Below are 72,089 nucleotides of genomic sequence, written 5' to 3' on the forward strand. Positions count from 1 at the left end.
ATGTATTAGCACTGATCTTATGATTGCTGACCCTTTAACAAAAGGGTTACCGCCCAAAACATTTACTGGTCATGTTGTAAATATGGGCATTATGTCTACTAGTGAATGATGAATGTTGTTATTAATGCTTATTTGACACTCTGAGCTCATTGATAAATAAAGTTTCTGAAATTTATGTTTTCTACTTTATGTATATGCATGTAAATTATGTTGTTATTGATGAAAAATGACATTATGTTTGAACCTATTATGGATTTCTCACTATAAAGTCATATTAATGAGAAAGAATGATATAGTAGTACATGGAAGGAAATGTGTTGATTGAAATGGCATGTAACCGCCATGACTCTTATTATTTATGTATCCTTGATTTTGATTAATGATAGAACCAATTTATGTAAGGCCTTTTAAATGCGCATTTACGTAATTATTAAATCATGTATTATAACTCATATGAGTCAAGTGGGAGAATGTAAGAAATTATGTAAATTAATTTCTATAAAGTGACTCACATGACTTAGAGTTTGGGCTTTGGGGCCAAATATGATTTAATAATAATAATAGAATAAAGGACTCATTGGTTAACGTGAGAAATATATATCTGATGATATACCTAATGAAAACCTACATCTGATGGAGATTGGGAACTAAAGGCTATAGGGTTTTGTCTCTGCAAATAATAGTTGTCTCACTGATAACCATCACGAAAGTGTGTGACAAGAACAGAATTGTTAAGAGATAGATTGGGACAAAGGAGATAAAGTAATTGCTCAAGTAGGATCACTCATGGATCAAGGTAAAGTGTCTATTCCTTCATTGTATGATTGTGTGAGAATCATGATATGATAAGATCTGTATGAGAACATTATTGTATGTGTTCAATTGTACTTTTATGTATGTTTTAATTTACATCATCCACATAGAGGTGGGTGAAAAGTCTTGGTGTTGTGATGTCATTAGAGGTGTCATAACTAATGTTGTACAATGTCAACAACCCGATGTTAAGCACTGTGGGCTCAATTTGGAATCTCAAATTTACATAACTTATGTCCGCCGAGACCAACTTCAATTCATCTCAATCCCAGGGTTATAAGGCAACATGTTCATCATAACTAACTAGCAAGGACATATCAAAAGGACCTCCAACAAATCTTTGTTGCTCATTCTGTTTTCGTGCAGGTGCTGACAACACATCCACCTCGAGTGCAAGAGCAACTTGTTCCCTATCTCTTTTAGTGACCAACACTGTTAGTCTTTATCTAGCTTCATCTTGAGATGATCCAGCTTTGATCTTGATCATATCTCTACTAAACACCGAATCATTCCATTAGTATTAAACAAATAAAAATACATTACATTGTAGATTACACAAACTAGAATGTCAAAAAAAACATTTGTTTTAGATTGCACAATCAAACAATCAAGACACAAATTTCAGAGAAACTGTTCTAGAATCACGCAACACCAGAAAAACAAAGAAAAAACACAAAAATGAACATGTTATACGATGACGATAATGAGACAAAGTCAGTAACAATTTTTAGGAGGCAGAGACTCTCACAAGTACAACAATTGATGGGTGCATCGAATATATGAGGAAGAAGAAAGGTGGGAGATAAATGAAAGTATAGTTGAATACAAATTGGTGAGAGTATTTTGGTCATTTAGCAACCCATGGGGCTCACTTTCAAATGATGGCAATGTAGTGCAGAATGAAAAGCTCATTTTTTAATCATCATTTCTTCCTTCTCTAATGGTCATTTTCATTCTTTTCAATTTACTTAATCCTTCATTTTCTCACTGTGGTAAAATGTTATCGGTATTAGTGTAAAAGTGAGAAAAAACTAAAACTTCTGTTTTACAAGTTATAAAAAAACCGAAACAAACATTTTATTTGTTTTGCAAGTTATAAAAAAACCAAAACAAACATTTTATTTGTTTTACAACAATATTCTATCCTTGATCTTTTTGCACCATATTTAGTTCATCATCATACAAGGGTCTTGACAATGACAGTGTTATATTTTTGTATTCTTTTCCAATATAAAAGTCTGGTGTCCTTTTTTCGAAAACCTTGCATTTATGTGTGTGGGAGAAAGAGAAAATATAAAACTCAGAGAGGAAGAAAATATCCAATTGGAAACGCGGGTTCAAATTACACATAATGAAACTCCATAATTTCTTCTTTTAAAATACCAAAAATTATCTTATATCTTATTAATACTTTAATAACTTTGTAATGTATAATTTAAAGACTTTCTAAATTACATTACAGGATTTAAAATTTATATTTTTTAAAATACCAAAGTTATCTTATTATATTTTATTAATATTTTTATAATTTTAAAATTCAAAAGCTTTTTAATAGGAGTTAACATGTAAAAACAAAAAATTTCTATTTTGAATTATATATTTATATCTATATATAAAGAAATTTTCCACTTTTTAAATGCTCTAAATTGTTTTTCTATTTTATCCTTACTTAATATTTTATTTTATTAAATTATTTTTTTTATTTAAATATTTTATAATTTTAAAAATTAATAAAACATTTTTTTAATTTTAAAATTTTATTTTATTTTAATAGAAAGATTGGTAAGTTAATTTTATTTTATTTGTGGTCACTTAATTGGTAAGAGAATGAAGAGATTGATTCTTTTCTTTAAAAGAGTCATCAGTTTTGAGCAGTTTTTTAATTTTTTCTCTCTTATTTTATCTCTCTTCTTCCTCAAATCTCTTGAAATCCAATAATATGTCTCTCATAAATACAAATACACATGAATTTATATATAAAAATATATATAATAATAGTAAAAATAAAAACTAAAAAATGTGGATGTTATCTGTTTCCCTAGTACGTTAATAAAAATAATATAAAATGTTTCTAAAATTACATAATTTAAAATTTGATTAATTCAAATTGTATGGTACAAAATATAAAATTTATATTTTAAATTTTATAATTCAAAATATAATATAATTTATGTTTTAATTGTACTTCAAAATATATTTTGTTATAAATTTTACAACTAAATAATATAATTTAAAAGTTATATTCTAAATTAAATATATATATATATATATAAATTTTATATTTATAAATTATACAATCAATAATATAATTTTATATTATGCATTAAATAATTTAAAATATATAATTTTTATATTTATGAGTTGTACAATCAATAATATAATTTTAAATTAAATAATTTGAAATATAAATTTTATATTATATTTTGGAATTGCATGAAATCTTCAAAGACAAGACTTGAATCTCAAATCCGATTTTCAATTAAATAGATTTATTATCAAAAGAGTGAACCAAAACTCACTTGAATTTAATTCATTCTAATTTAGGGAAACTCACATTTGAACTAAATTCATTTTAATTTCCCAAAATGCACATTTGAATTAAATTCATTTTAATTTCCCGAAACACATTTGAATTAAATTCATTTAATTTCTCAAAAACTAGACACCTTTTCTGTGGAAACATTTAAGAAACATGCCCAAAACTGACATTTGATGGGAGTGCTCACTGAAAAAAATAAAAGAAAAGAGAAAGATTGATAGTACTCTCCAGAAATAGCTCTATATAAAAAGATGAAAAGGGGTGTTGTAGGGCTTATCTTTTTTATTAAGGGTTAAATGGTTAACCCATGAAGGTGCAGGAAGAAAATATGGTGATGCAAGAAGACAATCCCTGAATCCATTGAAGGTACATAAATAATGGACCACTTAAGAAGGTCTACCTTTACCTGCTCGTTAAAATATCATTTCTTGTTTTATAAAGAAATTATGAATTATTATACATATAAAATTGTTAACTTATATGAATACTAAAAGTTGATTTTTGATTTGTTGAATTTATTAAAAGTTAGATTGTATAGTAATTAATTAACCTCATTATTTTCAACCTTGCTTAATAATTTAACTTTTAAAAGAGGCAATGCGGCTACATTCACTACAATACCAAGGTCAAACAAAATAAGCATGTAAATGAGGTATAACTAGCAATAGAAAACACAAAAACTGGCTCCATACTATATAAAGGAGTGCATGAAAAAAGATTGGAAAGGGGTAGGGGATACGAAAACTACATTTTTAACCACTCTACAATCTACCACTGTCACATGTTTAGCAGTTCTTCGAACAGTCTTCAATTGCTTGTGTTGTTGATCCATTCACTTCTACCAGATTTTCCTTTTGTCCTGATTCACCTGTAGTAGCTGATTCATCAATCAAGGCTCCATCGTGAGACTTGCTAACCTACAATACCACAGGAGATTTGAAGTGCTTAATCAGGCAGAAAAGGCATGATACAGAATGTATCTTAGGGTTTAGGAAGGTGCATAGTAATAAAAAACACAAGAGGAAAAACTCGCAGGAACATTTGAAATGCCAAAACTTATTCTTAATATGTGATTTGAAGGTTCGTTTTACCTGTTTTGGAAACTGTTGTTCCTTAGATTTTCTTTCCTGAATCATTTTTTCACGAGTCTCATAAAAGCCAAAATCATCCAGGATGCATGTCTTGCTTGACTGCTCCTTGAAGATTTTGAGAACTTGAATACCCTTCTCAAAGTTAACCTGCGGATAACATAGATGAGTACAGCGAGTTGAAAGGGGAAGAGATTCAAGGGAATGAAATAAGGTACTGAGTCAATACCTCCTGAGTGTCTCTACTATTGGTGACAGGTTTGTTTTCATTATTTTCTAGAGTAATGTGCCTCAACACACTGTTCGGGATATCTTTTATGATATGCCACTTCACAGAAAAGCAACCAGTCCACCTATCCTGCTGCCAGTACTCCAAAGTTCTACCAAAATCAACTGGGCTCACCATCTCTGCTAAACCAACAAATTGTCCACTGGTGTTGACCTGCACCCCAAGAAACAACACGAGGCTTAGTAAGACCAATAACGCATAGGAGTCAAACTAATTGCCATATAAAGTCAGAGCAACTCACCGAAAATAGCAAAAATACAGGACAGTCACCAGGCTTCTCCTTGGCTTCATGATATGCTGCATCCAGCTTTTTGTTGCCATTAAGGGTGCTTGCCCAAACATTATATTTTATGCTTTTATGAATATCATCCTCACTATAAGATTTGATGACAAAGAATTTTGCATCAGAATAATTCTCAGGAAAATCTTCTCCATCGTACTCTTTCTTATTAGGAATGAGAAGCGATTCTTTATTGTCACTTTTAATTAGAAGATTCTGTCCCTCGGGTAATAATGTGGCAGCTTCAGGACCTTTCATACTTTTATCATCAGAACAATTGCCAGATCTTGGTCCCTTATTCAGCTCACCAAAGCCATCCATATTTTTTTTAAAATGATCATTAACACGGCCATTTGCAGCTTTAAGCTTGTTATCAAAGGACCCTGTTCTAAATCCATAGGGAGCAGGTCCAATATGAGAATTGGCTCTATATGTGTTTCCATATTGGTTGTACATTGCGTTGCTTGGGTATATCCCATTCATGAATCCATAGAATGGTTCTGGTCCAGATGAATGCATGGAACTATAGCTCTGCATCGAAGAATCAGTTTAAGAGTTAGTTTTGAGTTCATTTTAATCTTAGAAATTTGAAATAATATTGTGCACAGACCAAAATCAAGCTATCGACCATAGGACAGGACATGTAGCTGCATAATTAAGTAGAAATGACTAGAACATGCATAACCACAAGAATATACACATGCATAACCTGACATCTTCCCCCCAAGACCGATACCATACTAAACAGATCAGTCTTAATCTTCTTCCCTGTCTTCTATAAACTACCTGCAATTCTGTAAGAAATCTTACCAACTATAACTCCCTCAACTAACAGAAACTAGTACATTGGGGCTTGCCTGACATAATATAAATAGAAAGTTGGTTGAAGAAAGTATATTCTCTTGGAAAACTTTTGACAGCAAAAGTACAAAATACAAAATACAAAATGCAAGCTTAAGTTGTAAAAGGGATAAACAAATACACTTAAATACTTAAATCCCGTCTCATACAGAGGAACAGGAGGGGCGTGATAGACCAAGCATACCATGGACTGTTGAAGTTGCAGAGGAATAGCCGTATTCCTTTGAGAGGATGTTTTTTTGACAGGCACAGCTGGAGAAGATAATCCAATTTTTGCTCCATCATTGGACTTTTGATCAGAAAATATTAAGGCATCTGAAGGTAATGCTGGTTGAGTCCCATGAGGAACTACTCTTGAATCTTGATGTCCTGGCAAAGGAGCATATGCAGGAAAGCCAGCCCTTTGATAAGTAGAATCATTTGAATTCAACAATGAGGGCCTGGAACTTGACAAAAAATCCTTCAACCCATTGTTATTTGTAGAATCTTCGTTGACAACACCAACACTGCTTCCATTATTAATAACACCAGAAGGGGTATGTTCATCACTGACTGCAGCAGATATTTTCCCTGGTTGAGCATTGATTTTATTAGCAGCAAATGACCCATCAGCAGAAGTTGGAGACTGGTAGTAGGAAGAAGGGTAATGGTACTGTTGAAGCCCATAGAATTTATCATCATGTTGCATGGGTGCTCCATATGGTGTATAACCATAACCTTGATGGTACAAATAAGAAGAGCCGTCTCCCCAAACACCCTGTTAATAAATTCATTACACACAAAAAAAGCACACTATTAGATTGTCTCACCTTTAACAATTTAGTAAATCTATATTTTGTTCTTTAAAATAGTAAGAAGCAAATCATATACTTGCAACAATAAGTGGAATAAGAAAGATTAGAACCAACACATCTAAGAAAATTAGCAAAAGAAGGAAATTATCATGGCTAATTATGCTTACCTCCCTAGAAGATAAGGATTACAAAACTTACACCCTTTTGTTAGGGAAAGTCCAACCACACTACTTACTTTATGCCCTTAAAAATAACAAGGCAAAGAAAATTGGTATAATATCATAAAAAGGATGGTGTCAATATTAAAGTGCCAACCTCAGCAGAGTTAATTATAGTTACCCCAAATGACTTTAGGCCCGTTAAAGTGATCAAAACTAGAAAATCACAAATAATGTACTGTTATTTACTATTTAAAATTTGAAACAGTATGTTTCTGCAATATTGACTAAATAATTTAGAATCATCTGATAGATGACTTTAGAAAGTAGAATAGTTTGGTGTTGAACTTAACAATAACATATAGCAGAATTGAGCAACTTAGCCAGAATACTCAGTTATACTTATAATATAAAATTATATACACAGCTTCATTAAAGTCCAGTAGTAACCAGAACAAGAGATGCTTACTTGTGTCATCCCTCCATTAAAGTTCATATATCTGGAGTAAGAGTTCCAATCACCTTGCCCATCATAACCTGCACGGAATCTTATAGCCACCATCAATTTTCCAGAAGGATAAGTTATTCAATCAACAACTTTCACATCATCCACTGAAGTCATAACAGCTTACCTTACCTCCATAATAGTACGCAGTAGACGGATGTCCATTTGGAGTGAAGCTTGCATTCAGGTTAAATGGCTTGGACACCCCCCTAGCTGGACCGTGTCCGTGTCCATTCTGTATAGAAGCAGACTATAAAAATTTTGTTATCACAACACAACCAAAGTTTCAAATGCATCAATTCTATAGCAAAAATACAAACCTTCTTTGCAGGCTCAGCAACTACGGCGGTCTTGGGCTCAGAGTCCAAGGATAAATTCTGCAGTAAATCTGCAGCTTCTGCATTAAAATGGTAAATAAAACTCATCATTGAAAGAACAGTTTCAACAGCAAACAAAAAAAAACTCACAATAAAAAGCAAAAATGAAATAATTTTTTTTTCAAAAAAAAAAAAATTGAGCAACACAACAAACACTATCACACCAGTAAAAACACTCTTAAACCCTTCAGAACAGTTTCATATAAATGACCTTTCTATTAATCTAAACATTAAATTCAAACTATTCACCACTACCTAGGGCATCACTCTCAAATTTCACAAAAATTAAACAAAAACAATAAAATATTTTTTACTTCCATAATCTCAAGAACATCAATCTTTATCCAAAATTGTACACATGCAAAACCTACTTTTGAGCCAATTCACCACACACCAAAGAGATAGAGAGGAATGATTGTTCATCACGAACACACCTCTAATCACAAGCACAAACACTTCAAAAGCAACAACCCAATAAAGAAAGACAGAAGGCATGCACAAAAACAATATAATTGAATTAGAAAGAGTTTTGCAAGAACAGAGAAAGAGAATGAAAGAATATACTTGTGGTATCGGAGGAAGGAGAGAGGTCTTCCATGATCCAATTGAAGGTGAAGATTCAAGAGGAAAGGAAGAAGAAGAAGTGAATATATATGTAACGGAAAAGAGAAGCTTGGAGAAGGGGTCGCCGCTGCTGGCACCGCTTTTGGTTTGGGGTTTTAGTTTCACAATAAGCAAAGGAACTAGGGTATATATAAGCCTGTTGCTGCGTCACTTCTCAAAATCCTAATTCCACCCCCCTTTCATTAATTCCCATCATCTCTAATATCAATTTATTTATGTTTAAAACATTGTTTTTTTTTCGTATGAAGAATTTACTACTTTTACGTTCTTTTTATTTTGATATTATTTTTTTTATTATAATATTTATATGTTTTTCATCATCATATATATTTTTAAATATAAGTAATGCAAGGTATTCATAGAGGTCAAATATAAAATAAAAATAATAAAACCAAACAAAATAATTATTATATCAAATGTACAATTTTTAATTTTTTTAGGGCCCAATTACCTATTTAAGCCTCTTACTTAATAATTCAAAATAATTCATATTGTTTTTTTTCACAAATATATCTTTATATATACTAGCGGGAACACAGGCACTGTATCCGTATTTTTTATTTTTTTAGTATTTTTTTTATTTTTTAAAAACAATTTCTCTTAATAACATTAAAATGAGAAGTTAAAGAATAGTGGAGAGAGAAAGTGGGAACTAAGTACCTATATAGGAGAGAGAAAGTGGAAAGTAGGATGTGTGGGTTATGTGTAGTGGAGAATCATAAAATTTGTTTCTTAAATCAATTTTAATAAAAAAAATATCAGTTTAAATCAGAAAAGTCGTATCAAATCTCCCTCTCCTGCCAAGGTGGTCCACAATCAATCTCTCACTCTCCCCATTCTCTCCACTCTCTAGTTAAATAATAACAAATAAAATAAATTTTAAAATTAAAAAATTATTTTATTAATTTTTGAAATTATAAAATATCCAAATAACCAAAATAAATTAATACAATAAATTATTAAGTAAGGATAAAATGGGAAAAAAAAATTAAGAGCAGTTAAGAGGGGAATAAGAAATGACACAATGACCATAATACAATAATAAAATTAAATTTAATATAAGGATAAAATAGGAAAAAAAATTAAGAGCAGTTAAGAGGAGAATCCCCTTTATATATAATATATATATATATATAATATATATTATGGTTTCAATCTATTTAAAATTTGCAATATTTGATTTTACTTTTTAATTTTTAATTTTAATATTTTTATTTTTATTTTCAAAGTGATTTCCATATGGATGAGAAGAAGGAAAGTTATCTAGATAATGATAGCACTAATGAATGAAGAGTGTTGTATTTCAAAATTAAAGAAATTAAAAATAGAGAAATATCTTTAAAGAAATAGGACTCAAGTTTACCTTTTTTTTCAAAACTAAAACATATTTTTATCTTTGTATAGAATATTATTTAAAATGATAATTTTTTTAATTAATATTATTTCAGAGCTTTCAATTTCTTAGTTACTAAGTTATTTCAAATAGTTCTAACTTATATGAATTTTTTTTCATTAATATCCTTTATATTTTAATATATTTTCTTATTATTATTTTTTTTATCCATTATTATTTATTCCTAATTTTACAAAAAAAAATATTATTATAATATTTTTAATATTTGAAATTATTTTTGAATTTTTTATATAATTTAAATTAAAAAATTAAACGTATGTAATATTTCATTACACAATGCTATATATAAAAAAAATACATGATGAAGACTGTTAAAAAAGACAATAATAAGTAGTAGAGATTGAGAAATAAAAAAGTTTAAATTATAAAATTGAAAGTTGAATTCAAAATAATTTCGTGTCATTTTATAATTTTCAAGTTTATTAGTTATTTCAACAAAACATTTCTAATATGATAGAATTCTAAACTTTAAATTAGAAGTTTCTCAATCATTATCAGATATGAACTAATTTACCAATGTTAATTTATAAACTGCATACTAATCTCACAAAACACATTATTAATGCAATATACCCAACTTATACGTTAATTTATATAACTTTTGAAAATTGAAATTTAATCTCTGACTAAATAAATTTAATGTTCTTAATATATTTTTTTTTTATTAAGTATTTAATAATTTTTAAAAATTTTAAATTTTAATATAAGTTTTTAAAATATTTATTAAAAAAATCATTAAATAAAAACTATTTTTAAAGAAAAAAAAAATTATTAAGAATTAGATATTATTTTAAAATTAAAAATTATTAATATCTAAAGTATTTTTTATTATAAATAAAAAATTTAAATTAATTTTAAAATTGATATTTAATTAACTATTAACTAATTTAGATTCTAAATATAATAATTAAAATTTAATAGATAATTAAGTATTAATTAAATATCAATTTATAAATTAATTTAAACATTTAAAAATTAATTTAAATATCAATAATTTTTTAGTTTATAAAATAATAATAATTTAATCAATATATAGCTAATTTTATTTTTTGAATAATTAGTTATTTAATAATTTTTTGTAATGATATTATTTATATTTTAATTTTATTATTATGTTGACTTTGAAGTATTATTTAAAAAAAATCAGTTTTTTTAATCTTTCAACTTTCTTAATATAAAAATAACTTATATTGTTTTTATAATGTGATAATATATCTTTTACAAAATAATATAAGAGAATTAATGTATATTATTATTTTTCAACACATGTGGACAGTAGAATTAACCTATAATACAAGATACATAAATAAAATTATTTAATTTGTTATACACTCAATTTAAAAAAAAAAATTGATACTCAAAACAAAATAAAACAAAAGTTATATATTTGATACCTAAATTGTATTTAACTTATTGAACACATAATTTAAGAAAAATTGGATATTCAAAACAGAAGAAATCTAACACTTATTTAATTCTAACTAATTTGCATGAAGATATAATATGAAGTTAATATATTTCAAGTAGGTCCTTCTTTTGTGTGGTAGGATGGAGCAAGTTGTTGCAAACAATTCATCTTGATTGAGTGGTTTTCATAATTAGTTATACAAGAAAAAGATAAATACTAAATTCTTTATAAATTAAAATCAATTTATAAGTATAATTACTACGTCTCTATTGGTAGAACATTTTGATTTCATTAAGTCTATTAAAAAAAATTGTCATACTTATGATTGAAGGGACATTTGGTTTTAAAAAAGAATTGTCATACTTATGAGATGATTGAAGGGACATTTGGTTTTATAAAGGTTGAACTCTATTGGTGGAACATTTTGATTTCATTAAGTCTATTAAAAAAAATCGTCATAATTATGAGTAAAGGGACATTTGGTTTTAGAAGGGGTTGAATGAAGTTCAAATTAATTCATAAAAATAAAGCAAACATAATGTGATTATTTTTTAATTATCCAAACCTTCTATTTTAGGATTTACACTATGAATGCATTTTCAAATAGTTTTTAAGTTAACATAAAATTTGAAATTTGAATTATAATCCGATTTTAACATGGATATATTTTCACAAAATATATTTCGAAAAAACGCTTTGGTATGAAGAATATGTGCTCTATTTTTCAAAACCTTTCTAGCAATATACTATTCATTTGAAAACTTTTCAATACAATTTTAAACTTAATCTTTGAATGCAAAACTGTGTTTGAAATAGTTTATGATCAATATAGAAATTGTATTTCATTCACAAAACATTAAAGCACACAATATTTTAGATTTTTAGATTTTTAGTGTGCTCTATTTTACGTTTTCAAATACAAAAAAATTCCAAAATCATTCGATCATTAATATTTTTGAAAACTTTGTTTTATAGGAATTAAGAATGTCAAATAATATTCGAAGACATTAACATTGTGATAGAAAATGTTATATGAGTGTAAAAGTTAAGTATATATACTCCTTGATATAATAGACTGTCTAATAAATAGAAGACGAGGTAATCGTCTATCACATGTAGGCTTTAGCGACTGTCTAGTGTGTCCATAAGCATTTTCTTGATAAGATTTATTTGTGCTTTTGGATTCATATGCTTTGATATGTCATTTGGAATCATCCAGCGAGATCATCTGGCACATTCCAACATTGTGAGATCGTCTAACGAAATTATTCACAGTTGGATTGTTTAACACGTCTTTGTGTTTACTCTAGTGAGATTGTTTAGTGAGTTTCACTCATCTCTCTTGTTGATATTGTCTAAATTGATATCTATTCTAACAAGGTACTACCAGCTATCAAGCGTAAAGAAAAGAAGAGAATTTAATGCTCCATGACATGCATTTAATGCTTCTCAACATAAGAGTTCATCATATGATAGCGAAAAAAGAAAGAAGACAACAAAAATACTTCAAAGTTACTCAACAACCAGAAAAGGGAATGCAATGATTGTGTGTGAAGTCAAAGAGGGTGTGTGTTCTTAAGTGGTCAAGATCACCTCTTTGAGGTTGTGGTGTATTGTAATTTGTTGTTGATTACCTAGTGAATACCCAATGGTTTTCTGGACACTGGATGTAGCTCTGGTAAAGAGTGAACTAGTATAATTATTTGTGTGATTTTCTCTCTCTCACTCATTTGAAATATGTTTGAATTGTGATTTTATCTCTGCTGTAAAGAGTGAACTAGTATAATTATTTGTGTGATTTTCTCTCTCTCACTCATTTGAAATATGTTTGAATTGTGATTTTATCTCTACTGCCATAAACAATTGGTTAAAACGTATTTTCAACCGGTTGTTTTTCTGATAACAGTTTTAATCAATTTGTTTTCTTGGTTGATCTGATTCTTTGATCTGTAAATCATTATCAATCTTCATTTTTAGCCAGTATTTGGGAAAAACTTCCATTAAACAATTCCCCCCCTCTTGTTTAGGCCATTAATTCTTACAATTGGCATCAAGAGCTAGGTTCTCGAAATTTTTTCAAGTTTTGTTTTTCAAATCTGTTTTAATGGCTGACAAGTTACCTTTTGGGGAGGGAGCTTCCATCAATAGACCACCTTTATTCTCTGGTGAGAGCTATCAGCTATGGTGTATAAGAATGAAAATTTTTGTTGATTCTATCGATAGACAAATCTGGGATGTCATCACAAATAGTTCTTTCATACCTTTGCTTGAAACTAATATTGTTTTCTCTGAAAGTGAAAAAAATCATCTTGATTGTGTTGCTAAAAATATCATTGTTTCTGCTCTTGATTCTAATGAATTTCTTAGAGTTACAAAGTGTGTTTCAACTAAAGACATGTGGGATACTCTTCAAAGAATTCATAAAGATTCAAGAAATGCTTGGTTGGACAGTGACAAGTTCTCTTCTGGATCATCCTCTGCAGTTTCCAAAATAAACGTATGTCTGATGGCAAAAGAAGATTTTGCATCAAACAGTGTAAGTACATCCTCCTCTACCAAATGTGATTGTTATTATCAACTTCTTGAGGCTTTTAAAGAGACTGATGAAGAACCTCATAGATTAACCTTTTCAAACAATCGGTTGAAAAGTAAAAACAAATGGTTGAAAAATAGAGTCAAGGTCTTGAAAGAAGATTTGAACCACTCAAAAACTGATTTTAAAAACTTAGAAATGATTTATCAAAATTCTTCTTGCAAGTGTGAATCTAGTTCTTGCAAAAACTGTGAATCTCTTCAAAAGAAGGTTTTTTATCTTGTGAAAACTGTGGGTAGAATTTCAAAAGGAAAATCCAACTTTGAGAATGTCTTAGCATCTCAAAATTGTGCTTTTGGAAAATCTGGTATGGGTTTTAACCCACAAAGCAAGAACAGTGGCATTTCAAAACCTATTTCAACCATTACAGAAAATCAACTGATTGAGTAGTCGAAACAACCTGTTGTTTCTTGTTTCTACTGTATAAGAAAGGGTCATTCTGTCAGGTTTTGCAAAATTCGCAAATTTTTTGTTCGTAAAGGTATCCTAAAGTGGGTTCCCAAGAATCCTAAGGTTCCTAACAATCAAATTAACATTCATGGACCCAAATTTATTAGGGGACCAGATCATGCCACCTGATTTTAATTTTTGCATAATTTATTGATGAAAAATCAGCAGTAATGGTACTTGGACAATGGTTGCTCCAAGCACATGACTAGAGATGTATCAAAATTTGTCAACATCATTCTTAAGCAGGAAGGCCATGTGACCTATGGGGATAATAACAAAGGAAAGATCCTTGAAAAAGGTACGATTGGTAATGAAAATAGTTTTCTGATTCATGATGTCTTCTATGTGGAAGGTCTCAAGCTCAAGCCCAACCTTCTCAGCATAAGTCAGCTTTGTGATAGAGGATATCAAGTCACATTCAAAACTAACTTCTGTGAGATTCGTCTACCAAATTCAAAGGAAGTGTTGTTGGTTGGTAAGAGAATTAATAATGTTTATTTACTTGATATTTCAAATTCCACATCTATTGGTTGTCTTTTGACCAAGTATGAAGAATCATGGCTTTGGCATAGAAGAATTGCACACATTCATATGCATCACCTGGACAAATTAATTTCAAATGATCTTGTAATTGGCTTACCCAAACTCAAGTTTGAGAAGAATCATGTGTGTGAAGCTTGTCAAAAGGGGAAACAAACAAAACGGTCTTTTAAACTGAAAAACATTGTTTCCACCTCAAAACCCCTTGAGCTGCTACATATGGATCTGTTTTGTCCTTCAAGAACTATGAGCCTTGGACGGAATTATTATGCTATTGTTGTGGTTGATGACTTTTCCAAGTTTACATGGACAATGTTTTTGCATTCAAAAAGTGAGGCCTACTCTGCATTTAAGAAGCTAGCCAAGAGGCTATAAAACTCCTGCTACAGCAGCATTGGTGCCATTAGGAGTGATCATGGTGGAGAACTCCAAAATGAGAAATTCAGCACCTTCTGTGATAAGTTGGGCATCTCTCACAATTTCTCTTCACCAAGGACACCTCAGCAGAATGGTGTGGTGGAAAGGAAAAACAAATCACTTGAAGAGCTGGCAAGAATAATCTTAAATGAATCCTCCTTACCAAAGTACTTTTGGGCAGATGCAGTAAGTACAACATGTTATGTAATGAACTGTGTTCTTATCAGGCCCATTCTGAAAAAGACTCCATATGAACTGCTCAATGGAAGCAAGCCTCACATAGGACATCTAAAGGTATTTGGGTATAAATGCTACATTCTGAAAAATGGTAAAGACAATCTTGGTAAGTTTGATGAAAAAGCCGATAATGGTATTTTTCTTGGTTACTCCTTATCTAGTCATGCCTATAGAGTTTATAATAAGAGACTTATGATTGTAGAGGAATTTGTACATATTGTTTTTTATGAACTAACAATGTAGAACAAGGTTCAGTGAAGTTTAGTGCAGAAAAAGATCAACAAAATATCTTTTTGAAGAATATGGAAAATTGTCCAGAAAATCAACCGATTGATTCTGCGAAACAACCGATTGAAAATCTGCAACAATGTGAACTTCCTAAAGAGTGGAGGATTCCCGGAGATCTCTCAGTAGAAAACATCAATCGGCAAATTAATAAAGGTGTATCTACAAGAAGGACAATATCAAACTTCTGCAACCATATGGCTTTTGTCTCCAAAGTTGAACCCAAGTCAATCAATGAAGCACTTAAGGATGAACATTGGATAGCTGCTATGCATGAGGAACTTAATCAATTCGTAAGGAATGATGTGTGGCTTCTGGTTCCTAGGACAGATCAAATGAATGTTATAGGAACAAAGTGGGTATTCAGAAACAAGTCAGATGATACAGGGGTTATCACAAGAAACAAGGCAAGACTTGTTGCAAAAGGGTACAATCAAGAAGAAGGAATAGAGTATTACGAAACTTTCGCACCAATGGCAAGATTAGAGGCTGTGAGATTATTGTTGGCCTTTGCCTGCATGACTGGTTTCAAGTTGTTCCAAATGGACGTGAAGAGTGTTTTCCTAAATGGGATTGTAAATGAGGAAATCTTTGTATCACAACCACCCGGGTTTGAAGACCATCTATATCCCAATCATGTATACAAATTGAAAAAAGCTTTGTATGGTCTCAAGCAAGGGCCTAGATAGTGGTATGAAAGGTTAAGTAACTTTCTTCTATCTCACAACTATGAAAGAAGGAAGATTGACAAAACCCTTTTTATTAAAAAGTCAAATTTTGTTGTCATCTTAGTCCAAATATATGTTGATGATATTATTTTTGGATCAACTAATGATAGACTGTGTGAAGAATTTGTGACAGCAATGCAGGGGGAGATTGAGATGTCGATGATGGGGGAACTCTCTTTCTTTCTTGGATTGCAGGTCAAGCAATCCAAAAAGGGCATCTTCTTAAATCAATCAAAGTATTGCAAGGAGATACTCATGTTGAATCAAGTGTGATCAAAGCTTTGAAGAATCCAAATCCTAGCGTTTGATGGAAGGCTGAAGTTGCTGCTATGTTTTAGAGTAGGATCTAGGGTAGTTTATCTTTGAAATCCACTTTTTGTTGAATCTAAAGCTTAAGTGCTTTCAAATCTTTTAAGTTTAAAGTGTTTTTCAAACTAAGTAAAAAACAACTTGTTGTTTTGTCGAAACAACCGATTGTTTTATACTTAGGTGTTTTTGAAAAGTTTGAAAACTGTTTTGATTGGTTGACTTGTTATCAAACCAAAACAACCGATTGATTCACTCTTTCAATCAATTGTTTGTTTAAAAATTCTAACAGAATCAGATTTGTTAGTTAAGTGAGCTTTAAATGATTTTATAACCGAATACGCTCCTGCTTTAAATGCTTTGACCATTCTTTGAATGCTATAAATAGTTTGTTTAAGTTTTATAACAAATAACAAAAAAGAAAAACAGATTTGAGTTTTTCACAAAGAGCTTTCAAAGATTTGAGTTTTCACTTTTGAGCTTTGGTTTTTCAAGAGAGAAGTGGAATAGGATTACATCTGTATTGATTTCAGTTCATTCTGTAACAAGTGTTATTCGTTCTGAATACTTTGTACATTCTGGTGTTGTAAAGCCAAGAAGGGTTGTGTGTTCTTGAGGTTGTCAAGATCAACGTTCTTGGTGTGTGTGCTGAGCCAAAGGAAGTGTATTTCTTGAGGGGATCAAGGTCACTTCTTTGGTGGTGTGTGTATGTAATCTGATTTTGATTACTTAGTGGATTCCCTAGTGGTTTCTGGGAAACTGGATGTAGCTCTTGGTTTAAGAGTGAACCAGTATAAACTGTTTGTGCATCTTTTTCTTCCTTAAACTCTTTAAATTTAGTTGTTATTTTTACTAGTATAAACAACTGATTGTTTCTACGAAACAACCGATTGTTTTTCTGGTGCTTTACTGTTTTGAGCTTTGTTTCTTGACTAACTGAATTCCTAATTTGGTTTCTTGCAAAGAATTTCATTATAGATTAAAAAGTTTGCGAAAACCCCCTTTAAACAATTCACTCCCCTCTCGTTTAAGGCCATACATTCTAACAACTCAAACGATTTGAAATGGAGAACTACAAAGAAGCCTCAACACCAATGCCTGCCAACTGCTATACGGATGCTAATGTAGCTGGAGTTGTTGAGGATCATGTTAGAATATATGGCCTTAACCAAGAAGGGGGTGAATTGTTTATGAAAGATTTTTCGCAAACTTTGAAGGTATAATGAAAGCCAATGAAGAATCACAGAGAATGAAACTATGGAAAGCAATGCACAAAGTTGTTTTAGTTGATTTCCAGAAAATCAACCGGTTGTTTTTGCGATTCAACCGATTGTTTTTATCAGCAGTTAATAAAAACAACTTAAAACAAATATATGTGAGATCAGGGAAAGAGAGAATCACACAAACAAATTTATATTGGTTCACTCTTACACCAAGAGCTACATCCAGTCCCTATAAACCATTGGGTATCTACTATGCAATCAAAATCCAAATTACAAACACATCACCTAAGAAGTGACCTTGAACACCTCAAGTCACACACTTCCTTTGGCACACAGACACCACAGAAATCAGAACACCCTCTGATTCTGCACTTACACACCAGTATTCATAAATACAAGAGATACATAAAGGATTACACCTGATGAAGATCAAATCAAAAGATTACAACAATCCTATTCCACTTCTTTGAGAAAACCCAAAAGCTTGAATGCAAATCTTGAAAACTCAAATTTGTTTTCACACTTTCACAAATGTCTCAAAACTGTTATCAAACTTTAAAAGTGTATAACAACCTCTTTAAATACTCCAAAAGATTGTTAAAACATTTAAAGCAAGAGCCTATTCAGTTAGAAAACATTTAAAGCTAATTTGCAATCTTAACAAACATTTTGTTATGGATTTTCAACAAACAATCGGTTGAATTCTCGAAACAATCGATTGAATTGGTTTGACGGCAAAGTCAACCAGCTTCAAACCCTTTTAAAAAACCCTCTAAGTGTCAAATAACCGATTGAAACGATAAAACAACTGGTTGTTTTTCCACTTCTTTATAAAACAATATTTTTCAAAAAGGTTTTGATTCCAAACTGTTTTAGATTCAAACAAAGAGTGGATTACACATCATTCTATCCAAAACCCACCCACACAAGTAGCAACTCCAGCCTTTCATCAAACACCATGGATTTGGAGACATTAAAGCTTCAAGATCATCCTTGATCAACAAATCAAACAAAATATAGGGGGTTAATAGGATCCTTGCTTTATCTTATAGCTAGCATGCCTGACATAATGTTTGTTGTGTGCCTTTGCGCTAGATTTCAATCAAATCCAAAGGAATCACATCTCAAAGATGCTAAAAGGATTATAAAATATTTGAAAGGAACATCTTCTGTTGGGCTATGGTATCCCTCTCATGCCCCTATACAACTTGTTGGGTATTCTGATTCTGACTTTGCAGGTTGTAAGCTAGAAAGAAAGAGTACTAGTGGAACTCGTCATCTTCTTCTAGATAGAATGTAATATACAACAATGATATCTTGTTCAACATTCTTGTTAGTGTGACAGAGATTATTGTTATAGGCGTTGAAGTTGACCTTCACCTTTCTTGAACCTGCACACAAATCTCTTATAAGCTCGATCATGCCCATCTACAAAGTGATTGTTGGATTTATTAGTGTCTAAGTTCAAGAAGGGGAGGGGGGGGGGGATTGAGCTTATAAAATTTTCCCGAAGGAAATTGTTTTAAGAAACTTTTGCAAACAAAAACAAATTGATTCAAAGTAAAACAAATTTATTTTCTGATTTCATAAGCAGTCCAGAAATATAACAGTGGTTTTAAAAAATCAAAAGATTTAATTTCTGACTTTACAATTCTAAATACACCAGATTAAAAAGTCTAGTTAAGAGATATTCATTGCATAAATTAATAACCTTCAAAACCTTTTGAAAATAGTTTCAAAGACAAAAGAACTTTGAACAAGATTGTTTAATTGAATTTTAAACACTGGTATTACCTAGTCAACAATTACAGACACAGTGAATTTTTAAGTAAGATATAGGCCTTATCAGAATCTCGAAGAACAAAATATGATTTAACCCAACAACCGTTAAAACAATAGATTCAATTTTCAAACAAAAAATTTATTTATTACAGATTATCAGATTCCATATTTAAAGCAAAGATCAAGGAAGGAGAAAAGCACACACAATTTTTATACTGGTTCACTCATCAAGAGCTACATCCAGTCCCATCTTAAACCAAGATGGATTTCACTAAACCAAGGCAATCTTTAAAAACATTTCTTGGTTCTTGAACCCTCCAAGACCCAAGATTACAAGCTGAAAAACTCTATTTCAGCCATACACTTACTTCAAGAAACCCTATCAATAAGTACAATTACAAACACCTTTATAAGAGAAAAGTATAGGAAGGAAAACACCTGAAATGCAGATACAAGAGATCAACAACAAGATCCTTATAGTTGCAGAACAATGAAAGAACCTTGAATCTTTAACCAAAGACACCTGCACAAGAGCACTTGAAGTTTTAGAGAAAAACTTTCAAAAACTAAAGCGAATTTCAAACTCTCCCTAGAAGCACTTGAAAATTGTATGCAAAACGTGATTGCAAGGTATATTTTGACCTGAGATTAACCCCTCCTTTTATAGATTTCAAATCAAAATAGATTTAAAAAATAAATAAAGAACTGTTATAAAAATAATAGATTGAAGTTCAAAAGAACATATTGTTACCTATTGTTCTTATTACTATCCCAAGAAAAATACACTGAGAAACTTCTTAAGAAGTTTGATTATTATGACTTTAAGTCAGTGAGCACCCCTTATGATGTTAACTCTAAATTAAAGAAGAATAGAGGAGAATCTATTTCTCAAACTCAATATGCCCAGATAATTGGGAGTTTATTGCATTTAATGAGCTTTTCTAGACCAGATATTGCTTATGCAATAAGTAGACTGAGTAGATACACTCAATGTCCTAGTCAGGATCATTGGGATGCACTTGCGAGACTCATGAAATACTTGAGAGATACAATGGATTATACCATTGAATATAGTGGATTTCCCGTTGTGCTAGAAGGGTACAATGATGCAAACTAGATCTCTAATTCAGATGAGACAAAGTCAACTAGTGGTTATGTATTTACACTTGGGGTGGTGCAGTTACATGAAGATCAGCCATGCAGACTATTATTGCAAGATCAACAATGGAATCTGAGTTTGTTGCTCTCAAGATGGCTGGTAGTGAAGCTGAGTGGTTGAAAAACTTCTTAGCAAACATTCCTTTAGGAATGAAACCAACCCCATTTGTATCAATGCATTGTGATTGCCAATTGAAAATAGCTATAGCTAAAAATAAAACTTACAATGGAAAGAATAAACATATAAAATTGTGACATAATTTGGTGAAACAACTGTTAAAGAGTGGAACGATTTCTATTGACTATGTCAAGTCATAACAGAATCTGGCAGATCCTTTGTCAAAACCCGTAGGGAGAAAAATTATTTTAGAAACATCGAGGGGAATGGGACTTAAGCCACTTCCAAACAAACAAGTGATGGAAACCCAACCTTTGTGATTGGAGATCCCATGAATAGGGCTCATATGGGTAAAAACAAGTCACTTGTTAGTTCTGATAGCATTAATATTGATTTAAAAATCTTTTTTGTCCATTCCTATGGTGTGTGTGAAAGTGCTAGATACTGCATTATCGAAAGGATAAACTTTGTGGTTAAAATTATGAGATAAAAGAGTTTTAACGATTTACAAAGTTTAATGATTTTCATATCCCTTATGTGTGGTATATGATTTGCAACATATTTTGATGAAATCACCTATATGAGTGTCAAGTGGGGCTGGTTGCATGAGATTTTGGCAAGATCTCTATAGCACTCATGAATATTGGGCACGCGCATGGCCTAGTAGCCCAACACAACGATAACAACAAGTAATGTGAGGGTGTATTGTGATTGATAAACCTCTAACACATACTAAGTGTCTTGGTTCATATAGCTTGCTATACCAACTACACTATGTGTTAAGCTCATCAATTTAAGACTAGTTCATATAGCTTGCTATACCAGTTCTGATGCATTACATCTTAGATGAACCCAGTATTATTTTTCTTTCTCTATCTATATGTTTTATCTTTTGCAATATGTGGGGGATTGTTGTAAAATAGAATCTGGTATTGCAAAATAATAAACGAAAAACAGAGTGTGTTGTAAAACAAATCAGAGTGTACATGGAAAACCCTAGATTTTTCGATTCCGTTGGAGGAGATCTCAGAAGTGCAATAAAGACTGGATCTGCACCAAGATTGTCGTGCTTGTTGCCCTCTCCACCTAGGATCGTGGCCGCATGACCGGGAAAGCTCTGCCTGATCCTACGAATGGTCTTTCGGGATACTAGAACGTTGCCGCATTTGAGATGTTGAACGGAAGCACGTGGGTCTGGAAGTTGCAACAAATTTTGTTGTTCCTCACCCTATATAAAGAGATTTCCATCCACTTCAGAAAATGCATCTCTCATTTTCACCTTCTTCATCATCTTCACTTCCTCTCACCTTTTTCACTTTCTCTCTCCTCTTTTATTTTATTTTATTTTACTATTATATTGGGTTCTATTGGATTCTTACTCTTTTAAGAGTAAGTTGCTAGTTCTGATCCTCGGACACTTTCGAGAAATTATTGTTGTATCTTGGGGGACTTGCACAATATATCACGGATAAATTCTTACATACAGTGATTACTCACGCACCTCAAGAAATCAATTTTATTGGTGTTTTAAAGCCTCATTTCCTATAAAAGAAACGTAAATGTTCATTCAAGACTTTGTTACCACATACCTTATGTCATAATCAGTTAATTTAATAAACCTACCATGCCTGACTTAACATTTTCCTTTTCTTTTTAATCTTAAAAACTACTTTTAAGTTACAGTTCATAATAGTACCTGGAGAGAAGAAGTATCTGTTTGATATTTTTTTAATTTAACATACACATTCAATTTACAGTTAATTAACTTAAAAAAATATTTCAACTCATTAGCTCTTTGGATGGAGGGACAAGGAAAAACAATAATGCATGAGTTGGCAAAGAAGAGCCATTCCTTGAGAGCTAATGTATCTAACAGTATTATTGGATGTGATAAGTTATTACAGAATTGAAAATGAGGAAAAAAAAGTATGATTGAAATAGAATATCATTGTATTGTTGACAGAATGATTAGGATCAAGATCCTCTACGGTTCAAACTGTAACTGCATGCCCAGGAGTTCAATAGTATGGTTATTGATTTTTATGTGCATTCAAAAGTTTTAATTTTCTATAGATTATGATGGTTGATATTATCTGCAGTTGAAATTTGGACATCTTGTGATCCTAATCCAAATGGTTGGACTAATAACAGCAGCATATATAGCTCACAAAAATATTAAAGGTAGTTATTGAACCAGCACACAAAATTTCAACCAGTTACGGCAAGAACACTCTACTAACTTAACTCCCTATGCATCCAGTTCATACACGTGCTGCTGACATAGTCTCCATTAATGGAGATGGTGACGGTTGAGTGGTGGGGCTTAGAAGGAACTCACAGAATCTGACACTTTCTACCGTACAACTCATTCAGGAAGGAAAGTTTAAATATACAATAATTGTGGACTTCTTTTTTCTTCAGAAAAAGCAATTAGTGCTTTTCTTGTAAGCTACAAATAGTAACTTCTGAAAAAAAAAGTTCTTAGGATATGTCTTAGTTGATATAAAGAATTGAGTGCAATGGAGATCAAACATTTCCCTTTTTATCTTGTTCCATTCTTATTTTAGTAAATCAAACGGTGGACCTACTTTCTCATCATTCCATCTCCTCCACTTGAGAAAAATACTTTATCACAAATTCACTTTCATTTTTTAGGTTTAAAGAAAAAAGCGTGTATCATATCATGCAAAAGCTATATTATTTGCTTCAGGTTGACGTGGATATAAAATTCAGAGACACTCTAGGAAAAAGTTACCCTTGCCATAAAAATCCCCCAATTTATAAAAAATGCAGTACCCTTTCCTCTTTCTGCACAATGGCTTTCTCAATGATATACAAAGAGTAGTTTATTTCAATTTCAATGTTCCAATATCTCGAGGTTCCATGACTACAATCACTAATGACACATGTAAGAGCCGAAACTCCCTCACTAAGAAGCTCAGATTATAAAAAACTGTGACAAAAAAGCTTGACCCTCGTATGTGTATCAAAGAAACTTATTATTACCTAACAAGTTTGAGATTAGATTACCAATACGTTTCTACATGCTTTATCCTGACTCTGGAACTTTCACTTCCCTTAGAACCTTTGCAGCATCCTCGGGGAACACAGGATTTATGTAACACCCAGTTCCAAGCTCAAAACCCGCAATTCCAATTAGTTGAGGTACTATCTGTATAAACCAATGAGTGTATGCTAACTCTGACCCATTACTGTGAAGTGGACTAGTGTGAATCATATAGTTGAATGGTGGATTGTTCAACTGCAAAGACATCTTCCTGAGCATTAGTTTCAACAAACCTCCCAGTTCAACTGCCTGCAAAATAAATATTAGAAGTAATTGTTAATCTTTGGAACAAGAAACAGGAATAAAGGAGATATTCGTACATGTGTAAATTTACAGTAATACCAGGTGGATCGGTGCTATGTTATGCTAAACATCTAGCATTGCAAATTCCACAATGTGTACTAATAGTTTAAGCTATCTGTGTGCTATGCTAAAGATAATGAATATGGATTACAACATAATAAATCCCCAGAGTTCTAGTGCCCATTAGGCCCTAAAGCATTACTTATTTATCACTGTCCACTATAGATAGATCTCTTACAAGGATATCAGCATCCACTTCCTAATTATTTCCCTGTTCTAAGTTCATCTGCAGAAGCATCGCCAGCGTCTTCTGCAGAATGCAGCATTTTCTGACAGCAGGACCAGATAATCAATATAACAGACTGCCTGCCAAATTCAAAATTTTCCTCTTTGAACCTTTTATCCTTTTGCAGGTCAGAAACATGAAGAACTTCCAAGCTAGCAGTTCGTCATTATTTCCAATATTTATATTGTTTCTGAGTCCAAAAACTCCATGCTTTTCAGATTTAGCCTCAGTCACTAGATGAGAAAATAGATTGGGCTAAACGATGTTTTGTCAAGATAGGCCTGGTCTATTTAAAGAATTTACACTGTTTGTTTCTGTATATTTACTGTTCACGTAAAGAAGAGGAATGTTGAGATTTTGACCCTAAAAAAGGAGAAAAAAAGGAGAAAGATAGGTCATAGTTTGTCTATTAGTACTTTGTCCTTCATTTTAATTATATGTTAATTATATGTTCACAGCAATTGGTTGAAGAAGAACAGTGGAAGAAAGTGAGCACAATCTATGATGTCATAATTGATTATGTCCAGAAGGATAATCGATTACGGACTTTCAACTGTTTATTTACAGTGTGATTGGATATAGGAATGTACTATTTATGTGGAAGTAAAGAGAGAAGAAAGTGTATTAGAAAACGTAAAACACAAAAATTGAAACAAAACTGTACCATTAAACTTTCTTCCATATTGTATGAAGATTTGAAAGAAAGTTTGATGATCCATTATACGTAATGTATATTTAGTGATATATGTTTTCTTTTTCATCTCTTTCTGTTCCATGTTCTCTTTTCTTCCTTACAGTTGGATTGAGGAAAAATGAGTAAAAAATAAAAGAAAATGAGTGAAAATTTTATAATAGATTTGATTAAGGTAATAGAAAAAAAATAAAATCAATTGGATGATATTATGAATTACCAAAATACCCTTGTTTCAATTTTAATAAGAATAAAGATGAACAAAAATTGAAGGATGATTAATTATGAGGTTATTATTTTATAAAATTAGAAATTATATTAAAAAAATAACATTTAAAATTTAATATATTTAAATAATTAATTGAAGATTATATAAAAAAAATCACATACCAAATATATTTCCCTTGTTTTCACATTATTTTACTTTGATAATGTATAGTGACTAAATTTATTAATAGTTGGATAACCTATGTAAATATTTATAGGTTTAATAAAAATTTATTTCATATTTCTTTAATTTTATATCATTTTTAAATTATACAATAACATAATATTTTATTAATTATTTTTTTCCTCACTTCTTTTATGCAATTAGATTGTTCAAGGGAATTAAATTTAATGCTTAAGAGTATTTTATTTTCTACAATTATTTAAAATTAATTTGATAGTCAAACATTTAAATTAAAAAATAATAATTTTCGGACATCCCTGTGAACATATTCTATAACTTTAACAAATAACTGGAACATTTCATAAGGAAGGAAGTGGCAACAAAGCAAAATGTTATGGATTTTTTTAGGCTTGGCTTGATATTTTTAAAAGCTTGACTTAGCCTACTTAAAGACCTATTTAGTTTTTAGATATGTATGACCTATCCTTGACTAATAATAGTCATAGGAAAAATAAAATTCTATTTAAAACAAACTACTAAACTACGAAAATTTAAACCACTACTACCCGATGCACGAGACAAGGTAGAAATAGGTTGATCTGACATTATAAGTGTCGTGTTTAACTTTATTTACATGATAGAAACTGATTTTTAAGGTTTAATATCATGATAACTTATTTAAAAATTTATCTTGCAATAAGATTCCAATGTACCATAATGGCAATGGATACAACTAAAAGTCTAACAACATTTCAGATCTATTTGTTCAGACACTTCAGTATATTTCTGTCACATGCAATGCAATCAGCCCATAATAGGAATAAGTGTCAAGTCACAGAAAATAACTAAAATTAAGCCTTTAATTCACTCCACATACCAGATGCATTATTTGGCACCTAAGAAGCAAGAAGAGTTTGCAAATAAAGAAGTGGTACCTTTTCCGCATCCAATTCATGGAAGTGAGCAGAGTGGTACCGAGGAATAATCCATATCTCAAAAGGAAATGTAGCAGCAAAAGGAACCAGTGAAAAGAAGTTGGTAGATGAATCAATCAAAAGATCTTCACGTTGAATTTCACAAATCAAACATTTCCCTGTCTGATCAAAATGATCTTTCATACTAGCAAGACGGGCAGATACAGTAGGTGGAATAATTGGCAAGGCCATCATCTGACTGTGAGAATGACTCATTGATGCACCAGCTGAAGCGCCATGGTTTTTGAACACCTTCAAAGATTAATAAAAACAAGTTTACAAGATAAAACAAGTGCAAGAGGAAGAAAAAACAGAAAATTATTTATGCAGAAATGTGAAAAACTTGATCAATTTCAATTATTAATGTCAAGGTAGAAAATGATGGAAATGCAGGCATGTAGCCAGTATCTACCATTTGATTAACACAGTGACAACGTTAACCAAAACAGTAAATAGATATATTGTCAATGATGCAAATTAGGCATGCAGCCATTTCTTGTGGCTTAATTGCTCTCATTACCCAAATTAAATCAACAATTATACTGTCTAGAAGCCGTAGTACACAATTGCGCACTGCAACAAATCTAAAACATATTTATCTGCCAATAAATGCAAGATCCACACACACTATTCCCAAATTTCACAAGAGTTTATACCTTTCATTATATCAACACATATATTGCATACTATTACATCTAAAATTCCTGCCTCAGCTTTTGTGGAGCAAGCAAGAATTAAAAAATGATAAAAAAAAATCAAGAGATGGAAAACAGAAAGCAACTTCATGCATTACACAGTCAAAAAACATTAATCCCCATAAGAACACAACCAACAAATTCATCAAAGACAGAGGGTTTCATTCCCACACACCCTTTTTAAGCAAAAAGAACATCTTGGTGCACAAGCAGTGCTCAAAACATCACATAGTAATGCTAAAATATAAAGCATAAGGATTAATGAGGCAGACATAATAAACATTGTGAGATCACAGACGTTAATGACTAATTCAATGTTAGCTAGCACATAATTTCACATTTTATTCATAAGATTCATCAAAGACAAAGGGCTTCATTCCCACACACCCTTTTTAAGCAAAAAGAACATCTTGGTGCACAAGCAGTGCTCAAAACATCACATAGTAATGCTAAAACATTAAGCATAAGGATTAATTAGGCAGACAAAATAAACATTGAGAGATCACAGACGTTAATGACTAATTCATTGTTAGCTAGCACATAATTTCACATTTTATCCATAAGATTCTTCATCAATATTCAAAGTCTGCAAGGAGGAAACAAATTTTATTGATACACTTAAGTCATAATTTACACCATTTTGAAACTAATACGACATTTTACCCTGATAGTGAATAGAACTTAGTTCCTCGAAGATATAGTGTGGTAAAGTTCTAAAAACCAGTCTGCAACCGCAAGTTAGTTTTGGACCTTCAACAACTTCGTTGTAAACATAATCGTGGCCCTATCAGCTGCATCTGTACCTAGTTTTACTACAACCGTAACCACTATCAAAAACCTTGAAGTGTGAGTGATATTTATGCCTGAGGTCCTTAAATGAGTAGTTCTTTAGTCCAATTAGGACCTCTTCTGACCAACTTTACAATAAACATTTCAGAGAGATAAACAAGAAGAAAAAATGAAACAAGTTTCTCTATAAATTAAAATTTTCTTATGCATAAACTAATTTGTAATTTTCTGTTCATATAACTTCTCTAAATTTTGATTTTTAATTAAGTAATGCATAAATTAATTGAAAAACATATCTCATTTTTTCTCTCTCAGAAGTATTTGGGGAAAAGTTTGTCAAAACACATCCTTGGTTTTCTTATCACCAATATCAAAGACAAGTTCTGTATGATGAAATACACATTTACAGACAAAGTGCATGACTGAACAGCAACTGGAAGAGATCAAAATATTTTCAACAATTCCCTCCATCTTCCTTTTGAGCATTGGAATTCAGTAATGTGCATTGAAATTCACACAAAAAAATTCCCAACTTCTGTAAAAAAAGGTAGCCTAATTTGACCAATAAATGCAATTACCAAAGTTCCAAACTCATCAGACAATGTAAATTCGAAGAACAAACACAACGCCGCATCTTTCAGGTGCTAATTGTGAAAATTAGGAGGCTCGTGCGAGCAAACCTGCACGTATTGAATTGATTTATGGCTCGCGAGCTGCTGGATTCTCTCGGTATAAGCGAGGAGAACTCGGCCAATTTCCGGAGGAGGCAAATCGCAGAGCTGAACCGGGTGAACCGGAGTCTCTATGACTACATCGTGAAACCCAAACCCGGTCTGGAGTGAACCGGAAGGGGCGTGTTGGGGTTCCGGGAGGGTGCGGGAGAGTGCGGGGTAGAGGTTCTGGATGACCCGGATTTTCCAATCGGGGTCTCGGGGCGGGACCCGGAAGATCTCAGGCGCGCACTCGTGCTCGTGGCCTATGCAGAAGGGGCACTGTTGGTTCGGGTTAGGGTCGGTGGGGGACTTGGACTTGAAGTCGGAGGGTCGTTTGGCTCGGGCGGGTGAGAATATGACCCAACGGTTCCACACCGCGTCTTTTCTCACTTCTGGGTCTGTGTTTCCCGAGGAAGAGGCCATGTCTTGCTGTGTTCTTATTTCTTATGGATCATTACACTCTGCTTTTGCCTTTTCTCACTTACCACTTCAACATTCTCGAGTATCTCATTCGTCTTTTCTCTTCTTCTTCCGAGGATTCCTAAGTTCGGTTTGGTACCCAACCAAACCGAAAAATATAATTGTAAACGAAAATTTTGAAAATATTAATAAAAGTAATATCTTAATTTTGTTTTTATTAAGAATATTGTTCTTGTCGAGATAAAGTCGATAGGAATTTGGATGGATTGTGAGTCGTCTTCTTCAAACTTTAATGATTTAGTTTTCAAGTGAGGGCTTTACCTGCAGAAAATGACGTTTAAGTCAATAAGAACATCAAGTTTTGGGTTACATAGTGCTAAAGTTTGAGTTCAGATTAGTCTATGTGAGTGATCATCTATTTATAAGCTTTTATAGGCTTGGATCTTTGACACTAGTTTCTCCAGGTTTTAATATGTCATATTATAGTATTCTTTCATAAAATCTGAATATCATGAACATAAATCGGAGTATTTTATCATATAATCAGAGCATTTATGTAATATAAGCATGAATATTGTGCAAATAAATCAGAGCATTCAAAGAAGTTGTTAGGATATTGTGAGTTAATAAGATTTATTCTCATAATATATTTATCCAAATTAATATTATTACATGATGATAATTATGTGGAGATTTATAATCCCAAAAATCATGGTGGCATTGGCCTTGGACCACTTGGCGGGTCGGACTAATCCGTATATGACCAACCAAACCCAAGACAGTACAGATCCCCTAGTCTTGAATCGAGCGAGGGAATGAAAAGGCTTTTCGAAAATGTTATATCTAACTCCAACCAATCAATATATTTATCTTGAAGAGTAGTAGAAATTTTATGCAATAATAATCAAGTTAAAAAAGTCAAACCTTTTTGGTACATGGCTTTTGCCATTTCGTTGAAGTCTTTTGCAGCTAGATCTGACCGCTAGTTAGGTAAATTCTTCAAAGCAATAAATCTTTAATAAAATCAAATTTAAAATCAAACATGTTTAGGCTCGCATATTTGATCCAAGTATTGTTCCAACCAGATTCATTTTGTGTTATTTTTTTATCAAACTTCTCAGGTCCAAGGTGGAGAAACCCATATTCAATTCTGAGTTGCTTTTTATCATACTTCTCGGGGTTCGAGGTGGAGACAACTAGATTCAATTTCAATTTGTTTTTTATCGGACTTCTCGAGTTCGAGGTGGAGACAACCAAATTCAGTTCTAAGTTGTTTATTATCGGACTCCTCAGGTCCGAGGTGGAGACAACTAGATTCAATTCTAAGTTGTTTTATCGGACTTCTCGGGTTTGAGGTGGAGACACTCAGATGCAATTCTAAGTTGTTTTTTATCGGATTTCTCGGGTCCGAGGTGGACACAACCAGATTCAATTCTAAATTGTTTTTATCAGACTTCTCGGGTCCGAGGTGAACACAACTAGATTCAAATGTAAGTTGTTTTTTTATCGTACTTCTCGGGTACGAGGTGGAGACAACCAGATTCAATTCTAAGTTGTTTTTTATCGGACTTCTCGGGTTTGAGGTGGAGACAATCAGATGCAATTCTAAGTTATTTTTTATCGAATTTCTCGGGTCCGAGGTGGACACAACCAGATTCAATTCTAAATTGTTTTTTATCAAACTTCTCGGGTCCGAGGTGGACACAACTAGATTCAATTGTAAGTTGTTTTTTATCGTACTTCTCGGGTACGAGGTGGAGACAAGCAGATTCAATTCTAATTTGTTTTTTATCGGACTTTTTGGGTCCGAGGTGGAGACAACCAAATTCAATTCTAAGTTATTTTTTATCGGACTTCTCAAGTCCGAGGTGGAGAAAACCAGGTTCAATTCTAAGTTGTTTTTTATCGCACTTCAAGCAACGAGATGGCGAGCCACTAAGGATTACCTCAAAAGTTTTTATGAGGTATATGTCTACGTCCAACACCCAAATGAAGAAATGGTGGTAGACGCCTTCGTGAAAGGCCTCCGTGCAAATCCGTCTAGCGAGTTCTTGCTTAGTAACAAAGTAGAGTCAATGACGGATATTCACGATCGACCCTCAACCTATATCGAAGCCAAGGAGGAAATCCATAGAAAAAACACGGATGAGCGACAGAGACAAGGGAAGTATATGGACAACACTCGGGAAGCTCGACCAAGGATAATTGACGACTTACTCGGATGACGACCATAACAGAGGTATGTTCCCTACATAGCCCGACGTGATAATGTCAAAAGGATGCAACTTGTGCCCCAGCCTCCCTGTCCAAAGTTCACTTTATCTCGTAAGCGACTCTTAGAAGAGCTCAACATGACCGCTTTTAGGACACCGCTGGGATGCTTAGTGTGATTTTCACCAAGTACATGGACACGACTCTTCAGGATTTTTCAAGAAACATTTATAGCCCACACTAGAAAGATCTTGGTGATTTTAACATCATATCAAGGGGATTTTTGGAAGGATGAGTTATTACAACAAGTTGAAACCGTTATTGTAGGGTCGTCCTATCTTTGGAAACACACACGATCAAACCAGTGTAAGCGTCATATCTTTGTTTCACGTTGACTGATCTAAAGGATATGTTTCCCATGAGAACGACCCCCCCGTGATTTTAACAGTAGTCACCATGGGAAGAAATGTACATCGAGTACTGATCAACCAAGGAAGTTTCGCTGATGTGATGTTTTGGAGCACTTACGAAGGTCAATCAATTAAAAAAAATTATGGAACCTTATAAGGTTCGCGGGGGACCAAGTAAAGGTTTGAGGCTACGTGGAATTATGTACAACCTTCTCAGATAGAGAGGTTGATGACTTAAGTAAATTTACTTGATGTACTCAAATCTCAACCATGAAGACTACAAAGTTGTGCATGTGTATGTGTTTAGGTAGATTTTGTTGAATCTTTTTCATTAGGCATTATGGTTCAAGACATTTCCAAGAAAATGTTTTAAAATTGTTATGTTTTTAAATCAGTTGATTCAGGTTTTTCATCGGCTAAAATCACTTACACTGAAGTCTTGTGACTTTAGTAAAGTATATTTAACAAGTTGAATTATCGTATCAACTGACTAAAAATACTAAAGTCTTTTTAATGATTTAAAAGACAAATTTTTGTATCCTTCACCTTATGATACAACCCAACTTTACAAGAAGATGACTGATGAGAATCAAATAAATGAGGCTTTTATTAATGAAGGAAGAGGACATTCGCCTTCACATTTGAAGTTCTTCCTTCTAGTCTTCTCAAAATTAAAAGAAGACATAAAATAAAGATGAGGCCCAAGCCCAAAGCCCAAGCCCAAGCCCAAGAAGGCCAAAGCCCAAAAAGCCCAAGTCCATCCCATGAGGGGCAAGGCCAAGCATTAAAGAGCATCATTTGATTTACTCTTGTAGGAGGTGTGGATATTAAATAAGGAAGTGTGAAAATGTAAAATAAAGTCACATTATCCATGTGACTTAGGAGAGTAGGTGTAGGTGTAGTTTTTAGGAGGTGTCATAGTAGAAAAAGGTCACACCTCCCATGTGACTTGTTTTTGGTGAGAATTTCAAATGAGTTTATTTGAATTTTCCCACCTATTTTCCAGCACCCTCACACTATAAATAAAGGTGCTTACCTTGTAAAATTCAGATTTGAATTTTGAATTAGAGAAACTCTACTCAATTTGAGAGAGAATTGGAGAGCTTTGTGCCTTCCTCACTTAGTCTTATCTTGAGTGTTCTTGGTTACCTCAAGTGGCGGCATAGCACACTCATCTTGGAGTCTTCATCCTCTAAGTGGCGTGATCATCCAACCAATCCCTCCATCTTCATGAGCTTTCTCTTCTCCTTCCTTCCTTCTCCTTTTATGTTCATGTCTTAGCTTGTGTTCTTTGCATTTTCAGTTCGGTATTCTAGTTTCCTTTGCTGTTTTGCTTCGGTTCCTTTTACATTTGTTGTTCCTCTTTGCTTCTTCTTCATTTCTAGTTGTTGTTTTGATTCAATTGACAATACATGGATCTTCCATGTGAGTTTGGGTTTTGGTACTAGTCTTGGTGAGTTCTTGAACATAGAACCTTGATCCAATTCTATCAAAAAGTGTCTACCTCATATCCAACTCAAGTTGATTCCTAAGAATGTCAAGAATCATTCATATCTACCTAGTGGAATCACATCAATGACCAAGGGCACAAAAGACTATTCACACCTAGGTCAGTCATCTCAGGATTAGAGACAAGACCCCACCATCCCTCAGAAGATCTTCAATAGAAAAAGACCAGACATGGACCAAAATATCAATTATTCTTTCTTCTAGTCTTTTTACAAGACAAGATTATGTAATAAATTGGTTTCACATTGGCCCAAGAAGAAGAATAAGCTAGTTTAGGCATCTAGAAACCCTAGTTTCTAGAAGATCACCCCATGTGTCGCCCATGAGCTAGACTCTCTTAACCTAGCTTTTAGAAAGGCCATTTTAACCTAGTTTCTAAAAGGTTTTCCCCTCCATGTGTGGCACCCTTGGCCAACCCTAGGTTCTAGAATGTTTCCCTCATGTGTCACCCCTTCTCCACCTCTCTTGTTCACCAAGGCACTTGTATCTATAAATAGGGTGTCTCACCTATTGTAAATCACATTGAATGAATAGTACAAAAACTCTGCTTGAGTGATTCTTAAGTGTTCCTAAATTCTTTTTATTCTCATATTGGCAGAGATGGCTGCAAGTGGCGACTCACATCCTAACTCATCTTGGAGCTTCCTCCCCCAAGTGTAGGAGATAGAGGTGGAAGGAAAGAAATTCAAGTTTGGTGTGTCTTTAAGGGAGAGCTTGGAAGCTATGTTGAAGAAAGTATTATCCAGAAACATAGATGCCTTTACATGGTTGGCTGCCAACATGTTAGGCATCGACCCTGATTTTTATGTCACCACTTGATGATTGAAGCCCGTATAAAGCTAGTTGTGTAGAAGAGGCAAAAATTCAACAAGGAAAAATGCTTAACAATTAAGGAGGAAAGTCATAAGCTGGTGGAGGCCAATTATATTAGGGAGATTCAATATCTCGAGTGGTTGAAAACGTTGTCATGGTAAAGAAGTCAAGTGGTAAATGGAAGATGTGCGGGACTTTACAAACCTAAAAAATGTTTGTCCTAAAGATTCATATCCAATGTCTAACATAGACACTCTAGTGGACAACATTTTAGGTTGTGGTCTCCTCAATTTCATGATACTTTTTTTGGATACAATTAAATTAAGATGCCCCCTCGACGAGGAAACAAATATTTATGGCTAAGATGACCAATTACTACTACAAAGTAATGTCTTTCGACCTCAAGAATGCAGTGGCAACTTATTAATGATTGATGGATAAGATTTTGTAGCCCATGATCGATAAAAATGTTCAGGTTTACTGTTAGAATTAATGACTTAACCAAGAGAGGGGATGAATTGTTTGTCAAAAGATTTTCGCAAAGATTGAATAAGAATGAAGCTTTATCAACAATCATAGATTAAGCAATCAAGGAAGTCAATCAAACAATGTAAAAGAAACTGTTTATGGCACCAGCAAAAACAGAATTAAATCAAACTGTTTATAAGGAGTGAGAGAGAGAAAGATTACTCAGCCAATTTATACTGGTTCACTCAACCTTGAGCTACATCCAGTTTCCAGAAAACCATTGGGTCCCACTAGTAACCAATCACAGATTACAACACACATAATCACAAAAAGGTGATCTTGATACCACAAGAACCACTCACCCTCTTTGCTACACACACCTTTAGTCAGAACACCGTCTAACTTTACAGGTTTTCACACACTTCACAAGTTTATAAAAGAACAAATACAAGAATCATGAAAGGAACATATTACACCTGAATTTACAGGAATCACAGAGCTCCTAAAATCAGACCTTGAACTAGTGCACAACTATTTAGCAATCTTGCAAACCTTTGAATTTTTTTTCTCAAAATCAATCTCAATCTCACTGTATTTGATATCTTTCTTGTTGTTTTATTGTTTTGAAAGAAAAACCATATTTATAGCTCTCAAAACTAGTTGTTATAGGCATCCATCATGAGGCAAAATAGTTTTGATTTAATTGCAAAACAGATTAACAGGATTTTGAAAAGCTATTATGAAATGTGACAATCAACTGGTTGAAAAGTTGTTTTAACCAGTTGAATTGGTTAGACGGTTATTTAACCAAGTCAAAAACAATTTTAAAACCTTTAAACAAGCTAAGTGACAAACAACCGATTATTTTGTGGTTTCAACCGATTGTTTTTCTCTTTGCTTAGAAAAACACTTTTCTCTTTTAAAATAGATTGAGTTAGCTTGTGCAAGGGACTAGAAATGATCTTTACAAGAAATCTAAACAACCTAGACTAAGCCCAAACCAAAATCAGCACAACTTCAACCTTCATCATAGATTTGAAACATCAAAGCTTCCATGTTCTACACTTACATGGATGACATGGTGTTAAGCTTGGAGAAACTTGACACTCACTTTTCCGATTTGGAGGAACTGTTTAAAACAATTGGGAAACATCGGTTGAAGCTCAACCCCGAAAAATGTGTTCATTACATTCGGGCAAGAAAGTTTCTAGGGTTCTTGCTCACTGAAAGATGGATAAAAGCAAACCCAAATAAGTGTGCAACCATCATTGACATGAAGAGCCCTGCTAGTGTAAAGGAAGTTCAACGTCTCACTGGTAAGATGAACGCCTTATCACTTTTTCTTTCTACTAGCAGAGACAAAGCCTATCATTATTTCCAATGTTTGCAGAAGAACGAATGATGTTTCGGTCAAACGAGTGTGGGGAAGCATTTCTAAAATTAAAGGACTACCTCTCTAACCCACATGCAATTAGTAAACCTACGCTAGATGCTCCAATTCAGTTATACTTCTCAGTCGACTAAGTAGTAAGTTCAGTAATCGTCCAAGACAACAAAAGGGTTCAAAATTCGATCTTTTCATCAACAAAATTCTACATGGAACGGAGACACGATATAAGGCCATGGAGAAAGTTGTTCTAGTTGTTGTTTTCATCGCTAGACAACTTCTTCATTACTTTTAAAATTTTGCAGTGATAGTTATGATGGATCTCCTTATCCCATAAGTTCTCGGCAAGCCTGACATAGCATGAAGAATGGTAAAATGGGCTATCGAACTATCAATTCGATATCCATTATGAGCCTTAAGGTCCAAGCTAAGTGCAAGTAATTAATGATTGTGTTGTTGACATAACTCCCGAGAACCCTCCTAGAACGAATGAAGATTTCAGATGGATCCTCTCAGTGGACGGAGCATCCAATTTGAAGGGAAATGACACATGAATTATCGTTTTGAGATAAGTCCAGGCTCAGGTGGAGACTAGAGGCTTATTCGACACCAACCTCCCTCCAAGAGAGCTTGGCAACTTCACCTTTGTAGACTTTGACCTTATTAGCAAAGAACTTGTCCTTCTGGACAAGCTCTTGTTGCAAGTTGGACAAACAGTCGTCTTGCTCTGCCAGGCGAGTCTCTTGCTCGACGACCTCCTTAGTCTTGGCATCCAAGAGTTGCTCAGCTTGCCGATGGAGGGCTCAGAGGCTTTTTGAATCTCTTGTTGCAAGCTCACCATCTTCTGTTGAGTGTCCTGCTTCTCCTGTTTGACGATGGTTTCTTGGCTCCGTAGTTTCTTCGAGGCCAAGCAGCTTGTAGCCAAAGTTTGCCCAAACTGCTTCATGGCCTCTTGTAGCAGGTGGTGACCCCCGTGAACCCCCATCCTCTCCTCGTCTTTAGGGCGCAGCAGGGAGTCCTTCAGGTAGGAGGTGATGTCGACGTCCTGGTCCCAAAGACCTCTCCTCCTTGAGCTCAACACACCCCCTTCAAGAAGGCACGGTGTGGTTGGAAGAACGCGGGAAGGTTGCGGAAGAAGAGCAACGTTTGAAGCCGTCTGGCCTCGGGAGGGAGAAGGAATCGAGCTAATGGCCCGAGAAGCCCTCCCTTTCTTTATGGTGAAGTCAAAGCCCGAGGCAGTGTCCTCATCGTCCTTGGAGGAGGTAGGGGCAACCGCCGCCTTCAGTGGCATATGGTTGGCCATCTTTGCCTTCGTAGCCAGTATCAACAAGTCCTCCTTGTTAAAACGAGCCAACTTCCTATTTGCAAAGAAGACACGAGAAAAATTGGTTACATTACGCAAGCAAAAAATTTATTCTCTAAGGTTAAAGGAGAAAAAGTGTATCGGTGTAACTCTTTAAAGAGTCTGGGTCAAACTCGTTGGTCAAGAAGTAGGCAGTATCAAAGGCGACTGAGAGGCTTGTGAAAAATTTTCAAACCTCCTGATCAGCAGGAGCTAATTTGTCTAGGCGCCGAGCAACCTTGAAGTTGGGTTTTTCAGTCCAGTATAGGGGAAACCCATCTAGAAGGTCAGGGTGCTTCTTATTAGCTCAGACCTTGAGGAAGTGGCCTTTAAAATTTGTATAAGATGATTGGAAGAGGGTAAGGATCCCACTTCCAAAAACCCTATTTACAGAGACCCAGAGTTGACGACCTAGTTTCTTCACCTCGAAGAGGTAAAGGAACACATCAACAAAGGGTGGGATGTCGAACTGGTCATAAAGAATGGAAAAGGCACAAACAAATGCCCAGCTATTAGGATGTAGCTGGGCAGGAGCTACATTGATTTCGGTCAAAAGTACTTTTTCAAAAACTGACAAAGGAAGGCAAAAAAGCAATTTTTTAAAGACAGTGGAATAGAAGTAGCAAAAGGGTTTGTTTGGGGATATGGCTTCATCACAACATATTGGCTCATCTACCGCACAAGGGTCTAAGAAAATCCAATCATCCTCTTTGCCGAAGTGGCATTAACTCTTCCTAAGGGTTACTATTTTTTCGTAAGAGGTATAAGAAGAGGTTTCGGTGAGAAGGTTTGGCGGTGCCCAGGGGTACAAGGATTTATAATCCATGGAATGTTGCATCTAAACACAATCACACGCAGAAAAGCGAAAAATATATGAGACCCAACACAACATAGAAACAATCAAAGCAAGTATAAATTCATACGATGGAACAATAAAAAAGCAGAAAAATAGAATCCAACAAGTATACGGGAACTCATACGACAACATACATAAATGGATGAAAACAGAATGGTCCCAAGCAGAGCATGCGTTTGCTAAAGATGAATAGTTGAGATGAGAAAAAAGAGTAGCTTTTGTGGTTGGAATAAGGAAAGCTTGGAGAAATGAGAAAGAACGTGTGAGGAGCTATGAACGATAAGAAGGAAAAGGTGCAAGTTTTGAAGGGTATTAGGGGTTTTAGCATTTCTGAGACAAAGTTTTGAGAGAAAAGGGAATTCGAACGGTTGAGTTTCGCTGCCACTAGTGCTAGGAAACTTGTGTGTGTGGGGCTGCATACAATAAAATGTCACTTCAAAGACACTTCACGCGTCGTGCCCCACCCACCTCTGAGAAATGGTCACGTTAGTGGTCAAGGGTACTCTAAATACTTCGCTTAGCCAAGCTCAACTCGAGCCTGGGGGGCTTATGTACTGATCAGTACTCGGTTCTCGGTAGAACGTTTGGATGCTTCTTTTGTGTTGTAGGAGGTCAACTCGGTTGTTGGACCTGGGTAAGATCAGTGCAGATGGCCCTTTTTCAGGGTAGGCCCAAAGCGTGTGGTAGGGACGTTACACAAAGTAATTTTATATATACACCTGCTTGTAGGTATGTTTGGGGCGGTGAATATAAAATTGTTGTTATTTTGCATATTTGTTGTTGGTATTTTCTGTAACATGTTGCGTATCTGTTACACATGGATAGTTGCTATTAACCCTAGTAAGATAGGGAGATGCGTTGGGAACAGAAAGTAGGCCTACGGATGGCACCTAAAGATCATTGGTGCCCGTGGAAGGTGGTTTTTCTGTTAGAGATAAGATTAACGTGCTTAGTATATTTTAAGTTAAGATTTGTTTATCTATAGGGAGAATGGTTGCATGTGCGCCAATAAAAGGAGAGTAAGTCTCCATGTAAAGGTACACTGTTTTTTGATATACTTTCTTAACTAGTTACTTTTGGTGAGCCTTAGGTTGACTTGATCGTCGAAGTGTAATCTGTTCAACCAAGTGGTGTTCAATGTTTTGAAGAATCCAAATCCTTTGAAGGATGTTGAAACCTTTGCTTTGCTTGATGTTGTTGTGCTGGTTTAAGCTTTGTTCTGGGGTAGTTTAATGTTGTAATCCACCCTTTGATTAAATCTCAAGCAATTAGCATCTCAATCTTTATCAAAGTAAAATGTTTTTCAAACTAAGTTGAAACAACCGATTGTTTTGTCGAAACAACCGATTGTTTACACTTAGGTGTTTTGAGAAAGTTTGAAAACTGTTTTTAAATGGTTAAAACTGTTAAGTACCAAAACAACCGATTGATTCGAGGAAACAACCGATTGTTTGTTTTGGAACCATAACAGAAAAACTGTTTTCTTTGACTGAGCTTTAAATGCTTTAACTGAATACGCTCCAGTCATTAAATGCTTTGACCAATCTATTTTAAATGCAATTAAGAGTTTGTTAAGATTTGATAACAAACTATATCTTTGTATAATTTCAGAAAAACTGTTTTTAAGAAATAAGAATCTTGAGACAAAGTTTTTCACTAAGAGTTTTTCAAAGAGTTCTGAGATTGATTAAGAGTTTAGAGATTGATCAAGGTGCTGGAATAGGATTCTACTTGTATTGATTTCAGATATTCATCTGTAACAAGTGTAATCTTTGTAAAACTGCTGAACAATTCGTTTGTGTGTTTTGCTGAGATTGGCTGTGTGTTCTTGAGGTGTTCAAGATCAGCAATCTTAGTGTTGGCCAAGGAGAGTGTGTTTCTTGAAGGTGTTCAAGGTCATTCTCTTGGTTGTGGTGTAAGTGATCAAGTGGTGATCGCTTAGTGGATATCCTCAGGGTTTCTGAGAAGACTGGATGTAGCTCTAGTTTGGAGTGAACCAGTATAAACAACTGTGTACAATCTCTCTATCTCTAACTCTTTAATTTCAGTTTGTTTTTTGTTTGCTGGTATAAACAATCGATTGTTTCGAAGAAACAACTGATTGTTTTTTCTAGTACTACAGTTTTTGCTTGTTGTTTTGGCTAACTGAATTGCTGAATCAATTGGTTTCTGAAATAAATTCATTCTAGCTTTGAAAAGTTTACGAAAACCCCTTTAAACAATTCACCCCCCTCTAGTTTAAAGCCATCTTTTCTAACAATTGGCATCAAGAGCTTGGTTCTTGAAAGTCATTCAAGTTGATCCTAAAATCTTTTTAAAATGGCTGATAAACTACCGTTTGGGGAAGGTGCCTCAATAAATAGACCACCCTTGTTTTGTGGTTTGAATTACCAGTTTTGAAAAGTTAGAATGAAAATATTTATGGAATCTCTTGACAAAGGAATTTGGGATGCAATTGAAAATGGTTCTTTTATCCCAAAGTTTGAAAAAGATGGTTTTGTGATTGAGAAGCCATGGTCTCAATGGACTGATGCAGAAAGTAAAAAGGCCAAATTCGATTGCATTGCCAAAAATATTATAACCTCTGCTTTTAAATTCTGATGAGTTTTTCAGGGTCTCACAATGCAAATCATCAAAAGAAATGTGGGATACTTTGGAAGTCACTCATGAATGAACAAATGAGGTGAAAAGAGCTAGGAAGCATGCTCTCATCCAAGAGTATGAGATGTTTAGAATGCTTAAAGGTGAAACAATAGCTGAGGTGCAGAAAAGGTTTACACACATCATCAATCACCTTATGAGCCTAGACAAGACGTTTGACAAAGAAGAGCTGAACATCAAGATCTTGAAATGTATTGATAGAGCATGGCAACCAAAGGTAACTGCTATTTCCGAATCTAAAGATCTAACATCATTTAAGTGTTGCTTCTTTGTTTGGAAAGCTTAGGGAACATGAGCTAGAGATGAATAGACTCAATGTTCAAGAGAGTGAAGATAAGCACACAAGGAGAATAGCCTTGAAAGCATCCAAACATAAGGGAAAGCAAGATTCAAGTGATGATAGTGATGAGGAAAATCTTAGTTTGCTGTCAAGAAAATTCAGCAAATTTCTAAAGAGAAACCGCAACAAAGACAACAACAAGGATATGTATGGAAACAAGAAACCCAATGAATTTAATTCAAATAACTATACTTGTTTTGGTTGTGGTAAGCAAGGTCACATAAAGGCAGATTGTCCCAACAAGAGCAAAGAGAAAAAGACAAGCTACAAGGAGAAGAAAGGCAAGACAAAAAGAGCCTACATTGCTTGGGATGAAAATGAGGTGTCATCAAGTTCTTCATCAAGTGAAGATGAAAAAGCCAACATATGCTTAGTAGCTGAGGATGATGATGATTCTTGCAGTTCAAGTGAGGTAAGTTCATGTGCTTCCTTAAATGAACAAAACTATAGTAAATTGCTTGAAGCTTTTCAAGAAACACATGATGAAGCTAATAGATTGGTTCTTTCTAACAACCGATTGAAAGATCTTAACAGTGGGCTTGAAAAGAAAGTTAAATCACTTGAAGAGGATCTGAGAAAAGCAAAAAGTGATTTTGAAAAATTGGAAAATCATTTCAAAAATGCCTCTTGCAAGTGTGATACTCTCATTTGCACAAATTGTGAAAATCTTGAGAAAAAGGTTCACTATCTTGTTGAAACTATGGACAAGCTTTCAAAAAGGGAAGTCAAACTTTGAGAATGTCTTGGCATCTCAAAGCTGTGTTTTTGGAAAGGTTGGTTTAGGCTTCAATCCACAAAACAAGCAAGATAGGTTTTCAAAAAGTTTTTTAAGAAAATCAGAAAAACAACTGATTGTTAAGACGAAACAACCGGTTGTTACATGCTTTTATTGCATGAAGAAAGGCCACTCTGTCAGATTCTGTAAAATTAGAAAATATTATGTTCCTAAAGGTCTTATGAAATGGATTCCTAAGGGATGTGATGGTTCTAACAACAAAGAAAAGCCAAATGGACCCAAATTTGTAAGAACTTGAATTTGTTTATGCAGGAAAAATGAAGAGAAAAAGAAGAACTGAGCCATCTGATCAAGCTGTTGAAGAAAAAGGCAGTCATTGAAGCTGTATCAATGCTATGCAAAAGGTCAAAACAGTGAAAAGAAGTTTTCTTGATCAACAAGCAATTGGCTCATTGAAGAAACAACACAAGGATAAGACCTTCCTTTATTCGTTCTCAATTTCTGTTTCAAAGTTCTTTCTTGTGATTAATTTTCTTTTAAATCAATGTCATGAGCTTTAATCTGTTTCTGTTTATGGTTAAAAATTTCAAAATCAAGTTTTTAACTGCTGCAGAAAAACAACCGATTGTTTTGAGTCTGATAGCACTGTGAAGAATTTGATTTAATTGCTTTTTGAAATTCTATCCGTTGCAGATCAATTTCAAAGGGAGAATCTTGGTCAAAAGATCTGTGTTGAAAGCTGAGCATGTTCATAAACAAGTTACAACAGTCATAAAGGAATATATTCCAAAATCTTGGAAATTCAAGAGCCTTAATGACTAGTCAAAGATCACATGTGAAGACCATGTGATTTTCAGCTTTTTCTGACATTTTCTGTACAGAACAGAGTCAAGTCTTCTCTCTGAAAATCAGGTACCCACTGAATGAAATTAAATTCAAATTGATTCTCTTACTGCTATAAAATCAGGTGCAGATTTCTTCCAATAAGAGCAACCAATTGCAACATCTCTTGCAATATCTCTTGCACCATCTCTTGCAAAAATAAAAATAAAAAAATTCTGTAAAGTGAGTTTTCGTCTCTGTTGTCATGGAATCAACCCCTCCCACCTCTAAGAGAGTCAAAACCAGAGCTGTAAGGTTTGGAGGAAGGCTTGAAAGCTGGTTTTCTGGTGACACCGATGTCATTGAGAAGTATAGGTATGAAACAAGTGTCAAGAAGATAAACAACCCCAAGGTTGTGTGCTTTGATTGGCTGAAAAGTCAAAAGCTTGACAATGTGAGGAGGCTTCTCAAGGACCAATCACTCAGAAAATTTCTGGAGCTAAAAGGGAACATCTATCCAGATTTGGTGAGGGTATTCTACACCAACTTGAAGTTTGAGGGAAACAATCTAGTTTCTCATGTGAAAGGTGTGGAAATGGAGATAACTCATGAGGTTTGGGCTGCTGTTGCTGGGCTTAAGTTCTCTGGTCTAAGAATCAACAAGGGAAACCTTGGTGTGGTGGAAGATTTTAACAAAATCCAGTTCTACAAAAGTTGCTAGAAGAACAATCAATCTCAAGTTAGCACATGCTCAGTTGGAGGTTTGGAGTTTGATGAGAGGTTGCTTGCTCTCATTGTAACTTGGATTTTAACTCCAAGGGGGAGTACTCACTCTGTGTTGACTGAAGAAGATCTGGTTTACATCTTCTGCATCACCAAGAAAGTGAAGATCAATTGGATTCACATAATCAAAGAACATATGCAAAAAGCCATGAGGTGGAAAATGGATAAGTAAGGATGGTGATCATGGTGCCTCATCTAGTGGTGCTGCTCATCTTGAACAAGATGAACCTGCTGATATGGATGTTCAACATGAAGATCCAACTGGAGATTTTCAAGATGCAGGGCCTAGTGCTGCTGATGGATATCAAAGAGAAAGAATGTCAACCATGTCATCTTTTGAAAGACAAATGATGGATAGGCTTGATAGCTTTGCTGAAAATCAAAGGAGCCTCCATGATCTTTGTGTTAGTAATTTCCAGAGGATTGACACAAGGTTTGACAACATGGATGCAAGGTTTATGACTCTGGATGAACAAATTGAAGTTGTCCAGAATCAAATCTTTGATCTTCAGTTTGTTGATGAAGAAGAATGAAGGAAAAACAACCGATTGGTCATCGAAACAATCAATTGTTTTTGGCTGTTCTTTTCTGGTTTTAAAATTTCTTTCCTTCTGCTGTTGCTGGTTTATTCTGATGTAATGGAAACAATATCTTGTTTTATCTCTTATATTTGTCTATTTGTGAAGACAAATAGGGGGAGATATATGTTGTGTTTTCAGTTTGTTTAAAATTCTGTTTTTCAAGTTGTTAAAAACAGTTTGGGTAATATGTATTTTGGTTCTGATATTAGATGTTTTAAGCTTTAAATGTTTTTCTGTATGCTAACAGAATATCAGAAGTTCAATGTATTGCTCAAAGTTCTATTGCAGGAATTGCTTCAGATTTAATCAGGTACAACACAAACATCAGGGATTTGTCTTCATCAAATATTAGATGTTTTAAGCTTTAAATGTTTTTTTGTATGCTAATAGAATATCAGAAGTTCAATGTATTGCTCAAAGTTCTATTGCAGGAATTGCTTCAGATTTGTTTTGTCGAAACAACCGATTGTTTACACTTAGGTGTTTTGAGAAAGTTTGAAAACTGTTTTTAAATGGTTAAAACTGTTAAGTACCAAAACAACCGATTGATTCGAGGAAACAACCGATTGTTTGTTTTGGAACCATAACAGAAAAACTGTTTTCTTTGACTGAGCTTTAAATGCTTTAACTGAATACGCTCCAGTCATTAAATGCTTTGACCAATCTATTTTAAATGCAATTAAGAGTTTGTTAAGATTTGATAACAAACTATATCTTTGTATAATTTCAGAAAAACTGTTTTTAAGAAATAAGAATCTTGAGACAAAGTTTTTCACTAAGAGTTTTTCAAAGAGTTCTGAGATTGATTAAGAGTTTAGAGATTGATCAAGGTGCTGGAATAGGATTCTACTTGTATTGATTTCAGATATTCATCTGTAACAAGTGTAATCTTTGTAAAACTGCTGAACAATTCGTTTGTGTGTTTTGCTGAGATTGGCTGTGTGTTCTTGAGGTGTTCAAGATCAGCAATCTTAGTGTTGGCCAAGGAGAGTGTGTTTCTTGAAGGTGTTCAAGGTCATTCTCTTGGTTGTGGTGTAAGTGATCAAGTGGTGATCGCTTAGTGGATATCCTCAGGGTTTCTGAGAAGACTGGATGTAGCTCTAGTTTGGAGTGAACCAGTATAAACAACTGTGTACAATCTCTCTATCTCTAACTCTTTAATTTCAGTTTGTTTTTTGTTTGCTGGTATAAACAACCGATTGTTTCGAAGAAACAACCGATTGTTTTTTCTAGTACTACAGTTTTTGCTTGTTGTTTTGGCTAACTGAATTGCTGAATCAATTGGTTTCTGAAATAAATTCATTCTAGCTTTGAAAAGTTTGCGAAAACCCCTTTAAACAATTCACCCCCCCTCTAGTTTAAAGCCATCTTTTCTAACATAATCAACATGTAGGGCGCCCTCTGTCTCAACGAAGCCTTATTCTGGTGCGACGAGGAGGCACAAACTCGCTTCCAGAAGAGGTAGATACAGAAGGCTAAAATCAACCAGCAACCCAGTTAACCGACAAGAACAATAACAAAAACTATATTTTAGTATAATAAATAAAATAAAATAATAAGAAATAGAAACACGAGTAATCATCACTAGTTTCTTTAAAACCAATTATTTGTGTAGTTAAAATTTGATATATATTTTTTTTGAGAAAGTTATGTAATGTTCTTTTTAGTTATATTGTACAAGTGTTTGTGAATTTAACAATTTTTTATTTATTTTCTCCCTACCTTTCCACTCTCTTGCTTTCACCTCATATTATTTTTGGGCGTTATTAGATTTTAGTGAGAAAGTGTCTCAAGATAGTGATCGATATATCAATTTTATAATTAAAAGGCTAAAATACAATTTTGTTCCCTCTATTTTTAAAATTTGTAATTTTGGTTTCCTCATTTTAAAATTAGTTTCCTAATTTGTAAATGTACCTCTATAGGCAAAGATGACCTAGATAGTATCTGAAACTGATTGTACAATTGCTGACGTGCCAGTGATTGCCTCGCTCCTTCATTAAAGTCTACTTCCTTAATTGTTGGTGCTCGGTCGAGATTGACCTGAAAAGGTACTCTGACGATCAAGTAAGTGCTCTATGTAAATAGTGTATATTTGTAAACTAATTAAAAGTGTACCTTACACCTCTGTTTTAAGTTTATTTATAGTGTTGGTCATTATTGAGATGACCTGAGAGTCAGTTATCCACTGATGTGCACTGTGATCCTTGATTCATAAAGAGATATATTAGTACATAACTATGTTGGTATATATAAAAAATATCTTTATCACATTTCAGTTAATCATTACTTAATTGATTTTTTAGAGATATTTCTTACATAATCAGAGACATGAATATGACTCATAAATGATTATCGTAACTGTCGTTGTTATCATTTATTAAGTGTCGTGTGTTTTGACATGGTCAGTCGATCACCGAAACTAGCTTGTCCAGTACCAGTAAAAAAAAAAAAAAAATTATTCTAATACAATTGTCTAAGTTAAAACATTAATTACTACTCCATAATTCTAATTTGACGATAATTCTAATTTGACACATTCTCATCGAGATAAGTATCTTTAAATTTTAAGGTGATTACAATCATTTTTACTGTGACCTCCACACAATAATTATTTTTCTTTTATTTTTTTTACATCAAAATCCGATAGAATGAAAAAAAAATGTTTAGTTAAGGTGTGGGACTTTAAACTGTCAACCTTAATATTTTAAATTTCAAAATCTTAACTTAAAAATCACTAATTTTGTAAAATTGCAATACTAGATACTTTTACTTTAAAATAAGAAGACAGAATTGCGGATTCAAAGTAATAAAAAAGAGTAAAATTATATTTTTGTCTAATAAAATAATAAAAAAATAATCACTAGTTTTCTATAAAAGCAACTATTTGTGTAGTTCAAAAGAATTAGGGTTTAGTGAGACAGTGCCGAGGCAGTGTAGCCGCAAAAGTTTAATAGAGTAGTTAGCATTTTCAGGGTTTTAGGGTTAGGGTTATGGGTATTCTCAAATTGCAAGAACATGGGTTTCAACATTCAACCCTATGGAATTCAATCCATGCTCATGGAAGACCACAGATACCTTTCTGGTCTCGATGAGGCCACAAACACCTTTCCACTATTACTCGAACTTCCCTTGGTCCCAATGGTAACGATCGCGCTTACCCTTTTTTGTTTTTACGTTTTTAAACTCACCCCGAGTGGATGTTGCACCTTCAGATTTCAAAATTTTGGAGTTTTATAATGTGGGTATGTGTACGTTTTCATGTTTATTGGTCTATCGTTTATTCGTGATGCAGTAATAAGAGTAAATTTAATGTGATTTGAAGTTTGAGGAGGCTTGAGAATAAGTAGTTTTTTTTCCCGTTTATTAAGGGAGTTTTTAATTTTGGGTTCTGGGAATGTTATTTGTTTGTTCGTGTATGAATCTCTGGGTGGTTGGTGTTTACAGAACGAAGGTTTTGTCTGAATATTTATGGTTTTGATGGGAGCCTTTGTGATTGATCTTTAAATATTGTACTGATGTTGCTGTCCTGTTTCAGACTGTTCAAATACTGGATGCTCTGGTTGAGGAAGGTTCGGAGAATATGGAGGTTCGTGATAAGGAGCAAATTGTTTCTCGAATGAAAGCAGCGGTTGCTAGCAAGCAGTTTGGTCTAGAAAATACCATATGCTCAGATCCATTTTACTATGAGAAAGTGGTTTGGTAGCATAACTTTCTGTACAATCTGACATTTGTTTGGAAAATAGGCTTAGGCTTGCTTCCAAGTATGTTCGATAAACCCACCAAACTTTAATGTGGACAACAAGCGCTTACCAAAGCTCTTGGGAGGGGGACTTGCATGACAGCACAGTAGTTCAAGAATGGTGTTGAAAATTGATGCTGTTGGGACTCTAAAGCATGCAGAGAAGGCAAAGGTGAGCTTTCTATGTGTTGAATTTGTTTGGTTTTATTGAGAATGGGATCCTTCACAACTGTCTTATCATTCACTGTTCATCTTACCTCAACTTCATGTTGATATAAAAGTTTTGAATCTGCACTACTAAACCAAAAGCTTAGAACACAATTTGACATTATTGTGTCACTTTAACTCTGTTTCTTTTACTGTAACTCGTATTTCGAAAGCCCTCTAGACAACATATCATTTTATCCATTTGCAAGATCACTTCCTGAACCTGCCTCTTTGAGTAGCCTTATGAAAACTCCAACTTTCATACGCGGCTTAGTTAGGAGGCACACATTAATCGGATCCGAATTCGCGTTTGGATCCCTTCAGAGAAAGGCCTTTTGAATGGACTCTATGCGTTTCTAATCAATTGTTCCTCAAGCAGCCTTTCACATTTTTTCAATAAATCAATTATTTTATTTTGACCTTTTTGTTATTGTTTTGAATCTGCCTTCAGAATATCCAAACGACGAACAAGTGTCGTATGGTCCAGACAGAGGCACATATAAAATATATAAAATGTTGAAATGGTTCGATTATTCGAATAGGTTTGAGGGTATGAAACGCTGTCACGCATGTTCCTTCCCTCCTTATATTTCGATATTAACATTTTTGATGATTTATATTTATTGTTAATGTGAGTGTATGTATAAAGCCTCCATCAGAAAGCTGAAGGAACTCAAATTGTTTGTCTTTCGGTTCGCACGGAGGCTAAGAGCCAAAGGGTTCCACCCACCGGGTCTTTTGAAGGAAATGAACAGTTTTTTTTGTATCCCTGTTCTTTTCTCATCTAAGATTCCGACATTTTTTTTGCATATCCTTTGACCATTAGAATTTATACAATGTTACCACTTTCACATCTTAATTGATTTTTCTTCTTATTTCTTAAATTTTCATTGCATTTACCTAATATATATGAATATTCAAAGAAGAAATGTAAATAATTTTGAACATTGCTAGAAACACCTCTTGAATTAATAATTTTTATTATGAATAAAGGGGTCGTTGGTGATAGTGGCAACAACTCTTGAAGATTCTGCTGAGGGGCTGTGAAGCTGCAAAAAGAGAAAGTAGGTTGGTTTACAATGCAGCCAGCCTTCCCTTCTTGTTTAGTCCTTCTTTCCATAGCTCTCTAAGGAGAGCCTCACCAACTTATGTATAGAGACTTTGTCACTGGACACATTCGGACGTATTTTATATAGTGACAATCGAGTTTTTTTGTGTGAACAAGGTCTTTTAAATATAAAAGAATAAATATAATTAATTTAACTAAAATTTGAAAAGTGATAAAGGAATATAATCTTTCCTTCTTTTAACATAATATTTAAAAAAGATAGTCTAGTTTAAATTTATTTAAAGAAAAATTAACAACTTTTTATTTTTTTTAAAATGGTGTTAGAAGTGTGCTCTAAGACTAAAAAAAAAAAAACTTCTAAACTGAATACTTGACCAATATGTGTTTGTATGCATATTATAAGAATTTGATACGCGTTAGACACATAATTTAAGGGAGAAGAGGCTTGTTCCATACATCAAATACATGGGGTGCACAAAATGCAATATTCTTGTGGGTTTTCCATTGGATCTGTTGGTCTAAGAATTCGACTTAGTAACTAGTTACGTGTACCCACCCTAGGTATATATGGAGGAAATTTTCTTGTATAGAAAATATAGAGGTGTTATTAGTCCGTACTAGGTGATCATAATAACATGTTAATTGTATTTGTCATTTGGGTGTATACTTTAGAAATGGTGGTAGTTGGAACATGTTAACCTGCATAGTTGTCCTCATTTGTTTACTCATTGAACTCTATCAATTTATACATTTTGTTTATTAACTACATTTCCAACAAATAATTATAACATAAAATGACATAGCTATGCTTTTGCTTCTACTACAAGATAGTTAGAGAGAAAAACCTTAGGTGAGGTTGGCTAGACAATATCTTGAGATAGAAGAGGACTCTTGCATGAGATGATAATTCAAGGTGGGATCATATTACAATCAATTTAAACTTTTTTTTTTTGAGAAAAACAAAAAATCTTCTAATATCTTTCATGATGATAGCATGCATTTGTTGCAACAAATTCTTCAGGCATGCAAGTGGAAGCCATGAGGATTATTGGACATGTCTACTTGAAGTTGTAACAAAAATATTTGAAGATGGAATCAAATTGAGAAATTTTAAAAACTACATCTATCATACTCCTATGTGCTTGTTGCATGCGAACATGTTCACCACAATTTTGCTTGGTACATCTCACTTGTGTACACATCGCAACATGTCTACGAATCACTATTTGACGAACTAAAAAATAAGAGTACTGGCTTGCCTACACTGGTAAGATATTATGCAAGTCTTGACGTGAAAAGAACCTTAAAGGAGAGGTCTAAGTCAAGTAGTATAAGGAATGATATGGACATAAGAAAATAACATAGTGAGATCAAAAAATGTTCATATTGTCAAACAACAATCGAACAAAAAAAATGTCTCAACATTGCTGGAGCGTTCATTTCTAATCATTAATTATGTTTCATTTCACACAGTATTTCATGCACAATTCAAGAAAATATTTAATGAATGTGCATTTATCATTTATTTTTCTTCTTTATGCTCAACATATACAATTTCAATAATTAACTACAATTTTCAAATAATAAATATGAAAATATTTAAAATAATTTATAATGTTATTAATGCTAAAAAACAACACAACCATACATTACTTAAAGTGTGAGAAAAGTGGAAAAGTGATGCACAAAGTTGCACATATCGGTTAGGTCACACTAATCAATGTTATGCACCACAAAATCAATCTTCATAGTGACTTTTCGTAATCCCACCCATTATAATAATGTTCATTATTAAATCAATCAATAATTGTTTTTCTTTACATCACACAAGACATTTACAATAATATGCATGGTCACATCACTTTTTCATAATTATTTTTTCTTAGGTAAAATCGAACAATGATGTGCATTATCACATCACTCCCTCATAATTGTTTTTTCCTTAATTTGTATAACAATCACTCTCCCTATTTTTTAGATCACACAACACAATAATATGCATCACTACATCACTCCTCCATTATTGCTTTTCCTTAGGCCACACAACATAAAAATGTACATCATTACATCACTTTTCCACAATTCTTTTTCCTCACAACACACGCCTCCAAAAATAGATTTTACAAACTAGGATTTTCCGCAACACCAATGTACCAACATCATCTCTTTTAATGTGCATGTGATAATACATGTAATAAATTTATTATTTAATACACACAGTTCATTGTACACATCATAAACAACAATCTTCATTTATATACCAATCATTCTCCAACTATAAATTCAAGCTTTCACCCACAGCACTTTGAAACCATTCAGCTTACACACAATATATAAAAATTCTTTATTCTTTCCAATACTTTTGTTTTCATTCTCAAATGAACCATTTTTGCTTAACATACATACACTGAAAATTTTTACAATTTTGATCTTGTTATTGTCTTTGCAAAATGTATGATGAAGGTGTCCACTTTAAATGCTTGTTTCCTAAATTTTTCCGCATATCCCATAATTGTACCTTCTTCCATTTAAAGGATAAAGGTTGTGGCGCTTTGGGACGACAAGATTAAACATTGTTGATGAAGTTGTACTTGTTAGAATGGATGGCTTTAAACTAGAGCGGGGGGGGGGGGGGGGGGGGGGGGTGAATTGTTTAAAGAGGATTTTCGCAAACTTTTAAAACAAGAATGAAATTATCTCAAGAAACAATTGATAAGAAATTCAGTTTGCCAAAATAGCAATAAAAAACAGCAGAACCAGAAAAACAATCGGTTGTTTATACCAGCAAACAACAAACAAAACTGAATTTAAAGAGTTAAGGATAGAGAGATTGCACACAAATGTTTATACTGGTTCACTCCAAACCCAGAGCTACATCCAGTCTTCTCAGAAACCCTGAGGAATTCCACTAAGCAATCACACCTTGATCACTTACACCACAACCAAGAAAGTGACCTTGAACACCTCAAGACACACACTCTTCTTGGCCAACACACCAACACTAAGATTGTTGATCTTGATCCCCTCAAGAACACACAACCAATCTCAGCAAACACAGAAACGAAAACTTGTTTCACAGAGTACAAGGATCACACTTGTTACATAAGATAATCTGAAATCAATACAAGCAGAATCCTATTCCACAAACTTTGATCAATCACAAACTTTCAGCAATCTCAGCTCTTTGAAAAACTCAAAAACTCTATTTCAAAATCTTGTAAAAGATTATTACTCAAATATGTTTTTCTGAATTTATTCAAAGATGTTGTTTGTTATCAAATCTTAACAAACTCTTAAATTGCATTAAAAGATTGGTCAAAGCATTTAATGACTGGAGCGTAAGCAGTTAAATCATTTAATGCTCAGTCAAAGATAAAATAGTTTTTCTGTTATGGTCCCAAAACAAACAATCGGTTGTTTCCTCGAATCAATCGGTTGTTTTGGTTCTAACAGTTCAACCATTTGAAAAATAAATTCAATCTTTTCTTAAAACATCTAAGTATAAACAATCGGTTGTTTCAGCAAAACAATCGGTTGTATTAACTTAATTTGAAAACATTTTACTTTCACAAAGATTGAGAATGCCTATGCTTTAGATTCAATCAAAGGGTGGATTACAACACTCAAACTACCCCAGAACTATACTAAACCAGCACAGCAACAGCAAGCACAACCAAAGCTTCAACATCTTTCAAAGGGTTTGGATTCTTCAAAGCTTGAACATCACAAGGTTCAACAATCTCCCCCTATTTGATGAAGACAAATCCCTGATGCTTGTGTTGCACCTGATTGAATCTGAAGCAGTTCCTGCAAGATACAGTTTTGAACAAAACATAGAACTTTTGATATTTGGTTAGTACATATATAAGATTTAAAGTTCATAGATGAATATCAGAAACAAATATAAGAGCAAAAACCTATAAGGTTTTACTCATCCAAACTGTTTTAACAACTAAAAAACAAAAATTTAAACACAGCATATATATCTCCCCCTATTTGTCTTCACAAATAGACAAAGAGAAGATATAAAACAAAATTGTTTTGATTACATCAGAATTAAAGCAGAAACAGTAGAAAGAAAGAGAATTTAAAACACCAGATATAACCACCAAAAACAATCGGTTGTTTCGATACATCAACCGGTTGTTTTTCCTCATTCATCATCATCAACAAACTGAAGATCAAAGATTTGGTTATTTCAATTTGTTCATCTAGAGTCATGAAGCGTGCATCCATGTTGTCAAACCTGTTGTCAATCCTCTGGAAATTACTAACACAGAGATCATGAAGGTTTCTTTGATTCTCCCCAAAGCTACCAAGCCTATCCATCATGAGTCTCTCAAAAGGAGACATGGTTTGCATCCTTTCTTCTTGATTTCCAACACCAGCACTAGGTCCAACATCTTGATAATCTTCAGGTGGATCTTCATGTTGAACATCCATATCAGCAGATTCATCTTGTTCAAGATCAGCAGCACCACTAGATGAGGCACCAAGGTCACCATCCTTGCTAATCCATTTGCCACCTACTTTGGTAAAACCCATTTTGCTGAGTGATCCGTTGTTCAACTCTTGAGTTGACTTGACCAACTCAGATGTTTCATCTTCAAGATTCACTTCAAAATAGAGTAAAAATTTAGATACCAAAACAGCATATGGATAGTGATAGTCACATAACCTCATAGCCTTTTGCATGTGCTCTTTGATGATGTGGATCCAATTGATTTTGATTTTCTTCATGATGCAGAAGATATATACCAGATCTTCCTCAGTAAGAATAGAATGATTACTCCCCCTTGGAGTTAAAATCCAGGTCACAATGAGAGCAAGCAATCTTTCATCAAGCTTTAGACCTCCAACCGAGCATGTTCTCACTTGAGCATGTTGATTCTTCAAGCAACTCTTGTAGTATTGGATTTTGTTAAAATCCTCCACCACTCCAAGGTTTCCCTTGTTGATTCTAAGGCCAGAGAACTTGAGACCAACAACAACAGTCCATACTTTATGAGTTATCTCCATTTCTACACCTTTCACATGAGAAACTAGATTGTTTCCCTCAAACTTTAAATTTGTGTAGAACACCCTTACCAAATCTGGATAAATGTTTCCCTTCATCTCCAGGAACTTTCTGAGAGATTGATCCTTGAGCATCCTTTTTACATTGTCAAGCTTTTGACTTTTCAGCCAATCAAAGCATACAACCTTGGGGTTGTTTATCTTTTTGATACTTGTTTCATACCTATATCTCTCAATAAGATCATTGTCTCCAGAAAACCAGCCTTCTAGCCTTCCTCCAGACCTTACAACCCTGGTTTTGACTCTCTTTGAGGTGGGAGGAGTTGATCCCATGATGGCAGAGAAGAAAACAGAGAAGAGCTCACTTCACAGATTTTTGCAAGAGATGTTGCAATTGGTTGTTCTTGTGGAAAAGATCAGCTGCACCAGATTTTATAGCAAAAAAAGAATCAATTAACATTCAATTTTATTTAGTGGGTACCTGATTTTTTAGAGAGAGAGGACTTGACTCTGCCCTACACAGAAAACGTCAGAAAAAGCTGAAAATCACATGGTCTTCTCATGTGATTTTTGACTAGTCATTAAGGCTCTTGAATTTCCAAGTTTTTGGAATATTTTCCTTTATGACAATTGTAACTTCTCTCTCAACGTGATCAGCTTTCAATCACAGGTTCTTTGACCAAGATTCTCTCTTTGAATTGATCTGCAACGGATAGAAATTCAAAATAGCAGTTAAAAGGATTTCTACACAGTGCTGTCAGACCTAAAACAGTCGGTTATTTCGAAGAAACAATCGGTTGTTTTTCTGCAGCTGTTAAAACTGATTTTGAATTTTAACTATGAGAAGAAAATGTTCAAAGCAAATGATATTAAGCATATTAAAAAGATTTTTATCCATGAGAAAGAACTATAAATCACAAAATAAGAACAAATAAAGGAAAGTCTTATCCTTGTGTTAATTCTTCAATGAGCCATGTGCTTTATGATCAAGAAGCCTCTTTTCACTATTGAGATCCTTTAGACAAATGCATATCATTGATTCTGCTTCAATGACTGTCTTTTTCTTCCAAGGATTTGATCACATGACTTAGTTCTTCACACTTCTTTAGAATTCCTGCACAAACATGAATTCAAGCAACAAGATTTGGTCCCTTCACAAATGTGGGTCCAATAGATTTCTTTTTCTCATTTGGAACCTCACATCCTTTCGGAATCCATTTCATGTAGCCTCTAGGAACAAAAAATTTTCTTATTTTTCAGAATCTAACTGAATGGCCCTTTTTCATGCAATAAAAGCATGTAACAACCGGTTGTTTCGATTTAACAATCGGTTGTTTCACTGGATTTCTTAATTTTTTTTTTGAAAACTTATCTTGTTGGTTCTGTGGATTGAAACCCAAACCAGCCTTTCCAAAAACATAGCTTTGAGATGCTAAGACATTCTCAAAGTTAGATTTCCCCTTTGAAAGCTTGTCCACAGTTTCAACAAGGTAGTGAACCTTTTTCTCAAGATTTTCACAATTTTCGCAAATGAGAGTGTCACACTTGCAAGAAGCATTTTTGAAATGGTTTTCCAGATTTTTGAAATTATTTTTTGATTTTTCAATCTCATCTTCAAGTGATTTCACTCTCTTTTCTAGCCAGTTGTTAAGATCTTTCAATCGGTTGTTTGAAAGAACCAATCGATTAGCTTCATCATGAGTTTCTTGAAAAGCTTCAAGTAATTCACTGTAATTTTGTTCATTCAAGGAAGCACATGAACTTACCTCACTTGAGCTGCAAGATTCATCATCATCTTTAGCAATCAAGCAGATGTTTGCTTTCTCATCTTCACTTGATGAAGAACTTGATGATGACACCTCATTTTCATCTCAAGCTATGTAGGCTCTTTTTGTCTTGCTTTTCTTTTCCTTGTAGCTAGACTTTTTCTCCTTGCTTTTGTTTGGACAATCTGCCTTTATATGACCTTGCTCACCACAACCAAAACAAGTATAGTTATTGGAATTAAAATCATTGGATTTCTTGTTTCCATACCTTTCTTTGTTGTTGTCTTTGTTGCGGTTTCTCTTTAAAAATTTGCTGAACTTTCTTGACAGCAAGCTAAGGTTTTCCTCATCACTTTCATCACTGGATTATTGTTTTCCTTTGTGCTTGGAAGCTTTTAAGGCTATGCTCCTTGTGTGCTTATCTTCACTCTCTTGAACATTGAGTCTATTCATCTCTAACTCATGTTCCCTAAGCTTTCCAAACAAAGAAGCAACACTTAATGATGTTAGATCTTTAGATTCGGAAATAGCAGTTACCTTGGGTTGCCATGCTCTATCAAGACATTTCAAGATCTTGATGTTCAACTCTTCTTTATCAAAGGTCTTGTCAAGACTCATGAGATGATTGATGATATGTGTGAATCTTTTCTGCACCTCAACAATTGTTTCTCCTTTAAGCATTCTGAACATCTCATACTCTTGAAGTAGAGCATGCTTCCTAGCTCTCTTCACCTCATTTGTTCCTTCATGAGTGACTTCCAAGGTGTCCCACATTTCTTTTGATGATTTGCATTGAGAGACCCTGAAAAACTCATCAGAATTTAAAGCAGAGGTTATGATATTTTTGGCAATGCAATCGAATTTGGCCTTTTTGCTTTCTGCATCAGTCCATTGAGACTATGGCTTCTCAATAACAGATCCATCTTTTTCAAACTTTGGGACAAAAGGACCATTTTCAATTGCATCCAAAATTCCTTTATCAAGTGATTCCATAAATATTTTCATTCTCACTTTCCAAAATTGGTAGTTCAAACCACAAAACAGAGGTGGTCTGTTAATTGAAGCACCTTCCCCAAAAGGTAGTCTATCAACCATTTTAAAAACAGTTTTAGGATCAACTTGAATAACTTTCAAGAACCAAGCTCTTGATGCCAATTGTTAGAATGAATGGCTTTAAACTAGAGGGGGGGGGGGGGGTGAATTGTTTAAAGAGGGTTTTCGCAAACTTTTAAAACAAGAATGAAATTATCTCAAGAAACAATTGATAAGAAATTCAGTTTGCCAAAACAGCAATAAAAAACAGCAGAACCAGAAAAACAATCGGTTGTTTATACTAGCAAACAACAAACAAAACTGAATTTAAAGAGTTAAGGATAGAGAGGTTGCACACAAATGTTTATACTGGTTCACTCCAAACCCAGAGCTACATCCAGTCTTCTCAGAAACCCTGAGGAATTCCACTAAGCAATCACACCTTGATCACTTACACGACAAACAAGAAAGTGACCTTGAACACCTCAAGACACACACTCTTCTTGGCCAACACACCAACACTAAGATTGTTGATCTTGATCCCCTCAAGAACACACAACCAATCTCAGCAAACACAGAAACGAAAACTTGTTTCACAGAGTACAAGGATCACACTTGTTACATAAGATAATCTGAAATCAATACAAGCAGAATCCTATTCCACAAACTTTGATCAATCACAAACTTTCAGCAATCTCAGCTCTTTGAAAAACTCAAAAACTCTATTTCAAAATCTTGTAAAAGATTATTACTCAAATATGTTTTTCTGAATTTATTCAAATATGTTGTTTGTTATCAAATTTTAACAAACTCTTACATTGCATTAAAAGATTGGTCAAAGCATTTAATGACTGAAGCGTAAGCAGTTAAATCATTTAAAGCTCAGTCAAAGATAAAATAGTTTTTCTATTATGGTCCCAAAACAAACAATCGGTTGTTTCCTCGAATCAATCGGTTGTTTTGGTTCTAACAGTTCAACAACTTGAAAAACAATTTTCAATCTTTTCTTAAAACATCTAAGTATAAACAATCGGTTGTTTCAGCAAAACAATCGGTTGTTTTAACTTAGTTTGAAAACATTTTACTTTCACAAAGATTGAGAATGCCTATGCTTTAGATTCGATCAAAGGGTGGATTACAACACTCAAACTACCCCAGAACTATACTAAACCAGCACAGCAACATCAAACACAACCAAGGCTTCAACATCCTTCAAAGGGTTTGGATTCTTCAAAGTTTGAACATCACTTGGTTCAACAGTACTACCGTCAACCTCGACTAACCACACAAGGACAAATTAGGTATGATATTGTTCAATATTTGATTAAAACATTTCTAAATTGTTAACTTGGAACTTTCAATTTCCATTTCCTACAATGATTGTAGTGTATGCCAAGTTAATAAGATTTACAAAGAAAATTTTGTACCCTCTACATACACCGAATGCAGAATGCACTGAACGACCTTCTTCCGCTACTGTTCATTGTCAGAAAATAAATACTTCCAAAATTCAGCTCCCCAAAAATCAAATTCTAAAGCATTTTCATTGCAAAAATGAGAAACATAGGTGAGAATTTGCTTCCTCGTGAGTCGAATTCTCACGATTCAAAATGCTTAGTTCTACATGGGAAATAAAGTTTGCATAAGTCTATTGGGGATAAATCCTAAATTTTAAAAATAAGTGGGTTATCCATAGGGTTCACAAATCAGATCTAAGAATTAGACTTAAGACTAGTTTTGTGTACACACTATTAATGACAAATTCTCCTTACATCACCATTAGTTAATTTGAAATTACATTTGTACCCTTTATACCCTGTATTAAAATTTTAAAACTCTATTTCTTTGTTCCCATCACACTACAGCTCTTCACTTCTTATTTTTTGTCAAGCAGCACACCTCCTTTTCTCTCAACGGCGGTAACACCACCGTGGTCCAAGAGAGGTTTCACTTTTTGAGTGTTAGACGAGGCTTGCAAGGGTTTAAGGAAACATTGTAGTGAATGTAAGTCCCCTTTTTCTTTTGTTTGAATGTTGCACCCACCATTTTTTGTGTGTTTTTTCCACGTTGTGAGTGCTGGTTTGTAAAGACTGGTGTATATTTTCTATTAATATATTGGTTTGTACATTTCGATTTGTATAACCGGATTCAAATATACATACCGAAATGTATGAACAGTATATTAATAAAAAAAATGTACACTAGTTCATACATTCCGGTATGTATATCCAAATTTGGTTATACAAATCGAATGTACACACTAGTATATTAATAGAAAATGAACACTGGTATCTACAATTCACTAAGTAAATCTAAATATGGGTATACAAACTGGAATGTACAAATCGTTTTACATTTTTTTGAAGAGCATATCGATATGTTCAATCCGATGTATATTTGCAATTGTGCACGGTTTGTACAATCCAATTTGTGTGTTTCTTGATTCTATACTGGAATGTACAAATCAATTTGTGTTTTATGGAGTGTATATCGAAAGATGCAGTCCGATTTGGATGTATTTTAAATTAAAAGTTTAATGTTATTTTATTTTTTAGTTTATGAAATGTTGTTTGGAATGAAATTTTGCACATATGGCTAGGAATAAAGGTGGTGAATCACAAGCTGATGGAGTTGACGATTGAGACCTACTATATCCGTTCATAGAAGAAATCGTGGTCAAGGTGTTGATCACAGTGCAACTACTATACCTTTTTTAAAATATTTATCCTATAAATGTCAAACCTCAAACTTATAACATAAATAACTTAAATTAAGATTTACCTCATTAGTTATAAAATAATTGTCATAATCTATTGGACCAATTCATGTTCAATAACTTCATATTTATTGTTCCCGTCGGTTGACCAGGGTCATCTTTGTGCGTGGCTTGTCCTCACGAGCTAGGGCACCTTCGTTCGGCTCCGTCTGTGAGTACCTGAAAAAAAGTGAACAAAGGGGCGCCCTCGCGACCGTTTGCACTCCGATGATCAAATCAGCTAGCGAGGAACATCAAAGGTGACACACCTCCATATCGAACACCGTGACTGGATGCTCTGAGGGTGGTCGAAAATACTGAGTGGCTAAAACTGTGTTGCCCTAATTATCTTGTGCACACAGTGGGTGCGCTGCGGGAACAACTAGGGTTTGTGCTCTATGTAAACCTGTGCGAACTAGGTCAAAACTCGGATCCCTTTTCAAACGTCCCAAGGTCCCTTTTTATACACCTCTCGCATTTAAAGCGCGTTAAAGCGCATTGAAAGCATATAAAAATATTCCTTGGAACGTTCGAATCTTAACTGAATTAACGCGTACCTTAGCGAACTTTTAGGAAAACCTTGATGTTTTCAGTGCTCATTGCCACGTGTTCTTCTGACTTGATCGCGACTCTTTGTGGAGGGCCCTACAACGCCGTAACCCAACTTAGGGTTAATCCATCGTGCAAACCCTCCTTTCTCGAGGTGCATTTGGCACAAGGGGATGACTTTCTGGGTGCCAACTCATGCGCCCCAACTTCTAGTCACTCGCCCTGGGAGTGTATCTAACTTCTTCTCGTACCACGCACATGGCTCGCCCCTGGGCGTGGCCCTCTCATGGGTTGTATCTGTCCCAGGGGTCTCCCAGAGGTGGCGTGGATACTTCACAAGTCAGGTTACTCCCCACTGGTTCTAGAACTTATGGCCTTGAAGCCACCTTCCTCCTTCCTCTGTTACTGTTCTGAACTGTCGAGGCCCGAAGCCTCCTTGTGATGTTTTAGCTTGGCGATGCCTTAACCTGGCGACGCCTCCTACTGGCGATGCCTTAACTTGGCGATGCCTCAAGTGGTCAATCTGTTGACTTCCTTCCTTGGACCCCTCGAGGGGTCCCACCATACGTTGACTTTGACTTTTGGTCAACGCCCGGGGACGGGGCAGTACACAAGCCCCCAGTCTTGAGCTGACACTTGTTTCAGTAAAAAGACTAAGGCCTCGCCCTATCATCCACGTGGCACTCTTGCTGACGTGACATTCCCTTTGAGCAGTTGACTTGACATTCTCCGAGAGTCTGACGTGACATTCTCTGAGAGTCTGACGTGACATTCTCTGCGCTGAGGATGTGACACTTTAAGTTATGCTTTAATCTCTTGACACGTGGCACGATCCTACGGCTGAGGACGAGCGTCGTTTGCGCTTTCAAGTTAACGTTACAACCCTTCGAATTTGCGCGCTCAAGGCACTGTTCCATCACCCTTCGTATTCTCTGCACTGTTCATCTTCTCAAAGTTTCTTCTGCGATTTCTGCTTTCTCTCTACGCAGTCTCGCCTTTTACCAACTAAAACACTCAAAGGTATGATTTTTCTCTCTTGCTTATTCTTGCCTATTACTGCATTAATCTCGTATCTGCCTGGGTCTGTTTATGTTTCTGCATCTCTTGTATTCCCTTTTCCATTTCCCTGTTCCTTCCCCCCTGAACTTCTCGCGTGGGTAGGGGCTTTCTTAGGGTTTCTCTCCCCCTTTTTCCCTAACCTTACTTGCTGAACCCTTTTCTCTTCTTCATTCTTCAGTTTCTTCGTTAATGGCACGTACCAAAATGACGGCCAACCCTCCACCTCCCAGAGTCAACCATAGGGCCTTTTACACATGGGCTCCGGACGAGCTGCTCGACGAGTGCTCGAGCCTGGTCTCCACAAAAGCTTGGAGGGATCATGTAGGAGAGCCAAGCACCTACGATCATCGTGCCTTCGCGAAAAGGCACGATGACGACATCGCAATGCTCCCTTGTACTCTAGGGGAGCCTGTGTATGGGGATGAGCGGGCCAACAACGGGGTCCCCTTCTTCTACTTCTATCAAGTGGTCTTCAAGCGTATAGGGATGCGCTTGCCCTTCTCTAGGTTTGAGAGGGAATTGCTAACGGAGATCAACATTGCCCCAGCCCAGCTGCACCCCAATGGCTGGGCCTTCGTCAAGGCCTTTGGCGTATTGTGTGGGTTCTTCGGGTGCGCACCCTCTGTCGACATCTTCCTACATTTCTTCGAAGTGAAGAAACAGGGGAAAAGCCTTTAGGTAAGTCTCAGCAATATCCTTGGAAGGGTCCTCCTGACTCTATTCCAGCAATCCTTTAAGGAGTGGAAAGGCAGATTCTTCAAGGTTTGCTGCTCCGACTACGATCCCTCCGCCCTTGACGGCTTTCCTCTGTATTGGGTGAAGGAGGTAAAGACCGTGAAGCCCAAGTCGCTGGACGAATTGCCCTCGAGTGATCGAGAGGCTTGTCAAATCCTGACTAGCGTGGGGGGCTTTGACACCGCCACCCTTATAAGTCTAGAGTACAACGCTGAAGCTCTAGCACAATACATAAGTATGAGAGCTTCCCCCCATAACCTTCTATTCCCCGCTTCTGTTGGATTCTTGCTTGATGCATGATTTCTCTGCTCTTTTTGTGTTTTAACTTTAGCTTGTGCCTAACCTCAACTATGTTTGTCTTCTTGGTGTAGATTCTATGATGGATAGGCAACGACGGTTGCGATTGGCTCAGGTGCTGAAGTCCAAAGACGGGGCTTCGGCATCCCCCCTACCAACCTCCGCTGCACCCCCATCCTCTCCCAATCTTCATCTTCAATCAGCCACGACTCCTTCAACTCCCTCAGTCCAACCTTCTCCTGAACAACCTCCCCGCTCACCACCTCCTATTGCGGCCATGCCTCTTGCGCTGGTCGAGGCTACTCCTTCATCAGCCTCCCTTGACAAGGGAAAGAGGGTAGTGGAGGTGGTTTCTGATGACGAAGACTCTGTTGAGGGGCAAGTCTTCAAACGAAAAAGAACTCAACATGCCCCTCAGACAGTCACTTCTGCTACCTCTTCCTCGCATGGGGCTGAGTCTTTGAGGGAGGACCCTCCAAGCGCCACTTCTCCTCCTCAGTCGACGAACCCGGGGGTTGGGGTTGAAACTGAGCCCATAAGCGTTTCCCTGTCTGCCCCAGAGCTTCCCCTTCCCATGCAAGATTCATTGAGGGGCTTCTTGGGCAGGGCGTCTCCAGGTGGTCAAGCTGAAGGGCCCCAGAGGGAAAGTCTATACTACTACATGGGTGCCTTCATGTCTTGCGCCCACTCCTGGCACATGTAGGCTAGGGCTAAGGCTGCCCAAGCTTCCGCCTTTCGAGCGATGGAGAAGGAAGTTGCTTCCTTAAAAGAAGAGAAGGAGAAGCTGGCCACCCACTGGTGGCGTCAGGAGGACACGTATAAGACCTCGTTGAGGGTGGCACAAACGGCGAAGGAGGAGGCCAACAAACGGCTGCACGAGGCGTCGCAAGCCAACGCCGAACTCCTCACTCAGGTGGTGCCCCTTCGAGTAAAGATTGCTGATCTTGAGGCAGTAGCGGAGATCTCCAAGGTGCAGCAAAAGAAACTTGAGGACCAGTGTGTGGATCAGGAGCAGACACTGGGGAAAACTGAGGTTGCGCTCGAGTCGAAGACTGACGAATGCGCCCGGTTAGCCACTGAAAATGCCACCCTCCAGACCAAGGTTCAAGAGTTGATGGCTGCCTTGGCCTCCAAGGACCAAGAGATGACCGCTCAAGCTGCCAACTTCAAGGTTGCTGAGGAGAAACTGGTCGAGGAGGCCGCTGCTAGGTTCGTGGAGGCTCTAGTCCAAGCGGCTTGTGCCAACCCAAGCATCGATATCTCCAAGTGCAGCCCTCTAAACGAGGTGGTTGATGGGGAAATTGTGCCTTTGGAGGGTCCTAATGAATAGCTTATGCTCTGTGCTTTGACAAAATCATTTAATAATTACTTCTTTGCTTAACTTGTAATTATCACGAACTTGGCTTTTAATTATAACTTTTTGAACTTGCTTAAATGTTATCTGCTTTCAATTCTGCTTGTGCTTTATCTGCTTCTATTTTCTTTTCTTCACCAAAGACTTTAGCTGGTACTAGCCTTCGAGGCGTTTTCTTTGTCGCTTCGTCCTTAACTCTTTAGGTAGCACGTGTCTCCCCCTCTTATTCTTTCTCCTTAAGGTGTGAGGCACATCCTCCTCTTGGTCCTCTCGCTCAGAATCTCGCTTGTCCTTCGTATCCGCGAGGAGTCTCCCTCAGGAAGAAGCTGCTTGCCTCAACATTGTCCAACAAGGCCATGGAGGAATTAATCTTCACGTATTTTCTGGCCTCTGGTACTTGGGCTTTCACGTTTCTTCTTTTCCTTGCTTTCTGATTTTCTCTGGATTTTTGAGCTCGTGGAAGTCTTCAACTTGCTCTACACCTTACCTGTTTCGAGTCCTTAGGCACTTATTACCAAAGGTCTCGCTCTCATATCTTTCCTGGCCCCGCTATTGCTCAAGGGCGAGGAGGACTCTTCTTTATCTGCACTGGTTGTCTTCGCTCGAGGAGGGGCCTGCTCTGGGTGTCCTCAGTGTACTTATACACGTGGGACAAGAGTCGTGCTCTGGTGCCCACGCCTATGGAGAGGCCTATACAACAGCACCGTATCCTCCATGGAGTGTCTAAAAAACCAGGGCGACTTTTATCCCTTATCTCTTTGCGTTTGGTGTCCACGCCTGAGGAGAGGCCTACTACAACAGCACCGTATCGTCCTCAGGGTGTCTAAAGCTCCAAACACCGGGACTAGCTATTCATACCTGAGGAGGGGGCGTCCCGAAGGAATCCCTTAACCCCTGCTCAGGGACTAGGCGTCCGAATTTTTAGCTTTCACTTACACTGACATCTGGTACTGGGCTAGCTATTCATACTTGAGGAGGGGGCATCCTAAAGGAATCCTTTAACCCCTGCTCAAAGACTAGGCGCTCAGATTTTTAACTTTCACTGATATCTGGTACCGGGGCTAGCTATTCATACTTGAGGAGGGGGCGTCCCGAAGGAATCCTTTAACCCCTGCTCAAAGACTAGGCACCCGAATTTTTAACTTATACTCCACATACCTGTTATCTTGCTTTGCATCTGACCTCCGCCTCTTCATCTGGCGACGCCTTATCTTAGCGACGCCTTTTTTTCGGCGACGTCTTATCTCGGCGACGCCTTACCTTTGGCTTTGTTCCTTTGATCTTACATGAAAAGAGAAAACTAAGGCAAGAATATCTTAAACTTTTCTTTTCTTTATTTGGGTGACCTCGTTAAAAAACCCCCGAGAGGGAAAAAAAGTGTCCCCTTTACAAAGTTTCAACTGAAATAAAACTTTAAATTCGCTGCATTCCAACTACGTGGGATGGGGCCTTCTTCTAGAGTCTCTAACTTATACAAACCATTCCCCTTAGCTTTGGTTACTCTGAACGGTCCAGTCCACTTGGGAGACAACTTGTTTTCTAACTCGTACGGGTGAGCCTTCTTCATGACCAGGTCACCTACCTAGAACTGTCGCAGCTTCACCTTAGAGCTGTACTGACGCTCCACTCTTCTCTTCACGGCCTCGGCTTTGATTTTCGCCTCTTCTCTGGCTTCGTCTATCAGATCTAAGTTCACCTTCCTTTCTTCGTTGGACTCTTCTGCCACGAAACCTAGGAAACGAGCCGAGCTCTCGTGGATCTCTACTGGATCATGGCATCCAATCCATACACTAGGCTGAAAGGCATCTCCAAGGTGGAGGATTGGGGCGTGGTGTGGTAAGCCCATACAATCCTTGGTACTTCTTCTGCCCACGCCCTTTTAGCTTTCTCTAACCTGCGTTTCAAACCCCTCAACAAAACTCTGTTTGGTGATTCGACCTGCCCATTTGTCTGGGGGTGTTCGACTGATGCAAACACCTGTTTGATTCCTACTTCTGTACATAGCTTCCCCAACTGTTGGCTCGCGAATTGGGTGCCATTATCTGAAATGAGACGCCTTGGCACCCCAAAACGACACACAATGTTCTTCCAAACGAAATGTTGTACCTTGTGCGCAGTGATCTGTGGCACTGGTTCTGCCTCTATCCACTTGGTGAAGTATTCGATGGCAACGATTAAGTACTCCATCTACCTTATCGCCAATGGGAACGGACCTAGGATATCAATACCCCAAGTATGGAAAGGCCACGGGCTGTGTATGGATCTCTGTTCTTCTGGCGGCGCCTTATGCCAATCAGCGTGCATCTGACACTGCTTGCACCGCTGGGCGTATCGTACGCAGTCCTCTCTTACTGTTGGCCAGAAAAACCCTGCACGTATTACCTTGGATGCCAAGGACCTTCCTCCCACATGGCTCCCACAAATACCTTCGTGGAGTTTAGCCATTATCCTGATGCACTCGTCGCCACTGACACACGTCAAGATAGGGTGCGTAAACCCGTGTCTGAATAATATCCCATCCACTAAGGTGTACCTTCCAGCGTTCCTCTTGATCTTCTTGCCTTCTTCTGGTTCCGCTGGGAGGATCCCATCCGCGAGGTATCGCCTATAAGGGGTCATCCAAGTGTCGCCTTCCTCCAAGACGCATATCTATTCACCCTTCTCTTCTTCCGACAAGGTTGCGTAGGTACTGATGCAGGGTGCCCTCACCGTATCTTGACTCAAAGAGCGATGATTCCTGTGTTTTCCTCTTGTTGTACTAACGTGAAGAACGTCCACCCTGTTGTCTGCAACAAACTTTCGCAACGTTTTGAGGATCTCTTGTATTACAGTCCTCTACCTTCCCCCCTTGCCTGAACTGGCCAGCTTGGCAAGCAGGTCAGCTCTAGCATTCTGCTCCCTAGGGACATGCACCAGCTCAAACGCAGCGAAAGCTCTTTTCAATACCTCAACGTACCTCAGGTAGGCGGCCATCTGTGGGTCATTTGCCTGATACTCCCCTGCCACTTGCCCTGTGACCAACTGTGAGTCACTCTTCGCCAGGAGGTTCTGAGCACCCATTTCTTTAGCCAACAGCATCCCAGCAATCAACGCCTCGTACTCCGCCTGGTTGTTGCTCGCTTTGAAGGCGAAGCGTAAGGCTTGCTCGATCAACACTCCATTAGGCCCCTCCAAGATTATTCCAGCGCCACTCCCTTGCTGGTTGGAAGATTCATCCACTGAGAGCATCCACTGTGACCCTAACTCCACTTCTTGGGGGTCTCCTCTTGGTGAGAGCTCTGCCACGAAATCAGCATAGACTTGCCCTTTGATGGACCCCCTGGGTTCATACTGGATGTCAAACTTTGACAGCTCTACCGCCGAGCGAACCATCCTCCCTGCAACATCTGGCTTTTGAAGTACCTTTTAGATGGGGATGTTTGTCATCACCACCACCGTGAAGCTGTGGAAATAGTGGCAGAGCCTTCGGGCTGAGAACACCATTGCTAGTGTCGCCTTCTCTAGCGACTGGTACCTCAATTATGAGCCTTGCAAGGCCTTGCTCACGAAGTAAATGGGCTTCTGCACTTGGTCTTGCTCCTGGACCAGCACAGAACTAATGGCCCACTCTGTTACCGCAAAATATAATCGGAGGGGGACGCCCACTCGTGGCTTGCAAAGCACCGGTGGCGTCCCCAAGTATTCCTTCAACTTGAGGAACGCTGCTTCACATTCATCCGTCCATACAAAACGGCTATTCCTCTTGAAGCATTGGAAATAAGGGTGGCCCTTTTCCCCTCCAGCAGATACAAATCTAGACAAAGCTGCCATCCTCCCAGTCAATTGCTGAACTTCTTTAATTGAGGTTGGGCTCCTCATGGATATAATAGTTGCGCACTTATCGGGGTTCGCCTCTATTCCCCTTTCAGTGAGCATAAATCCCAAGAACTTCCCTGCTTCCACGCCAAAAACACACTTTTCTGGGCTTAATTTGAGGTGATACTTTGATATGGTAGCAAACAGCTCTTCTAGATCAGTTGCGTGCTACCCTATCTCGTGTGAAGTCACCACCATGTCATCTACGTAGGCCTGCACGTTCCTTCCTAGCATGGGTGCAAGGATGTTGTCCATTAGCCTCTGGTAGGTGGCGCCTGCATTTTTTAACCCAAATGGCATCACCTTGTAACAGTAGCTGCTTGTCTCCGTCATGAACGTCGTTTTGCTCTCATCCCTTGGATGCATCTTGATCTGATTGTAACTTGAGAATGCGTCCAAGAAACTCAGCATCTTGCAGCCTGAGGTGCTATCCACTAATGCGTCGATGTTGGGCAGTGGGTACGAATCTTTGGGGCATGCCTTGTTCAGATCTGTGAAGTCAACGCACATTCTCCATTTCCCGTTTGCCTTCTTCACTAGGACTACGTTGGCTAGCCACTCAGGGTATTGTATTTCCCTGATGTGTCCAACGCTGAGCAGTTTCTGTGTCTCTTCCTTCACGACGAGACATCGCCCTTCATTGAACTTCCTCCTTCTTTGTCTCACAGGGCGAACCTTGGCGTTCATGGTAAGATGGTGGCACAAAAAGTCTGAGTCGATACCTGGCATGTCCGTCGCAGTCCACGCGAAAGCATCTAGGTGGCGCGAGATTACTGTGGCTACCTCTTCTTGTTCTCCTTGGCTCAGCAAGCGTCCTAATTTGAATACCTTACCCCCTATATGCCTTTCTACTATGTTGTCTTCTGGTCGGGGTTGCTCGTTCTGCATGTTCTCTTTCATGGAGTCCTCTTCCATAAGCGTCGCCCCAACGGATGCATCGGGCATTGCCTCCTCTGGCTCTTCTTCTGCGGGCGAGGCCTCTCCGTATACTCCTTCCATCGGCGAGGCATCGCTGTATCTTTCTTCTTGATGTGCATCTTCCACAGGCGTCGCCCCTACAGATGTGGCTTCGACGGTCGTGGACTTCGCGGGCATCGCTTCCTCCAACGGCTCTAACTCCATTTGCGAATCTGAAACGAGTGGTCGCTCAATCACCATGACCACGCCTCTCTTTGTCTTTAGGCTATTTTCATAGCACTTACGGGCCTTTTCTTGATCTGACTTGATCACGATCACCTTGTCACTAAGATCTGGTAGCTTCATCTTCATGTGGCGCGTGGAGGACACTGCCATTAATCTGTTCAAGGAAGGTCTGCCTAACAAAACGTTGTAAGCTGAGTTGGCGTTGACCACCAAGTACCGGATGCTCTCGGTGCGCGACGCCGCTCCATCAGTGAACGTCGTCCTCAGCTCCAAGTAGCCACGTACCTCTACTGGGTTATCTGCAAACCCATACAAGCATCCAGTATAGGGTCTCAAAAGGTCGGGGGACAACTGTAGCTTATTGAAGGTCGACCAAAACATGACGTCTGCAGAACTGCGTTGATCGACGAGGACCCTATGTACCTTTCTTCCCGTTGTGACTACTGAAATGACCACTGGGTCATTATCGTGTGGGATGACATCCCGTAGGTCAGCCCTTGTGAAAACGAGGTCTGACTTCCACGGGTCGTCTGGAAATTCCTCAGCAACTGAACTTACTGACCTCACATATTTCTTACGTTGAGAGGCAATGGGTCCTCCTCCGGAAAAGCCGCAAGAAATGGTGTGTACTTCTCCGTGAGTTGGCATTTCATGTGCTGGACCGTCCTCTGGTGTCGTCGTGGCTGTGGTTGCCGTGGATCCAGCGAGATAATCTTTCAAGAAACCATTCTTTACCAACTCATCCAACTGATAGCCCAGAGCCAAGCAGTTGTTAATATGGTGTCCGAATGCTTCGTGAAATTCGCATCATGATTCCTTGTGAGGTTCCAGTATCTTGTCAGACTTCACTGGTGGCCTCAACCTGTCAGTTATGTTGGGCACAACGATGAGGTCTTTAAGTTCTACCACAAAGTTGCGCCTTAGAGGTCTATTTCCCTCTCTCCTTCCTTCTGCTTGAACCCTTGGCTGGGCCCTCCTTGTCTCGTAGGTGCGCTTCCTGTCTTGGTTCTTTCTTTCTGTGGTGGCTTCGTGGACCCTAGCGGGTTGCGAGCGCATTTGCGCTCTTGGGCGTGTAGGTGCAGCTGTCGTGCACTTCTCGTATGCCTCGTCCTTAAAGGCAATGTGTTCTACCGCCCGACGCCTCACTTCAGCAAAAGTTTTGGGGCAGCTGCGATTGAGTGACTTGCTGAAAGACCCAAGACACACCCCTTTCCTGAATGCTTACACGATTATGGGCTCGTCGGTGGTACCCACCTTCACCACCTGCGCCCCGAAGCGGCTTATGTACTCTTTCAAGGTCTCACCTTGATACTGCTTTACGTCGAACAGGTCGTATGAAACTGGGGCTGGGGCCCTGTTGGCTAAATACTGCTCTCTGAATAGCCGCGAGAGCTGTGCGAAAGACGTGATGTGGCCCTCTGGGAGGCTGATGAACCAATCCATGGTCATCCCAGTCAAAGTGCTCATAAAGAGCTTGCATCTTACAACATCAGAACCGCCTACCAGCATCATCTGTGTGTGGAACGCAATGAGGTGCGCCTCAGGATCCTTCATCCCTGTGAAGGTTACTTTGGGCCCCGTGAATGTGTTGGGGATTGTTGTCTCTAGGATCGCTTGCGAAAATGGTGTTGAGAATTCTCTGGGTGGGGTGGCAGTCTCAGGCTCATCTACGTCGCGCCATCCACGACGTAGCTCCTCGTTGGCGCGGTGAAGCTCATCGTTTCTCGCCTGAGATGCTGTGAGATCCGCCTGCATGCGCTCTTGCTCTGCTTTCGATGCTGCCATTGCTTCCTGCAACCCTTGCATCATGCCCATGAGTTGTTGCATGGTCATCTCTTCACTCCTAGCGCGTGCGGGCCTCATGTTCGTGGTTTCTGGAAGCCTTCTCGACTATCTGGGTTTTGAGAATTGGAACTGGGTTGGAAACTGCAACTAGGACTGAAAAACTGTGTAATGGGACAAATGTTTTATATCGGCCCCACGGTGGGCGCCAAATGTTCCCGCCGATTGACCAGGGTCATCTTTGTGCATGGCTTGTCCTCATGAGTTAGGGCACCTTCGTTCTGCTCCGTCTGTGAGTACCTGAAAAGAAGTGAACAAAGGGGCGCCCTCGCGGCCGTTTGCACTCCGACGATCAAGTCAGCTAGCGAGAAACATCAAAGGTGACACACCTCCGTATCGAACACCGTGACTGGATGCTCTCAGGGTGGTCGAAAATACTGAGTAGCTAAAACTGTGTTGCCCTAATTGTCTTGTGCACACAGTGGGTGCGCCGCGGGAACAACTAGGGTTTGTGCTCTATGTAAACCTGTGCGAACTAGGTCAAAACTCGGATCCCTTTTCAAACGTCCCAAGGTCCCTTTTTATACACCTCACGCATTTAAAGCGCGTTAAAGCGCATTGAAAGCGTATAAAAATATTCCTTGGAACGTTCGAATCTTAACTGAATTAACGCGTACCTTAGCGAACTTTTAGGAAAACCTTGATGTTTTCAGTGCTCATTGCCACGTGTTCTTCTGACTTGATCGCGACTCTTCGTGGAGGGCCCTACAACGCCGTAACCCAACTTAGGGTTAATCCATCGTGCAAACCCTGCTTTCTCGAGGTGCATTTGGCGCAAGGGGATGACTTTCTGGGTGCCAACTCATGCACCCCAACTTCTAGTCACTCGCCCTGGGAGTGTATCTACCTTCTTCTCGTACCACGCACATGGCTCGCCCCTGGGCGTGGCCCTCTCATGGGTTGTATCTGTCCCAGGGGTCTCCCAGAGGTGGCGTGGATACTTCACAAGTCAGGTTACTCCCCACTGGTTCTAGAACTTATGGCCTTGAAGCCACCTTCCTCCTTCCTCTGTTACTGTTCTGAACTGTTGAGGCCCGAAGCCTCCTTGTAATGTTTTAGCTTGGCGATGCCTTAACGTGGCGACGCCTCCTACTGGCGATGCCTCAAGTGGTCAATCTGTTGACTTTCTTCCTTGGACCCCTCGAGGGGTCCCACCATACGTTGACTTTGACTTTTGGTCAACGCCCAGGGACGGGGCGGTACATTTATTAACTTAGTGTCAATATTTTTTTTCTATTTCTTCACGATCATTACTCCACATTTTGGATTCCCTTGTAATAATTAAACAATAACTAAAATAAAAACAATAAAAAAATACATTAAACTTAATTAAAAGAAATTATAAATATTTTTTCATATTTGACTAATCAAATCGTATACATTTTAAAAAAGAAAAAATTGAATATCTGGTTGACAATCCGATATTCAAATTA

At 36.5% G+C, this 72,089-nt stretch overlaps 2 protein-coding genes, 1 long non-coding RNA gene and 1 other non-coding gene across 9 annotated transcripts; 2 read left to right on the forward strand and 2 right to left on the reverse strand.

Moving 5' to 3' along the window:
- Nucleotides 1-3,978: 3,978 nt before the first annotated feature.
- On the reverse strand, nucleotides 3,979-8,522 carry LOC137837391 (YTH domain-containing protein ECT4). 4 transcript variants are annotated; one of them, XM_068646368.2, is made up of 9 exons: nucleotides 8,269-8,522; nucleotides 7,648-7,724; nucleotides 7,460-7,562; nucleotides 7,292-7,359; nucleotides 6,055-6,627; nucleotides 4,971-5,540; nucleotides 4,670-4,882; nucleotides 4,444-4,590; nucleotides 3,979-4,269 (listed from the first exon to the last, which is right to left on the reverse strand). In XM_068646368.2, exons 1-9 carry the CDS (start codon nucleotides 8,300-8,302, stop codon nucleotides 4,138-4,140), a joined length of 1,917 nt encoding a protein of 638 aa, XP_068502469.2. In that variant the 5' UTR covers nucleotides 8,303-8,522; the 3' UTR covers nucleotides 3,979-4,137. The 4 variants fall into 4 exon arrangements, with proteins under 4 accessions (XP_068502469.2, XP_068502466.2, XP_068502470.2 ...); XM_068646365.2 differs by having other exon boundaries at nucleotides 7,460-7,577; nucleotides 8,269-8,505; XM_068646369.2 differs by having other exon boundaries at nucleotides 7,455-7,562; nucleotides 8,269-8,437.
- Nucleotides 8,523-23,744: 15,222 nt separating this feature from the next.
- Nucleotides 23,745-29,503, reverse strand: LOC137837392 (putative galactose-1-phosphate uridyltransferase). 2 transcript variants are annotated; one of them, XM_068646371.1, is made up of 3 exons: nucleotides 28,864-29,503; nucleotides 26,661-26,951; nucleotides 23,745-24,303 (listed from the first exon to the last, which is right to left on the reverse strand). In XM_068646371.1, the coding sequence occupies exons 1-3, from the start codon at nucleotides 29,317-29,319 to the stop codon at nucleotides 24,037-24,039; spliced, it is 1,014 nt and encodes a 337-aa protein (XP_068502472.1). In that variant the 5' UTR covers nucleotides 29,320-29,503; the 3' UTR covers nucleotides 23,745-24,036. The 2 variants fall into 2 exon arrangements, with proteins under 2 accessions (XP_068502472.1, XP_090157855.1); XM_090301729.1 differs by having other exon boundaries at nucleotides 28,762-29,427.
- A 17,634-nt stretch (nucleotides 29,504-47,137) lies between these two features.
- LOC137837393 (uncharacterized) lies at nucleotides 47,138-49,408 on the forward strand. 2 transcript variants are annotated; one of them, XR_011085449.1, is made up of 3 exons: nucleotides 47,138-47,379; nucleotides 47,774-48,149; nucleotides 49,178-49,408. It is a non-coding gene; the product is annotated as an uncharacterized LOC137837393 (long non-coding RNA). The 2 variants fall into 2 exon arrangements; XR_016520573.1 differs by having other exon boundaries at nucleotides 47,143-47,480.
- Nucleotides 48,448-48,575, forward strand: LOC137838920 (small nucleolar RNA U19). The gene has a single exon (XR_011085561.1). It is a non-coding gene; the product is annotated as a small nucleolar RNA U19 (small nucleolar RNA).
- Nucleotides 49,409-72,089: the final 22,681 nt, after the last annotated feature.

This window comes from Phaseolus vulgaris, chromosome 4 (assembly GCF_051622355.1).
Source record: "Phaseolus vulgaris cultivar YP4 chromosome 4, ASM5162235v1, whole genome shotgun sequence".
In the NCBI taxonomy this organism is placed as follows: Eukaryota; Viridiplantae; Streptophyta; class Magnoliopsida; order Fabales; family Fabaceae; genus Phaseolus; species Phaseolus vulgaris.

Coding starts and splice junctions, on each gene's coding strand:
- LOC137837391 (XM_068646365.2), bottom strand. CDS start 8,302: ATGGAAGACCTCTCTCCTTCCTCCGATACCACAA. Junction 7,578..7,647: donor TTGCTGAGCCTGCAAAGAAG/GTTTGTATTTTT, acceptor AAATTTTTATAG/TCTGCTTCTATACAGAATGG. Junction 4,883..4,970: donor CTGTATTTTTGCTATTTTCG/GTGAGTTGCTCT, acceptor CTTGGGGTGCAG/GTCAACACCAGTGGACAATT.
- LOC137837392 (XM_068646371.1), bottom strand. CDS start 29,319: ATGGCCTCTTCCTCGGGAAACACAGACCCAGAAGTGAGAAAAGACGCG. Junction 26,952..28,863: donor AATCAATTCAATACGTGCAG/GTTTGCTCGCAC, acceptor TAATCTTTGAAG/GTGTTCAAAAACCATGGCGC. Junction 24,304..26,660: donor ATGAATTGGATGCGGAAAAG/GTACCACTTCTT, acceptor TTTATTTTGCAG/GCAGTTGAACTGGGAGGTTT.